Genomic DNA, 72,089 nt, shown 5'->3' with positions numbered 1-72,089 from the left:
TGCAAGAATCATAGATCTAGTTGGCCAAACAAAACCCAAGACTCGGAGAGACTTACAAGGATATCAAATCATGCATATAAGGAATCAGCAAAGACTCAAATATATATCATAGATAATCTGATCACAAATCCACAATTCATCGGATCTCGACAAACACACCGCTAAAGAGGATTACATCGGATAGATCTCCATGAAGATCATGGAAACTTTGTATTGAAGATCCAAGAGAGAGAAGAAGCCATCTAGCTACTAACTACGGACCCGTAGGTCTGAAGTGAACTACTCACGAGTCATTGGAGGGGCTATGATGTTGATGAAGAAGCCCTCCAGCTCCAAAGTCCCCTCCGGCAGGCTACCGGGAAGGGTCTCCCGATGAGATCTCGCGGAAACGGAAGCTTGCGGCGGCGGAAAAGTGTTTTCGTGGATGCCCTGAGTTTTTCTGGATTTTTAGGGAATTTATAGGCCAAAGACCTAGGGCAGGGGAGTGCGAGGGGCCACAAGCTTGGTTGTCGCGGCCTCCCCCCTGGCCACGGCAAAAGGGCTTGTGGGCCCCCTGTGGGCCCACTGCCTTGGCCCTCAAGCCTACCGATCTTCTTCCGTTCTGGAAAAATTTATTTCGGCGATTTTATTCCGTTTGGAGTCCGTTCGAAAATCAGATCTGAAAAGAGTCAAAAACACAGAAAAAACGGGAACTGGCGCTTGGCACTAAATTAATAAGTTAGTCCCAAAAAAGATATAAAAAGTAAAGAAAATATCCAAAGTTGACAAGATAACAGCGTGAAACCATCAAAAATTATAGATACGTTTGAGACGTATCAAGCATCCCCAAGCTTAACTCCTGCTTGTCCTCGAGTAGGGAAGTGATAAAGAATGAATTTTTGATGATTTTATTCTACCTAGCATAGATGTCCTTTGTAACTCCTCTTATGTGACGTGAATGTTCAGATCCATTAGATTCAAAACAATAGTTTGCTATTGACGTGGAGACAATAATACTTCAAGCAAACTAGCAAGGTAATCATGAACTTTCAAAATAACAAGGCCAAAAGAAAGTTATCCCTACAAAATCATATAGTCTGGCTATGCTCTATCATCATTGCACAACGAATTTAAATCATGCACAACCCCGGTATTGGCCAAGTAATTGTTTTCACACCTTTATTTTCTCAAACTTTTTCAACTCTCACGCAATACATGTGCGTGAGCCATGGTTTTAGCACTATAAGTGGTGTGGACTGTGGTGGAGGTTGCAAGGCAAACAAGGAGAAGATGGTCACATTGACTAGGCATATCAATGAGCTATGGAGATGCTCATCAATAGATATCAACGTGAATGAGTAGGGATTGCCATACAAATGATGCACTAGAGCTAAGAGTATGTGAAAGCTCTTAAAGGAAACTAGTGGGTGTGCATCCAACTTGCTTGGTCACGAAGACCTAAGGCAAATTTGAGGAAGCCTATCATTGGAATATACAAGCCAAGTTATATAATGAAAATTTCCCACTAGCTATATGGTGGTGACAAAACGAGAGACTCTCAATCATGAAGATCTTGGTGCTTAATATGCACAAGTGTGGAAAGGTGGTAGCATTGTCCCTTCTCTCTTTTTCTCTCTTTTTTTGGATGGGCTCTTTGGCCTCTTTTTTTATTTTATTTTCTTATTTTGGTGGGAATCTTTGGCCTCTTTTTGTATATGGGCTTCGCTGGCCTCTTTTATTTTCTCACATGGGACAATGCTCCATCAATGATGATCATCACACTTACAACTCAAAACTTAGAGCAACGATGACTCTATATGAAATGCCTTCGGTAGTGTACCGTGACAATGATCTAGCATGGCATAGACATCAATGGAAACATCATGCTAGCTATCTTACGATCATGCAATGGCAATGTAGAAGTGGTGACACATATCATGGTGGTAGTTGCATTGCAATATATCTCGGAATGACTTTGAAAAAGCCATAGTAGGTAGGTATGGTGGCTGTTTTGAGGGAGGCTAATGGTGGGTTTTGTGCACCGGCGAAAGTTGCACGGCACTAAAGAAGATAGTGGTGGTGGAAGGTGAAAGTGCATCTAAACCATGGACTCAACATTAGTCATGAAGAACTCATATACTTGTTGCAAAAGTTTTATTAGTAATCGAAACAAAGAATTCAACGCATACTCCTAGGGGAAGGGTTGGTAGGTATAAACCATCACGCGATCCCGACCGCCACACAAAGGATGACAATAAATAGACTAATCATGCTTAGACTTCATCACATAGCGGTTCACCATACGTGCATGCTACGGGAATTACTAACTTCAACACAAGTATTTCTAGATCCACAACACCTTACTAATATAGCTTCAATATTACCATAACCACAACTCAAAACTAGTTGAGATGAATCAAACTTCTCTAACTATTCAATGCACATGAAGGTGGAAGTTTTCATATCCCTTTGGATAACTACCCCTTTTTAGACTACTTTCATAGCATAGATCAACTACCAAGCCACGCACCGCCGTGCTCTAAAAGATATAAGTGAAGCACAAAGAGCAAAAGCAACTAGCTCAAAAGATATAAGTGAAGCACATGTGAGCTGAATTGTCTAACCAAAGGATATAAGTGAAGCTGGACAAAATCACGGTGAGTGCATGTGTCTCTCTCTAGGTGTGCAGCAAGGATGATTGTGACACAACAAAAATAAAAGACTCCTACGATACAAGACGCTCCAAGCAAAACACATAACATGTGGTGAATAAAAATATAGCCCCAAGTAACGTTACCGATGGACTGAAGACGAAAGAGGGGATGCCTTCTCGGGGCATCCCCAAGCTTAGGCTTTTACGGCATCCTTGAATCAACTTGGGGTGCCTTGGGCATCCCCAAGCTTGAGCTCTTGCCACTCTTTATCTTTTTGTCCATAAGAACTTCACCCAAAACTTGAAAACTTCACAACACTAAACTTAAACAGAAACTCGTGATAACATTAGTATAAGAAAGCAAACCACCACTTCCTTAGGTACTGTAGCAAACTTAAATTCTACTTATGTTGATGTTGGGTTACTGTATTTTCAATCTTACATGGCTAATACCCCCCGATACTATCCATAGTTTCATCAAAATAAGCAACAAACTCAACAAAAACAGAATCTGTTAACAGCAGACCACTCTGTAGCAATCTGTATACTTCGTATACTTATGGTACTTCAAAAATTCTGAAAAATTACGAAAGTCTGAAGAATTTGCGTAGAAATCAGCAGCAAAACGAATCAACTCAAAATCTCTTACAGAAAAAAATGAAAATTCTTTTCGTGAGCAGAAAGTTTGTGTCTTTTCCAGCATGACCAAACGATCATCCCCAAGACTAATCATAACGGTTTTGCTTGGCACAAACGCAAAAATAAACACAAAAAATACAATCATAACAGAATTATGAAAGTGTGGAAAACACAAAACAGAAAAAAGGATAGATTCATTGGGTTGCCTCCCAACAAGCGCTATTGTTTAACGCCCTTAGCTAGGCAAAAGGTGATGGAATCACGTATAGTCATCTTTGGTGCTCAAACCATAAGTAGCACTCATCATAGATTCATAAGGCAATCTTATTTTCTTTCTAGGAAAGTGCTCCATGCCATTCTTTAGAGGAAATTGAAATCTAATATTCCCTTCCTTCATATCAATGATAGCACCAATAGTCCTTAGGAAAGGTCTACCAAGAATAATGGGACATGAAGGATTGCAATCTATGTCAGGTACAATGAAATCCACGGGTACATAGTTCTTATTTGCAACAATAAGAACATCATCGATCCTTCCCATGGGTTTCTTGACAGTATAATCCGCAAGATGCAAATTAAGAGAACACTCTTCAATCTCATGAAAACCAACAATATCACATAAAGACTTTGGAATCGCGGAAACACTAGCACCCAAATCACACAAAGCATTTCACTCATAGTTTTTGATCTTGATTTTGATAATAGGTTCCCACTCAGCATGAAGTTTTCTAGGTATAGAGACTTCTAGTTCGAGCTTCTCTTCAAGAGATTTCATCATAGCATCTACGATATGCGCGGTAAAGGCTTTGCTTTGGCTATAAGCATGTGGAGAGTTTGCAATGGATTGCATCAAAGAAATGCATTCAAACAAGGAGCAACTATCATAATTGAATTCCTTGAAATCCAAAGTGGTAATTTCATTACTACCCAAAATTTTGATTTCTTCTACTCCACTCTCCACACATTTATCATCAAGATAGGTGGACTCCGAATCATTGGGGCGTTTTTCAACCAAAGCGGATTCATATCCAGCCCCTTCATCAATAGGTTTGACATGCGAAAACAAAAATTCAAGAGGACTCACACCAAGCACTTTAAGATCTTCGTGATTTACATCACTAGAACGCACCCTTTTAAACCATTCATGCCTAGTGCGAATTTGAGCGGTTCTTTCTTTGCTCTCATTCATGGAGACACGCATAGCTTTCAAAGTTTCATCCAAGTTGACCTTGGGAGGAGCACATCTAACTTTCAAAGCATCAATATCACAAGACATCCTATCAACGCTCTTAGCCAAATCGTCAATTTTGAGTAGTTTTTCCTCTATGGACGCATTGAAAATCTTTTGAGAGTTGTTGAACTCTTTGATATTACTCTCTAAATCAGAGGGTAATTTGTTGTGATTTCCATAAGTGTTGTTGTAGGAATTGCCATAATTGTTAGAGGAGTTACTAGGAAAAGGCCTAGGAACATAGTTTCCTATAAAAGCATTGTTGTTGCCAAAATTGTTCCTACCAACAAAATTAACGTCCAAACTAGCGTTGCTACTCTCAATCAAGGAAGATAGTGGCATGTCATTAGGATCTAAAGGAGTGTTTCTACTAGCAACCAAATTCATCAAATCGTCCATCTTAGCACTAAGTGAGTTAATTTCTTCTATAGTGTGTACCTTTTTGCTAGCAGGTGACCTTTCAGTGTGCCACTGAGAGTAGTTGGCCATGATATTGTCTAGGAGTTTTGTAGCGTCTCCTAACGTGATTTCCATGAACGTTCCTCCTGAGACGGAGTCCAAGATATTGTGAGAAGCGAAATTCAAACCAGCGTAAAAGATTTGTATAATCATCCGCAAACTCAAACCATGAGCGGGACAATTTCTAATCATTAACTTCATCCTCTCCCAAGATTGTGCAATGTGTTCATGATCAAGTTGCTTGAAATTCATGATATCGTTACGTAAGGAGATAATCTAAGCCGGCGGAAAATACTTGGATATGTAAGCATCTTTGCACTTATCCCAAGAATCGATACTATTTTTAGGCAAAGAAGAAAACCAAGTTTTTGCGCGATCTCGCAACGAGAAAGGGAAAAAGCTTCAACTGAATCACGTCATTATCCACATCTCTTTTCTTTTGCATATCACAAAGCTCAATGAAGGTATTGAGATGGGATGCGACATCTTCACTAGGAAGGCCAGAGAATTGCTCTTTCATAACAAGATTCAGCAAAGCTGCGTTGATTTCATACGATTCCGCACTAGTGGCGGGAGCAATCGGAGTACTAATAAAATCATTATTACTGGTACTCGAGAAGTCGCAAAGTTTGGTGTTTTCAGCATGATGACTTCAACAAACAAACAAGCACACAAGCAAGCAAGAAAATCGGCAAAGGAAAACGGCAAAAAGGCAAAAGGCAAAAGAAAACGGCAAAGGAGAGAGGCAAATGAAAACGGCAAATGTGAAGTGGGGGAGAGGAAAACGAGAGGCAACTGGCAAAAAAGTAAATGCAAGAGATGAGTTTGTGAGACCTACTTGGATAGATCCCTCCTTCTCCGGCAACGGCGCCAGAAATACTTCTGCTACTGCAACAAAAGACCTTCCAACGGCGCCAGAAACAAGCGTGCTGACGGGAGACTATTCTTGTCTTGATACTCCTCAGCAACGGCACCAGGAATACTTCTGCTACGGCCACGCCTTTAGGGACTTCCTTGGCAAATATGCAAAGGATTCTCTCGTGGCCTTGGAGCCTTGTGTTGGTGTTCCCTCAAAGCGGAAAGGGTGATGTAGCACAGCGGCGGTATGTATTTTCCTCAGCTTTGAGAACCAAGGTATCGATCCAGTGAAGGATTATCACAAGTACCTGCACAAACACAAAGAGCTTGCACCCAACGCTATGAAGGGTTGTCAATCCCTTATAGATTGTTTGCCAAGTGAGAACTGAAAGCAAAAAAGAAACAAAGCAAAGTAAAAGCGAAAGTGAAAACGATAGGTGTGAATAGACCCGGGGGCCGTAGTGTTCACTAGTGGCTTCTCTCATGAAAGCAAGTAGACGGTGGGTGAACGAATTACTGTCGAGCAATTGATAGAACCGCGCAAAGTCGTGACGTTATCTATGACAATGATTATATCTATAGGCATCACGTCCAAAACAAGTAGACCGATACTTTCTGCATCTACTACTATTACTCCACACGTCGACCGCTATCCAGCATGCATCTAGTGTATTAAGTTCATGAGAACAGAGTAACGCCTTAAGCAAGATGACATGATGTAGATGGACAATCTCATATCTACGATAAAAGCCCATCTTGTTACCCTTGATGGCAACAACACGATGTGTGGCTTGCTGCCCCTTCTGTCACTGGGAAAGGTCACCACACGGTATGAACCCAAAACCAAGCACTTCTCCCATTGCAAGAATCATAGATCTAGTTGGCCAAACAAAACCCAAGACTCGGAGAGACTTACAAGGATATCAAATCATGCATATAAGGAATCAGCAAAGACTCAAATATATATCATAGATAATCTGATCACAAATCCACAATTCATCGGATCTCGACAAACACACCGCTAAAGAGGATTACATCGGATAGATCTCCATGAAGATCATGGAAACTTTGTATTGAAGATCCAAAAGAGAGAAGAAGCCATCTAGCTACTAACTACGGACCCGTAGGTCTGAAGTGAACTACTCACGAGTCATTGGAGGGGCTATGATGTTGATGAAGAAGCCCTCCAGCTCCAAAGTCCCCTCCGGCAGGCTACCGGGAAGGGTCTCCCGATGAGATCTCGCGGAAACGGAAGCTTGCGGCGGCGGAAAAGTGTTTTCGTGGATGCCCTGAGTTTTTCTGGATTTTTAGGGAATTTATAGGCCAAAGACCTAGGGCAGGGGAGTGCCAGGGGGGCCACAAGCTTGGTTGTCGCGGCCTCCCCCCTGGCCGTGGCAACAGGGCTTGTGGGCCCCATGTGGGCCCACTGCCTTGGCCCTCAAGCCTCCCGATCTTCTTCCGTTCTGGAAAAAATTATTTTGGAGATTTTATTCCGTTTGGACTCCGTTCCAAAATAAGATCTGAAAAGAGTCAAAAACACAGAAAAAACTGGAACTGTCGGTTGGCACTGAATTAATAAGTTAGTCCCAAAAAAGATATAAAAGGTAAATAAAACATCCAAAGTTGACAAGATAACAGCGTGAAACCATCAAAAATTATAGATACGTTTGAGACGTATCATCACTCCGGGGTTGCCGGGTCATAACACATAGTAGGTGACTACAACTTGCAAGATAGGATCTAAAACACACATATATTGGTGACAACATAATAGGTTCAGATCTGAAATCTTGGCACTCGGGCCCTAGTGACAAGCATTAAGCATGGAAAATTAGTAGCAACGTCAATCTCAGAACATAGGGATACTAGGGATCAGTCCCCGTCAAAACTAACTGGATTACATGATAGATCTCATCCAACCCATCACCCTCCAGCAAGCGTACGATGAGATTACTCACGAACGGTGAAGATCATCATGGAATTGGTGATGGAGGAAGGTTGATGATGACGATGGTGATGATCTCCCCTCTCCTGAGCTCAGAACGGACTCCAGATCTGCCCTCCAGATGAAGAATAGGAGGTGGCGGCGCCTACGTATCGTAAAACGCGATGAATCCTTCTCCCTGATTTTTTTTCCGAACGAAACAGAATATATAGAGCTGAGATTGGAGGCGGTGGAGCATCGTGGGCTCCACAAGCCTACCAGCCGCGGCCAGGGGGGCCCGCGCCTGGTGGGCTTGTGGGCTCACGGCTCCACCTCTCATGCTGATTCTTGCGCTAGTATTTTTCATTAATTCCAGAAAAATTCTCCGTAAATTTTCAGGTCATTCCGAGAACTTTTATTTCTGCGCAAAAACAACACCATGGCAATCTGCTGAAAACAGCGTTAGTCCGGGTTAGTTCCATTCAAATCATGCAAATTAGAGTCCAAAACAATGGCAAAAGAGTTCGGAAAAGTAGATACGACGGAGACGTATCAATGCTCTATTATAGATGCTCTAAAAATATGATGGATAAATACATCCAAAAAAGTCACACATCTAAATGATCTATTCCCATTAGCACATGTTTATGTATTCCATCACGGAACGACCAAACTGTTAGGGTCACACAAATAAAAACAACATACCAAATTGTAGAGAGTAAGATCTAGTTAGGGGGCGAGGAACATATATTTGCGGTGGCATGGTCGGGGCCCTTACCTGTTGGGTATGGCATATAAGTAAAAGATCACTTGGCACCTACGTCACGCAACCAAATGAGCTAGATACAACAGCAACTGCTACAAGAAATATGTCAACTAGTGACCTTCTGGCAGTGACCCTCGCAGAAATGGTCGTAAATCTACGACCATTTGAGACAAATTGGCCGTAAGCTGTTCGGGAGGCTCCAGCCCCAAACCATAACAACCAATTTGGTCAAAAAAGATCGTAATTTCCCTAAGAGAAATGATCGTAAAGCAGATAGCCCTGGTCTGCTGCCTAATTTATAGCTAATTACGACCAATATAGATGGTCATAGCTATGGCTAGGCACCACATTATCAATTTTGCCTACGTGTCATGTCCATGTGTCAATTTTTGCCCTAGTTTGTGAAGCAACCTACTATTCTGTCATTCCAAAAATTATAGCAAAAATTTCATAAATCCTTTGGATCATATATTCCTCAAATATGTGAAAACTGTTCCTTTCATAGTTTGAAAATAAGTCAACAATATTCATTTTCCTATTTTGTACACAATAGCACTTTGTGAAGGAAGTGTTATTTCTATTTTTTTGATTGCCCTCAAAAATTTTGGTCACTGTTTCCTATCCAAATCATTGCCTCATGAAAACTTCCGTATCCATTTTCCTAGTAAATCTTTCTCCACAAATTTCCAAAGTTTGTGTTCAGCTAACAGCTTTGTGAAAAAAGTACTAGCTAGGAATATCCTGATGAGTTGTATTTTTGCCACACCTTCTATATGCCCAAACCATAGCTCTCCACAAAATTTGAGCCCCATCTAACAATCCATGTGAGCTCATCATCCAATCTTTTTTTCTGGTAATATTTTCAGTTTGTGAAGCAACTACATTTTATATTGCTTTATAGTTGATGAAAATTTACCATGGCATGAAACTGACCATAGAACCTCCCTCCACCAAATTTTAGCTCATTTAATGTAGCCAGTTTCCCTTAATATTTTTTCCAATGTTTTCTTCAGTAGAGAGCATTGTGAAGGAAGTACAATTTTTATTTATCCAAATTTTATGAAATTCCTACAGTGCCTTAATGTGCCCAAATTATCACCCTCCTCCAAATTTCAGCTCAATCCAATCATCTATGTGAGCCCAGTTTCAGTTACCATTTTCTGTCCAGATTGGCACATTGTGAAGGAAGTGTCACTTTGGCACGTCCAAATGGTATAAATTTATTTACAGCGCCTTCATATGCCCAAATTAAAATATTCCACCATATTTCAGCTCAATCTATTCATTCATTTGATCCCAACTTCAACATCCATATTTCTGCACACTGTGGTACTTTGTAAAGCAAGTGCCACCTAGGTTCATCCATTTGAGATAAAAAAAATTGCCAAGAGTCTCCTTAGTAGATTATCATCCTCAGCCAAAATTTAGGCCCATGTGGATTTCCCGCATTGCTAATCAAACACTTGGATGTTAATTCATGTTTGAGCTTAGTTCAGTCTCCTCGTGAGATTCTTCTATTGTATTCTTATTCCTAACACCTACTGAGGGAGTTTCAAACCCAGCAGACATGCCTAGTCCACCTAAAACGCATGGCAACGCAATGGTTAGGCTGTGACCATGCGGCTCGCATGCTAGTTCGCGCGCTGTGGAGTTGGGTCCTTGCCCACCATCCAAACCTCGACGTCTCGCCACAACACCATGTATTTCTGATTAAATAGATACTTATGTACCTATAAATGATTTTTGGGAAAAATAAAGAGCAAATTATAATGCAGTTGCAGTTCAAATTTGACCCGCTTCGAGCTGAATCGACGAAAATTTGTCTTTTTCACGAGAGGTAGATAAAAGCTTTTGAAACCCAAAAATTTGGTCAATTGTACATTAAATATGTCCTAGTATTTTATCAAAATGATTTGGTCCAAATTTGCAACAAATATATGGTAGGTCCTTCACAAAAAAACTCATTTTGGGAACTCGAAAAATGGAAAATGAATTTTACGTCCAAAGAAAATGAAAACTTCCTTAGTCAACATTGTTTGACATTCCAATACGCACCCTTGTGCACAATATGAGATCATCTAAACAAACTATGCCATGAATGTGCCATAAGATTGATCATTTGGCTTGAAAGCCATGAATCTTCACACACGATAGCTCATTTCTAAGAACACTTTTTTAAAATAATTGTCATATTACAAGTTTATTATTTTACCTGGTAACTTTGTCACATATATGATACAATGCGAAGGTTTTCCATTCTTTTGATGTTTTTTGAATTTTTCATTCCCATTTCAAAATGCGATCAAAACGACGAGCATGACCGTTCCTAGCTAGTGGTTGAATATTGGAAAAAATGGTGTTTCTCTGATTAAATAGATACTTGTGTACCTATAAATGATTTTTGGCAAAAATAAAGAGCAAACTATAAGGCAGCTGCAGTTCAAATTTGACCCACTTCGAGCTGAATCAGCGAAAATTTGTCTTTTCACGAGAGGTGGATCAAAAATTTTGACACCCAACCATTTGATCAATTGTATATTAAATTTTTCCTACTATTTTATACTCCCTCTATCCCAAAATAAGTGTCTTAACTTTGTACTAGCTATAGTACAAAGTTGTACTAATCTTGAGACACTTATTTTGGGACGGAGGGAGTAAAATTTATTGGGTCTAATTTTGCAACAAATATATGGTATGTCCTTCACAAAAAAAACTCATTTTGGGCACTCGAAAAATGAAAAATGAATTTTTCGTCCAAAGTAAATGAAAATTTCCTTAGGAAACATTGTTTGTCATTCCAAGATGCTCGCTTGTGCAAAATATGATATCATTTGAACAAATTATGCGATCAATGTTGCCATAGCATTGGTCATTTGCCTTGAAAGTCATGGATCTTCATAAATGATACCTCATTTTTGAAATCATTTTTAAAGACATTTTTCGTAGTACAAGATTGATGTTTTTTCCTGGATACTAGGTCACATATAATGACACAATGTGAAGGTTTTCATTTTTTCGATTTTTTTTGAATTCTTTATGTCGGTTTCAAAATGTGGTCAAGTTTGCGAGTATGATCGTTCTTATCTAGGGATGGAATCTTGTGAAACTTTTGGTGTTTCTATGATGAATTAGATACCTGTGTACCTAAAAATAATTTCTGGGAAAAAATAAAGAGCAAACTATAAGACAATTGCAGTTCAAATTTGACCCGCTTCGAGTTGAATCGACGAAAAATTGCCTTTTTCACGAGAGGTGGATCAAAACTTTTGACACCCAACCATTTACTCAATTGAACATTAAATTTGTCCTCGTATTTTATCAAATTGATTGGGTCCAATTTTAAAACAAATATATGGTATGTCCTTCATAAAAACTCATTTTGAGCTCTCGAAAAATGGACAAGAGGTGCACGGAATACTTTTAATAGGGAACCATTTGGTCAATTTTTACATAAAATGCCCTCGAATATTTTTGAAAATTGATGCGGTCCAATTTAGTAACTAATATTTGATACGCTCTTCACATAAGTGAAAACAAAAAAGAGAAACAAAAAGAAAAAAAACACATTTACATATGCTTAATTCTCATTGGTGGAGATGTTTGTGCCATGGATTGATGACATGGCACATATCCATCCGTCCATCCATCCACCCACCCGCAGCCCAAACCCTAACTCCACTCCTCCCGTTGGTCCCCTCTCCCCTCTCCGTCCGCACGGGGCCAACCCTAGAACATTGAGTAATGCGTGAAAGAACTAGCTACCAAAATGAAAGGGTTGAGAGGGAAAGACAGAGATTAGAAGACCTTGACACCAGTATACTAGTGTTCGTGCATTATTGTTGACAACCATGATAGGTAAACCATCGACAAATGTTAACACGATCCTCTGTGCGGCATCCAAATCGAATAGTATGACAACATGCATGGACGACGAAATCCTAGCGGTGGCAAGGCCTTTGATACCTAGGCTTCGACCAATGGAAGCAATGGTGCTACTCGTAGCGGCGGCGGCGACTGTAGTAGGGGTGTCATGGTGGTGCAAGGAGACAAGTCGAGATTTGCAGAGGCATGCATGGAGATATTTTAGTGTTTATTATTTTTCTTGAGAATCGCATGGAGGTTGTATGTAAACCTCATCATTGGTCGGGTCGGGTCGGGTTCGTGCCGGGCTTGGCAAAGCCAGAAGAAAAATTCCCAAACCCGAGCCCGGCCCGAATCACATGAACAGTGGAATTTTTGGATTAAATTAATCATATTTGGGGTATGTTTTAAATTTATTGTACCTATATTTTGAATAAAAATGTTTATATGTACATTTAGGGCTTTATTCGGGATTCCGGGTTGGGCTTCGGGCGAGAAAGTGGAGCCCGAGCCCGACTCGAATGTCGGGCTTTGGGTTTGGTCCTCTAGGCTAGGTTGTCCATGAACAGGTTTAGTTGTATGCCACGTCTCATTAGTTGTATTATTTGAGCCACATGTCCTATTAATTAGGAGAGGTGGTCGTGGAATACGGGCAACATATGTCACCACCATTGGAAACTAATGGAGTGTTTGGTTCGGGAACCAAGTGTCATGGAATGGAATGGTCTCATTCCTTAGGAATGGGTCGGTTCCGTTTCGGTGTTTGGTTGGAGCAAAAAAGTAGAATGGGTTAGTTCCATTCTGGTGTTTGGTTGAAAGCACATAATGAAAAATTGAATGGTGTAAAATTCAAAGTTTTGACAACATTCCATTTATATTTTCAAGAAAGATAACATAACAATATATATATTGACAAGCTTGGCACTTAAATGACAACACATATAACACAAATTCTCCATACTTGACAGCCATACATGTCCACATACGAATTCTCCCAAAGCAATCAAAGTGCAAGTATCTTCATACCATAGAGCTCCATTTAAATTCTTCAAATTGGCCATCTACAAGTGATACATACTATAAAAAATATGAAAAAATGACTTGTAACCATGCATCTAGGTAGTAGACAGCAACACTTATTGAAAAAATGTGTAACCCTGGATATACACAGCAGCACATATATATGGAACAAATAGAGGAACATGGAAAAATTGGATAATCATGGATCTACACAGCATCACATATACACAACAGCACACAGAAAATAATTTTTCCATCAATCTGATGTAACCATCAACGTATACAAAGATTTACAAAGGGGGAATAGGAACCTTTCCTGGCTTGTGTTACTAGCCGCCGATCCAGACGCCACAGACGAACCGATGGTAGATCCTTCCGCTCCTGATGACCCGATGCCAAGTCATCGCCTGCTTGTTCGCCGCCGCTGCAAGGTAGGTCTCCAACAAATGCTAGATCGCTGCCAAACTGTTGATCCGCTCCATCACTGAGGAGATATGACGGGGAGGAGAGGGAAGCCGACGCTGGAGAAGGATGGAGATGGCGGCGCCGAGACGAGGTAGGAGACACAGAGGAGAGGGTGCGGGAGGGTGGCGGTGTTGAGACGAGAGAGTCGCGCGAGAGGATAGAGCTTGGGTGCGTAGGGTGCGAGGGGAACGACTCGTTCCCTGTCATCTGCTCGATTTCGAGGTATGCCCCGGTTCCGCATAAGGAGGGTATATTCCATTTTCTGGGACTGGTGGGTTTCGGTTCCTTCAACTAACTAAACACGGGTATGGGCTCTTAGAATGGGTCGGACCCATGACGTTCTACCTGATCATTGCAACTAAACATATCCTAAACGTTCTTGTAGGGGGGCATCTGTTGTTGTGCTCTTTCTTCATTTCAATCGCTCGAACTTCCAACCAATTCAAGAGGAAATGATGTGTTGATATGAGGAACATCATAAAATAGTCTTTCTATTTTTTTATACTAAACTTGTATACTTATTTAAAATAATTTTTCCATTGTGTAATATTAAGGATATATTTATATTAATAGCTAACACAACTAACCACATCAGAAGGTTACTAAAGAATAACTATAGTGATCTTTGTTATACAGTTGTACTGTATATCAATAAAATATTTGCTTCCACTAAATATAAATTATATGATGCCATAGAAGTTCTTTTTGAATTAATTTTGTATAATCTCATAATACATACATATACTACATATATGTATGTGTTTGCAAATTTTGATATTGTTAAATATCATGACATAGATACCTAGAGCATGCACTCCCAAAAATATCTTAATAGTTACTTTTCGTGTATGATTGTGTAAGTATATTTATAGAAATTTCTATATTCTGGCAAATATGTCTTGAAAGTTTGGATGAACAATAAGACGATAACATGTGCATACTTTTGAAAGTGCATCCAATATTGGCTCGGGTGATGATTAGCTTCGGTCACAAAGATGATATATTTAGAAGATGGACTTTCAAGCCCCCCCGCTCGAATTCTCAAATAAGTGTTTGTAAAAGTAAGGACTTTTTTTATAAAAGATAGCGACTTCCAAATGATGCAAAAAAATGGAATGTTAAATAAAATAATGAATTAACAAAATGTTGATGGTTTTCCTAGATTTTTCTCAAGGAGCTCAGACTCCATTTTAGTATCTTGAGCATACTAAAATAAGAAACTTTGTAGTTTCATTCCGTATCTCCATATCATCTAAGAAAATCACTAGTTAAGGGGAACCTTTATAAAGGTTACGCCAAAGTCCCCTCGTGACGACAAGTGGTGCAACACATGTGTGCCACTTGTCGCTATTGGAGAGTTTTGCTGATTTTCCACATTAATTCATGGAGGAGGTTGTACATGTTTTTTTGTGAGATTCAAACTTTAAATCAAATAACTTGTGAACAAAACAACCAAATAATGAACCGTCTTCACCGTTGCATTCATCATGTCGCGATGTTCGAAACTAGATCTCATGTTGATGGCTTTCGATGAACATTTTGGGCTCAAATTGTATTCCCATCGAGGAGTGGCATGTACTCCCTGCTGCAACTTGCATGTACTTCACATGATAACATACTTGTACTCCTCCCGCTAGTAGTGTACTCTCATGGACTGCAACTCAAGCTTCCTGCATAGTGAAACTTGTGCTATCCATGGGTATTGTACTCCTACTCCAATGCAATGCAAGTTGTGCTTCCTCTACAATGAAACTAGTGCTCCCTGTAAAGTATAACATGTATGATGTCATGAGTAGTATACTCTCACGTAGTGTAGCGTGTGCTTCATCCCTCGTGCAACATGTGCTTCACGTACAATGCAACATGTGCTCCCATACTCAACATGTACTTCATGTGTGACCTAATATGTGCTCCTTGGCATAACGTGTACTTCGCATGAGATGAACATATAATCCGCACGACGCAAACATACACACGTATGCAATATATGAGGAACTAAGAAAAAATAGAGTAAAGAAAAGACCAGAGAGAAAAAATCAACTGCAACCTCCTTCACGTGTCACGTTCTCGCGCACGACTTGACTTCCTCGCTCCATTTGTCTGCCTGGTCCATGTCTCAAACCCCGCGTCAACAACCTTCTAAGGAAAACAATTATTTTCGCTCTTAGGTTGTGGGTCGAATTTCCCTTGGTGAAGCCGTCTAGCTCACAATCTTTTCCCATGTTTCTTTTACCACTTTGAGGCTGCCCCTAGGCCAATAGACCAGCAACACATGCTTCATCCCCTTATTTTGATCCATACAAAAGGTGAATCCCTGTCCACGCACAAAGCTATGTCTCGCTTACTGCGAGGCTTGTCCTCCTCTGACGTTTGGCCGACCCGCCGACCCGTTGGTGAGCCAGCGCAATAATGTGTGTTCATCTCGTTTTTGAAAGCTTCGTGGGAGCATCTTTAGGAAGCTTCAGTGGACCGGTACAGACTCCTTTTAGAAGCTTCTGCATGGGGTTTTCCTTTTGGAGTTCTTGTGTGCTTAATTTTTTTATTTTCGTCTTTTTTCATATATATATATATATATATATAAGTATATAAAAATAAACATCAACATTTTTCATATATATATAAGTATATATATATAAAATGTTGAACATGTCTAAAAAGATGATCATGTATACAAAAATGTTAATTAAGCATTCGAAAAATTGTTGAACAAGTATTTTACAATTTTAACTCCAGCATTTGATAAATATTAAATGTGTATAGAAAAATGTTGAGCATGTATTGAAAAAAGGTGAAATAATTTGATCATGTATATAAAAATACTAATCAGCCAATTGGAAAATAATAAAAAAATAATTTGAAGAATGTTAATCAAGCATTTGAAAAATGTTAAAACTATATAGAAAAAATAAATTGAAGAATGTTAATCAAGCATTTGAAAATGTTAATAAAGCATTTACAAAATATTAAATATGTATTAAAAATTTTTAATATGTATTATAAAAATATCTTGTATTTGAAAAGTATTAACCAAGCATTTATAAAGGTCTTAAAAATTTATAGGAATTTTTTAGTCATGTATTAACAAAATGTTAATAAATCATTTTAAAAATGTTAAAAAAATATAGAAAAATTATTGACCATGTATTAAAAAAATGTTAAGATTGTATTTGAAACTGTTAAACATGTATTATTAAAATGTATTAGATATACACCAAAAAACTATATAGAGAAATAATGAGAAACTATTTTCGTGGTTAATTTGGGAATAGTAATGTGTGCTAGCGACTAACTAGGTGATTAGGTTGTTCGCCTCCTTCCGGCGGTGCCGCAGGTTACCCCGTCTCCCGTGCTCTTAGCCCATGGATGCGCGGTGGATATCGGCCTAGCCGGTGGGAGGGTCCAGATCCATTGTTTGTGGTCTTTTTGTGTCTGTTTAGGATTTGTGTTCCGTTCAGGGAGATGAGGTAATGGCGGCTTCCTGAAGATGGAATAATGTCTCTTCCGTTCTATCCCTGTTCCGATGGTGCGTCTAGCGTCATCTTATGACGTGTGGAGGTTTGTCTTCGTCGAATCTCACAGGATTTGATCGGTGTTGGCCTTCGGTGGATCTGTTTGGATTTGGTGTTCGTTCGTCTACATTTGGGTGTTTCCAGGTTTGACCCTTCTGATCTACGACTTCCTTCATCGGTGATGGTTGCTACTCTGATGCGTTGGTTCCATGGGACCAGCACGACGACTTCCCGATTATCTACGTTCAGTGAGGGAGGGGCGATGACGACAACGCGCCTTCAACTCGCTCCAATATTTGTAGTCGTCGCTAGGTGATCCACGCACATGATTATAATTTTTACTACCTTTGTTGTTCTCTCACCATGATTGAAAATGAATAGAATAAAAGTTTTTCGCAAAAAAAGTAAGAAACTGTTTTATCGTTATAAGCGAGACATAGTTCTTGTGGGATCGTGGCATACACAACCTCACTAAAGGTGAGCCGAGCTTCTGACTCGTTAAGAGAGAGACATAAATGCACCTGTATCGATTTCAACAAAAAAGAAACACTCGTGTCAAAGTGGTCGTCGAACGGCACATCAAGCGTCTATGAACCGACTGCCTAGGGCATATACAATGGTGTTATTTTAGGAGTGTCATGTAGAATAAATAATAAGGTGGAGGAGAGAGAACTCATAAGAAAAAATTTATCTTCTCTTATTTAAGAGAGAACAACAGGTGATCTCTTAGCACAATATGCCTCATCATATTTTTAGGAATAGCTAGTTATTAAAGATAAGGCTAAGAGATGATTCATTGTAAGATTTTTTTTTATCATCTCTAAATTACATGCAAGACTTAAAATAAGATCACCCTATCAACCATTGTACATGCCCTTAGCAATTTAATTTGGCAATGTAAGGTACCGACCGCGGTATATTTTTTTCAGTCTTCCTTCCGATTTTCTCGGGTTTTCAATGTGTTTTTGTTTTTCACATAGAAATCTGATCCCTTCTTTAGGAAAAAAAACTATGAATAGTTTGAACCCCAAAATGTATTTATACTTTTTTGAAGATGCTTCACCATATTCGAAAGTATACGGGCATTTTTAGGAACATGGACATTTTTATTTAAATATTTTGAACATTGTTTCAAAAATGTGATCATCATGCAATGCTTGTATTTATCTTTTGCCGGAAACAACACTTATATCTCGACTAGAACCTTATATTTCCCTGGGCCATTGAATTGGATTTTGAGGCTAGCCCGATCACTACTGGGCCAGGAAAGAAAATACATGCAATGCCGTCGACTGCTTCTGTTGTTGGCCCACCAATGTTTGTGAATGCACGGCTATGGTCGGTCACTGGCCAGAGGACCAGCCGGCGGCCAACTCGAAGCCGTTGCGGCGGTTCAGGTAGTCCTCCCTGGCCTGTTGCACCTCCTCGCTCGTGTTCATCACGAAGGGGCCGTCCATCGCCACCGCCTCGCCGTGCGGCCGCGCCGCCAGCAGCAGGAACCGCGCCCGCGCGCCGCCGGTTCGCACGTCCACGCCGTCGCCGTCGCCGCCGAACACGACGCACTGGTGCGCGCCGGCCGCCTCGTCGCCTGGCTGACCGAAGCTTGCCTCGCCGTCGAGGACGTAGGCGCACGCGGTCCAGCCGGCCGGGACGGGCTGGCGCAGGCACGCGGCAGGCTGCATGGTCACGTCGAGCCACATGGCCGGGGTGCGCGTCTGGATCGGCGAGCGCGCGCCCAGGGCCTCGCCGGCGATGACCTTGACGGACACGCCGTCCTTCTCCGCCGAGGCGACGTCGCGGCTCCTCAAATCCTGGTACCTCGGCGCCACCCTGCAGACGTAGAAACATCGTTTGTTACCAACTTTTTAACTGTGTTCGACAAATATGTGCGAAATTTGAAGTGAATCCATGCATACATCTTGTCCTTTGAGGAGAGGTTGAGCCAGAGGTTGAGGCCCCTCTGCACCCCCTCACCACCCGGCATCTCCGCGTGCACCACACCGCGCCCGGCCGTCATCCACTGTCATACGTGTTTCCAATTCCATGTCAGTATCATCAATTCAGAGTAGAACAGTAAACCATGGCATGGAAGGAAATTGCCATCAACACCCGTATTTGTGCTTGATTTTTCGGTTTGGAACTAAAAACATGTATGTCTGATAATTATATCTTAGCAATGCCAACTAAAGAGAAACCTGACCTGAACGTCTCCGGTGTTTACTGTGCCCTTGTGGCCGGAAAAGTCATGGTAACTCAAGCCTCCCTGAAAATGAAGAAAATTTATCGCATAAGTCTTAATTCAATGAAAGTTATTATTTTCATATGGCAGGAATAACGAGAGTTATATGGAGTTTTTACCTCAAGCATGTAGGTAACATTCTCGAATCCTGAAGGGACATCATAGAAAAAAAGAAATACAGTCAGCCATAATTCGGTGGCCAACATTTCTTTAACACATGAAACTAGCTTATCCATGACATTATATAGTGTCATATAAACTATAATACTCCGTGAGTATGCACAAGAACGATAAATAGATTACAAACCTCGGTGTGGATGATCAGAAAAGCCAGCTGGACGAGAAACTGAAAAAGATGGTAGGTGTGAATTGATTGTAAGCTCACCAATTTGGTATAAGAAAAAATAAATATGTTGATACAGAGTTAGACTATAGTTGGACCTATATTTAGCGGTGGGTTAGGTATTTAAATTGGACACTTATGACTCAGGACTTATTATAATATAAAGAACCCGAATATTTAGCGAATGTTAGATTTTTAGGTGTGGCAAAAATTATGTTTGTCGAGGGTGGCAAGTTTACTTGGCGAGCATGGCAAATCCGGTTCAGTTCATCCTTTTGCTAGAAAATTATCGTGCTCGCCAACTAAACTGCCATCCTCGCGTCAGCATAAACTGCTATGAAAAATGTTTGATTTGCCATGTCTAAAAATCTGATGTCATTTTTTTAGCATTTTTGAACATAAAAGCATCTTGGGGTAGTCAAAAAAAGACCAGATGAAATTGGTAGCCTATATATGAATCATGAGAGTGACGGTCGGGACACCTGTGACAGGGTGACCAGACCTTCCGACTGTGACGAATGATAGGGGGGATGCTGCCTGACAGTCTATGTCGGCTATGTCGTCATGTACTATGTCAATTTGGTATAGTCGGAGAAGCACACATAGTCATTTCACTGGGAGTAGTGTAGTGGAGTTTAGGAACTCCGTTAATAAATCTTCGCGTTTGTTATGTGAATGGGTATTCTCGCATGATCGAGACCATCTCGAATTTTATAATTTGTACGCAATCGCTTTTATAAAAAATGTGTCCCCTTTTAGTTGGTGGGGAGTTGATTAATAATGCACAAGCTATTAGCTTCCATATCTTATAGTACAAACATTTAAAATGAGCGAAAAAAAATATTTTTTTAGGCAAATGTCTTTTGCCATGTCATGTGTTTTTTAGGCAGATGATGTTTGGTTTTCATATTTTTTTAGGCAAATGTCTTCCATGTTTTTTTAGGCAAATGTATTAACCACAGTTTAATTTTCCATGTGCCAATCAATGAGTGTCTTAATCAACTGGACGAAAAGGTAAACTATTAAGATTCTAGAGCTGATCAGTGAAATGGACAACCAAAGATTCCAATTGGGACCATGATCATGCATACGTACATTCAAACTCATCCAAGGAGATGAAAGGATCCAAGCTCTGCAACTCAGGCCTGCAAGAAGTAACAAAGCTTGAATTGAGCTATTTGCTAGGCAATAAAAAAGGATGATCGGGTGCATGATGATGTGATTGATCACCTGCCAATGCTCCTCCTGAGAGCGAAGCCGTCGCCGACAACCTTGCGTTCGCACATGAACTTCTGAACCACCGCCCGTGACCTCCTCACCGGGTGCTTTTCCTCGTCATCGATCTCAGCAGCAGCAGCAGCATCTTGGTCACTGTCACTGCCACGCATGCAGGGAGAGGTTAGAAAGTAGAATATGCATCACATGGAGAATATAATCTGCATGCATCACATGCGCCGATATCCTCCTTAATTATTGCAAAAGACCAAACCAGCATTATCAAATCGGCTGTTAATTACAAGCTGGCTAGCTAGCTATAGCTCGGGATAACTTTCTGAATGTAAAGTACGAGCACTACAATAATTCTTCTGTTTGGAAATACAGTGCATATAGCTTCTTTTTTTCAAGTCATAATAATCTTGACCAAGTTTGTAGAGGAAAAGATTATATATCATTGATACACGAAGCAGAAGTGTATAGAATACGTTCACCATGTCCTAATTATATTGATCGATCGTGTATCTGTAGATATATGTTGGTACTTTTCAATATAGTCGATCAAACTTCATAGAGGTTGACTTTTGAAAGGAAGCGTAAAGTTGATCAAACTTTGTTGTTATGCATGAGTTTTAAGGAATGTTTGTACTGCCATGCTTAATGTATTCACAATTAGAATAAAAAAACCAAGGCTCCACTTTGGCGGTTGGCAGGCGCGAAGAATTTAAGATCTTTGATGCTGCTAGACTAGGCTAGCTAGTTGGTGCCTAGCTACGACTGTTTTGTTTAATAACTAATCTTACTAACTCTTGTTAATCAATGATGAGGCGAGACAAAGCTTTTGCCTTGGTTTTGAAGGAAATTATTAACTCTCCGGTTCACAAGCAGTGCCATAGTATACATCGATCACAAGACGAATGATTCTCTACTAACATTTGAGCATGCATGTATGCAGCGAAAGAGAAGATGGCAATACATGCATGCATGTTTACCTGCTGGCGCCGATCATCCCGTCGGCGCCGAACTCAAGGAGGCCCCTCCCGGCGCCGCGCTCCTCCTCCGCCTCCGTAGCCGGGGGCAGCCCGACGACGACGTCGACGATCGGTCCGGCGCCGTGGCGGGAAGACGCGGGGGAGGGGCAGAAGGAGACACAGGCGGCGGCAGACATGGCCGGCTGGCTCAGCGTGTCTATGTACGCACACGTAAGAAAGAGAAGGAGACCTTGGCTAGCTGAGCTATATGTTCGCTGTGAGCGAGTCTGTGCTTCCATCGCCGGCGTCTATATATATATATATACCCGCGGCCTGGGGAGCGCCGGCGCCGCTTAAGTTTTACCAAGTGGAGCGCCCACGCACGCACGGAGGAAGGTGTCAAGTGGGAACGCCGCCGCTGTCGCTGCTGCCGTGCGTTCGGTTGCGTTGCATGTACGAAGCAGCTGGGTGCTACGCACTACTCGATCTACACATCTGCTCCCTCCGTTCGGGAGTGCTCCCGCCAATCAGGCTCGCACGCACGCACGCACGCACGGCCAAGTGTGAACGCTGAGACGAACCAACACGTGGTTGAATGGTTAGCAGAACAGCGGTATATCCGGTCCATCGGAATTCGTTCAAGGTGTACCTTTAACATTGGTGGTCGTATTTTTTTGGATTTAACTCGAACTTTTCGGCTATGTTAATTTGACGGGGGAAGACGTCGTAAATCTTGAATCGTTATATCCGGTTCAATCTTTCAGAGTTGCTCGTATAGATAGGATGTGTCTTTCTGCGTCGGGCATGTGTATGATCGTGTAGGTGAGCGAATTGACAATGTGTTAAAAAAAAGGGGGTGTGAACGCTCTAGGCACGGAGGGTGGTCCCGCACGGCGCATGGCTTGTCGCATCCGGGCTCCCGTGTGTACCAGTGGGAACGCTGTGGCTGTCGCGGCCGTTACGACGAGACCCCGTCCCCATGCACGCACTCGCCGCGCGCATCTGCTCGCCGCCGGGGCCCGGACCGCAGCGGCACGAGGAGGATGGCAAGGTTGCGTTGCGTGGCCTTAACGTGTGCGTGCGTGTGTGTGTGTGCACCCACTTCCTACCCTATCGGCTACGGCTATCGCGGCTACAGTGACACACACAGAGAGACATGCACCTGCTGCTCTGCTCCTATAGTGTGAACTGCTCCCTTGTCTTCATCCGCTGCTTCGGCCGGTTTGATTCTCTGCCAAGGTGCGGGATGCAATGCATCGATCTTGGAACATGGAACCAAACCGGTTTTGTTTTTAAAAGGAAGCTGGAAGCGAGCCGGCTCCGGTGTGTACACTGCTCCTTGCTCCATGTCTGCCTCCACTTTTCATAGTAGGTGCGCACTCAAAGCAATCTGTTTCTAAATATAAGTTTTTTTAGATATATTTCACTATGAATTATATACGTATGTATATAGGCATACTTTATATTGTAAATTTACTTATTTTATTTCATATGTAATTTATAATGAAATTTTTAAAAATACTTATATTTAAAAACGGAGGGAGTAGTTTGAAGTTTATACCGGAAAAAGAACTCGGTAGTACTATATGAATGCAGGGATTGTGTATGATATTGGCATGCCTTGGATCGGTCCTTCTCAATTTTTGTTTCTGCTTTTCGTGTGATATTTTTGACCAAATCTATCTACAGCTAAGGTCGCTTTTCACGCGAGCGAATGAACTTATTCCAGCGCTCATGAGTGTCTCTTGGATTCTTAAGCTCATTAGTTTTTATTAACTCGTGACTGGAGACAACTTAAGGAAAAGGCATAGCACTAGACCTTCAGAACGTGTCTTCTGCAATCTGTAAATACACCGTGCTTCCTAATTTTCAAGGACTCACAATCAATTGAGGCCTTCAATTTAAAATTAAATCATCCGACTTTGACCAGGTCAACAATTTTTCAAACATGTCTCTTATTCAATTCTTTTAATTCATTATTATACTACTAGTTCTTAATTTAGGAACCTTTTCATATAATTAAAGTATTCAATTTTAGATATGGTTTATGATTTTCATTGGGCCAATGATTTTTCAAATCAATAAGAGCAATATGCTTACAAAAACATGTCAATCCCGCACATCCTCTCATCACCTAGGAAAATAAAAAAGCGTTACCATGTGATATTGTAGCATCAACATAATACATGCAAACCGGAAATTTTTCCCACATAAGTATGAGTTGATTAGCACATAACACAAAATCATACCATGAAAGGCTCACCAAAACATCACATTATTAAAAAAATAAACACACTCTGTCATTCCCACCACTCGCTAAACCAAATGTTTCCGTAATTCCAAAATATATGGTGTATTCATTTTTTTAAAAGTAAAATCTTTATATTTGACCAAGTTTAGAGCCAGAAATGTCGACATCCACAATACTAAATAAATGAAATATGAAAATTTATTTCATGGTAAATCTAATGATACTAATTTGATATTATGGATATTGATATATTTATCAAAAATTTGATCAAACTTAAAGAGTTTTGACTTTTCAAAAAATTAATACACCTTATATTTTAAAACAGAGGGAGTAAAAAGTATATGAAAACTCAACAACACCAATGGTGCAGCAAAGTACGTCCAACCCTTCTTGTGAACATGAATCCATCCAGCATCTCCTGCTTGACCTTTTTGTGGATACAAATATTTGGCTATTTTTTGCAGTTCATGTTGGACTATATTTTATTTTGACACTCCATCTAATCCATATTAAATTTCATTGATTTTAATAAAAAGTTGCACTAAATTGGTGACAATTAAATATGGAGTAGCTAGCTTCTAGTAGCAAATAATAGTAATTCTGCTCTAAACATTGTTTCTTTTGTTATTATGTGGAATATCTAAAAAATTGGGAATTCCATGATATTTAACAAATAGGTTTGATGGAATATTTTGTCGACATTGTTTTTTTGAGATTGCTTACCACGTACGCCATGTGGTGGTTTCATGGAATATCCTGAGAACAATCAAATGATCTTGTCATCAGATCAATGCAGGCAGAGGTTGGAGAACTTCACCACCTCCTCGTAGAATTCTATAGGAAATCTCTATTGAACTGTTCAGGTCGAACATTCCTTCACCTGATTTCGTCTCCACTTCTCCAGCATCCGATCGGACCTTCTGAGGGGGATGAAGCCTTTTGGTCACAGGTGAAGCCTTCCAAGGTATAACCTTAATCATGATCCACGTGTCCCAACTGGAGATCTACTCGTCTTTGCAATCATCTGATGCCCAGCCTCTGAAGGCTAGGCGAGCCTCCTTCGAAGCTAAGCGCAAGTCTCTATATCTCAACTCTTGCCTATATTCGCTCTGGACTTGCCTTTATGTTGTTGGTTTGTTAGTGCCATTGTGTGCTTTTAATTTTTTTGTTAGCTTTAAGTTCTTGCGTTTTGATTCTGAACAACTTTCAAAAGTCATGTGTGATTTTTGGAGCCGGGGAGCTTCTCCCTGTTTGTCTAAAAATATCCCCATGTTTGATGAGCATATAGGCATCGCATGACTATGTAATCGAGTTATAGTTGCATCAATGTAATTACAATCCAATGTTATTTCCCATCTTCCCATTGTTTTTGTTGTTAGGACTAGGCGATAGCGTGAACCCTTCTTTGTTACTCTTCTTTTGTGTTATAAGAACATGAAAGCTAGTATATGTTCCATTATTAGATTCCATTCCCTTAAACATTCAGTTTAGGTGGGTACTAGTGGAGGAAAGTTGGGATAGATGGCTACATTTAGTAGTACGTGTCTACGTGGGTTGATGGAGGTTAACTTGTCTGTTGTTACAGTTACCCTACACTGAAAACTTTCAGTTTCGGTTTCTAGTGCATTCTCAGTAAAATATATGCATGCAGACTTGATTAACACTAGACCAACCTCAAAGTCGCTTCCTATTTGAAAAAATTAAGATGCCATTAAAAATGAATGTATTTATGTGGTCTGTGCATAAAGGGATGGTTTTAACTAAGGACAACTTGACGAAACATGGACGGGGAGGTAGTAAAGTGTTATTATTGGACGAAACGACCCAACATTATTTTTCTCAAATGCCCACTAGCTAGGTTATTTTGACATACAATACATGGTTACTTTAATGTAAGTCCACCTAATATCATCTCTGTTTTATTTGGTACCTGTTTAAATGGAGTAGAGCTCAATACAACGACCAAATTCGAGTGGGAGTTTGTGTTGTCGGAACGCCGTTATTTCAACGAATCAACGTAAAAGAAACTGCAGGTTATCTTCCGGACGTCTGGATGGACTCGTACGTGGTCGTTACTCAGTCGTGCGGAAGCCATGGAGCATATGACCTTTGGGTTCAGTCACTATGAGATGGTAGCACGAGCTACATACAATCGGTTTGGATGGTTGTTCAGTAATATGATAGATGTTTAGTCATCTTGTCCTCTTTCCGTCAATTGCGCCATTTTACTCTTTTGTTATGAGCTTGCTTGAGAACCAGAGGTGAACTTGGTACTCCCTCCGTTTCAGTTTATAAGTCCTGCACGTGTATCTAGGTTGTTAATTTGACCAATTTAATGAGGGGTATATATTACAAAAATATATTATTAAAAAAATTAGATGTTCTATTTTTTAATGATTTAATTTTTATGTTAAGCAATATATTTTATATAAGTCAAATTAACGATCTAGATACACGTGCACGCCTTATAAACTGTGACGAAGGGAGTACTTTGTTTGCTCCTTTATTTAATAAAATGGTTGTGTGTAAACTAAGTCAAGCCAATAGCACTGTACTCAGCTAGCAATGGTGAACGAGTCAAAAAGAGAAGCGGCTAATAAATAAAGAAAGAAAAAGAATTCAAATAGAAAAGACCCAAGACGAATGAGCCGTCTACTCAAAGTGTGAAGTAACCCGGTTTTACTTTAAGAGAAGAGAAGAGAAGCTGCAGGGCAAGCTAACCGGTCCTGGTGTGCACGGGAAACTGTGCACTGCATCCGGCTCGATCCATCTCGGAAGAAGCAACCCGGTTTTATTTACAAGGAAACTGCAAGCAACCCGGTTGGTGTGTAGAGGGACCTTCTGCTTCTTCCTCTCTGGCTTGACTTTTCATAAGTTGGCCGAGAAACTAGGGGCTATGTGTGTATGTGTCATGCCTAGAATCGGTCATTCTCAGATTTTAATTTTCTGTCTACCCTTCCGCGACCAACTCTAAGACATTTTGTGATGACGTAGGCAGGTTGTAAGACTTAAAATAATATATTTGTGATAAGTTTGAAGAGAGAGAATAGGAGAGAGAAGAGAAGCGGGCTACAAACTAATACCCGGCTGTAACACGTGCTTCTAGATATTTTATGAGAGAGGATGGTGGGCTTTGTATCAATAAAGTAGTACTTATTTACATCTACGGATCTACCTATTGTACTTACGGGCTATAAGCTTGACTATAGATGACGTGTCAACATCATATAGCCAACAGCTGGCTGTATTATTGACCATGCTCTAAGAGCATGGTTAATAGTATAGCCAACTGCTTTGCACAATAGTTAGCTATAAAAGAATACTATTTTTATTATATATGGTCCATCTTTCATTCTCATAAAGCACCTAGGAGCACGTGCTAGAGCCGGCTCTTCACGAAGAGCCCGTTTCCCTTCTTTCTCCTCTTCTATCTCATCCAACTCAGCAAAAATATAATATTTTAATCTTTACAGCCTGCTGACGGTACCTTATTGTACTTGCTCTAAGCTACAAAGGTCATTTTCACCTTGACCAAATCACGGATTCCGTCGCTGAGTACCTCTTGGATTCCTGAGCACACATGGTGAGCTGCATTTTTTATTCTGAGAAGAACAGGTAAGTTGCAGATCGTCGTACGTGTTCATGTGGCCCAACAGGAACAGGAATAAGCCCTTTAGGTCCTCATTGGATTGGCGTTTCACATCGCTATACATCTGTAAATTATACAGACCTACATCCGTTTTTTTATACAGACAAAAATCAAATACCCCTGTAAAATATATACAGGTGTATAAAAATACACCGATGCCAAGGAGGGCCTTAGGTGCAAGGTTCGGCGGGCTGGCCCATTACAGACCATGCACCGCACCCTTTTCTTTTCTACTTCTTCTGTTTTTAAACAGTACTTTATCCATTTCTAAATATAAGTCTTTTAAAAGGTTTTATTAAGAGATTACATATAAACGTATATAGACATATTTTAAAGTATAGATTCACTCATTTTGTTTCGTATCTAGCCCTTAGTGAAACCTCTTAAAAGGCTTATATTTAGTAACGGAGGGAGTATAAGACTTTCTAAAAATTACAATAGAGACTACATACGGAGTAAAATGAATGAATCTACATTCTAAATTATGTCTATATACATACATATGTAGTTTTTAATGAAAATTTTAAAATGACTTATATTTAGAAACGGAGGGAGTAACCCACTATGGAGTTTTTTTTTGTGCAGGGGAATCCATCGTGTACTTAACGCAAATCTAAATCTCGAGACATCTTGAATGCTGATACAAAATTATTGTTTTATGAGAAAAATCTTGATCATAAATTATTGTTTTATGAGAAAAATCTTGACCACAAATTTGAGATGGCAAGAATTGGAATTCACACAACAATCATACTTTTTTTTAAAGGCCCTTCTCAACATCTCTCTGAAAGTACTGATCTAACAAGTACTATTACCAAATTAGTTGCTGAAGATTGTAAGTCTATACCTTTGAAATAAAACTCTATGTTTCATCGCAAAAAAAAAAAAGTACTAGCATACAGTATAGCCGCTAAAGAACACATCTGCATGGGCGGCGCCTCATCTCATGAAGGATACCATTTCTGTACTTTGATTCACAATCCAGCGAGCACGGGATACATCATGGCAACTTTGATTTACAATGGGAAATGTTACCTTTCAACCGACGGATTTTGCTTTTCGCTTCCACCGTCTCCTTTGTTCGCCACGTGGCCGGGCAGGACGAGCCGTGACCCGTTTCCGGAAACAACTCCATTGTTTCAGGACGTTGTTCCTGCAACTTAGGAGTAGTTGCAGAATGAGGAACCCAGGCATGGCGACGACGGCTTCCACGGGAAGAGCTCGCCGGCCGCCCCGCCGCCGGCCGCCTCGCCGCCTAGAGCTCGCCGGCCGCCCCGCCGCCTAGAGCTCGCCGGCCGCCCCGCCCCGCTGCCTAGAGCTCGCCGGCCGCCCCGCCGCCAAGAGTTTCCTTGCTCGCTAGGTAGTGGTTCTGCAACTTGACCTTTTGTTGCAAAAATTCCTGAAACATGATCTTTGTTGCAAAAAATTCTCCCGCAAAAACGAAGGAAAAAAATCCTGCAACAAGCAAATTGTTTCTGAAACTCGACCGTTGTTTCGGGAATTAACAGATCCAAAGTTTATTTCTTGCAACAAAGCGAAAGTTTCCGCAACTCGAGCGTCGTTTCAGAACCATGCGGCGGGGATGCAGGGCGTTAGATCGGCATCCGACGGCTAGCTAGGTGACGGATAATTTTTAGAAATCACCCGGCGGATGCGTAGGGTTCCCCATTTACAATGGCCCGTGGAAAATAAAAGCGACGATCGATCATGGCAACGATGGGTATATGATCAATATGGGGGATTAACAATATGGGGAGGATCGATCATGGCAATAACAGGGTTTTTTTTTAGAAAAGGAGGATGACCCCCGGCCTCTGTATCTGGAAGATGCATACAACCATTTTATTAATTATTCACAAAGATCTTACAAAGCAATACATCAATATATCTGAAGCCGCCCTCTTGGCAATATCTGTCGCTACTCCTAACCAATGATGAAGGGGTGCAGAAAGTGTGAGCCACATACCCAGACCTCTCACCTAGCCTAACATCTAAAGCCGGAGGCCCCGACCGAGCCACATACCGGGTCAGGGGCACAAATCGGTCTAACGGACCCTCATAGGTCGTCGCCGCCGCTTTCCATCAATCCATCTTCAGAAGAGTTACTGACGCATCGATCTTGCAAGGCCTGCCGTCGATGCCCCCACGGCGCCAGACAACGCCTCCTCCCTACGCGCGCTCATCATCACGCATCTGTCGCCGAGACTTTGCTACGCCTCGCCGCCGAGACTCCACGACGTCGATGTGTCACAAGGAACGTCGCTCCATCATTGATGCCGATCAATGATCCCTCGAGTCCGTGTGTACCTCCATGAATGACGCCCCCAAGAGGGAAACGACCAGAGCATCGCCGTCATCCGTCTACTGATCTAGGGTTTCCCCCGAAGGTAGCAAAGAGTGGCCTTGAACTTCTTCTCATTGATGCCTTCAGGAAGGAAACGACGTAGACAACGCCGCCATCGCCGGCTTTGACAGGAGCCGAAAGCAAGCTTTTACCCAGATCTGTTCGAAGAACCCATCTCTCCTGCACGGGCCACCACATCCTGTGACGTCCCTGGAAGCAGGATCCCAAGATCCGCTGCCACCGGCAACGTCACAAGGACCCACCACCTGACCGTCATCCCTGACGAAGGGGATGACGCCACCACCATGTTCAGATCCAGCATCATCCGAAAAGGAGAACCGATCTGGGGTTGTGAACCCCAGATCCGCCGGCAGCCCCCGCAGCGCCGCCAGGATCCCATCGGACCGCCGCCCGAGCGCGCCAACTCCGCCTCCATGCCGTACGCCCAGGAACGCCGTCGCATCTCAGCCAGAGGATCCCCTCGTGAAGAAGGGAGGAAGGCCCGCCGTCCGCCATCCGCCAGGCGAGCTTCGCTCGCCGGCCTCCTCCGGCGGCGGCGAGGAAGCAGGGGAGGAGGGAGGTCGAGGGCGGCGGCGGCGAGGAAGCAGGGGAGGAGGGAGGTCGAGGGCGGCGGCGGCTAGGGCGCCCGAGTCGCCTCCGTGGAGGCGACGCGATGGCAATAACAGGTATGTGATCAATATGGGGAGGATCGATCATGGCAACAACGGGTATGAGAGAGATTAAGGCCCGCTTACAAGGAAGTGTAATTCGGATCCTCCCCATATTGGCAACACCGTTTTTCTCCTTTTTTCTGCGATCTTCGGATCCTTCTCATATTGTTCTTCTTCTGCTGCTACAAACTCCCATGCTTCATGCTTGTCGAAACATGGGAGCTTTGCGTGCTTGTTGCAGAGCTGCTTAAGAAAAACATAACGTTTGTCAGAGCAGTAGACATGACTCTAGTGCATCATTTCAGCAAAAGTATTTTCACCAAACCATGGAAACGCGGACAACTCAATTGTCCGGGCATCATTGTTGAAGTTGTGATTTAACAGCTGCTGCGATCTATGGTCAGGCCATTCGTTGTAGCTGAAAGAAAACAAATTGCATTACCGTTATACTATATACAATGATGGTTCCAAGCTAATTAATTTATGAGGTCTCCATCCGGACAACACCAGAACTCATACTGGAAAGAAATCACAATATCGAAGAAGAGAATCTTAGACCAGTGAACCGTTTCATGTTAGGTCGTACACTGACCGACGCGAAGATCACTCTCAATTCAGTTCCTGCTGAAAAGTATGGAGTAGAACTCAGGGATTCGAGGCCGGGCATGCCGCAACGATCATGTCCAACTCACACAGCGACGGCAGCGATGGGCTATGAAGATAAAAACTGGAATGGTAAGTGGTAACTACTAGCTGACAAGGTTGACGGACTTGATGCACGTCTTCGCTCCATCGGGGGTCAAGCTTAAGATAAGGCATGAGGATTTCAGCCCAGGTGCAAGTGTGTGGACATGATGGCATTGTGGAAGTGCTCTAGTCCCATGGGGCCTCAGCCGGCTGCCCATCCAGCATCCAACCTCATGCTTCCCAGCTCACATACCACAGCAAAACCATGCAACTAGAAAGGCTGCCGTTCTGTGCGATCCGGCCAAAAAAAGGTTCCCCACTCCTTCTCTTGATTAGTACTGTACTGCTTCTGCCTAACATCCGTTTTGGCTTCTGTCGATTTTATCCTCGTTGTTGTGGGTGAGGCGTTAAACATTACACAAAATTAAGCCTCTGTGCTTACCAACATCCATATGCTTGTTAATCACAACAACAAGATCATCTTGTCCAGCTCCATAGGTGAACATACTACCCACAGTGCTCATTTCTTAATGCTTTGCAGGTGACGAGGGCCTTGTGTTTGCGAATCAACCGGTGACACACACCATAATCCTGCTACTGGCCTTGCTGCTCATTTGTGATGGACTTGGCACTGCCCACTGCTCGGCAGCCCCTGGTAACAGCACCGACATGCTCCAGTTGCTAGATTTCAAGAGAGCCATCACCAACGATCCAAGGCAAGCCTTGAGCTCTTGGAACGCCAGCGTCCCCCATTGCAAGTGGGAGGGCGTCAAATGCAGCCTCAAGGACCCGGGGCGAGTTATTGCGCTAAACCTCGCCAAGAGAGGGTTGTCGGGTGATGGGGTTATAGTCCTAACGTAGGGTTATAGGCCTGCCCTGTAGGTCCTACCCAAGGACTACCCCTCACAAAGGACAAGACCCTTAGTCAGCTCCGATTGAATTAAGGAGTCCCCATCATCCAGTCGGTAACAGGTCCTCGATCATCCAGTCGGAGACTAGCATTCGGGGGATATCAAGCTAACCGACTAGATACCACTCGGTACATCATAACCCCCCTGGAGGGAAACGGTCGTACGTTTCCAGGTACATTTATTAGCATTTAGGGCGTACATTATCTGTAACGTACGCATTCAATCGCCACTACTCCACCCCTGTACCGAAACCGTTGTGGAGGGCAGCGCACTCTATATAAGCCACCCTCCCCCGCTGGTAGAGAGGTTAGCAACTCATGGTATTCCATATTTCCACTCTACAACAAGCTCCCTGAGCACTGAGACGTAGGGCTATTACCTCCACCGCAGAGGGGCCTGAACTCATACAACCTCGCCGTAGCTAAGGCTCTGTCCATCTTTTTCGTACCCTACACATCTACTGTCAGGCTTATACCCACGACAGTTGGCGCCCACCGTGGGGCAGGCGTCTAAGTGACTTCCGGCGAGTTTGCGACTACTTTCTTTCGTCATGTCGTCCGGTGGAGGTTCGAGTATGGGTCACCAGATCTTCTTCGGCGCTCTCTCCTTCATCATCGACGATTCGGCGTGGCTTCGGGATGCTCCTCTCGACGTCGAGGCGCTTCCCCGCCGTGGGGCTACGCACTTCCGTGCCGGCGCTCGCGGCATTCTTCTTCTCCAACAGTCGGCTCCGGTGTCGACCTGCACCGCCGTCACGCGCCGCAGCAAGCGGTCTCGCCGTCCGCGACTTCAGCGTTGGGTGCAACACGCCCAGGCGCGCCAGAACGCGTCTTCACAAGTGGCGGTTATAGAGTCTGTTGTGGTTGCCCCGCAGTCCCAGCACTCGGGCTCGGTTCCGACTGAGTTTCCTTCCGAATACGCGGGTTGCGGGCCTGCAGCAGAAGTACACATGGTCAACTCCCATGAAGATCCCCGTCAAGCTGGCCGGAACGAGCACGAGATCGGCGAAACGTCCGGCGTGCGTCGTCCGCCTCGCCGTTCTGTCAGTCGACACACTCGGCGGAGCAACGTGGAGTTGTTCCGCACACCCCTCCTCAACTTGGCTGCAGCTGCCAAGATAGCCGATTCCCTCCAGCCGACTTATTCAGAGGCTGGTAGGGGAATCGAGAAGATCCGAGCCCTGTTGCACACGGCGCAACAGCAGAATTCGGCGGTCTCCCAGTCGCACAACAGGATCCATAATAGTTCTGTTCATGCGAATACGCATCGGTCGGTTCACAACCCTGGTTCCCATCAGCGGCACAGGGGAGGCAGCCGTTCCATGAATCACGAAGATCGCCGCCGTTCACGCACCCCTCCGCGGGGTGGGCCCTAAGGGCCCCGACATCATGATGATCGGCGTTCAGTCGGTGACACATACGACCCAAGGCCCGACGCAAGAGGGCGTATCGCCTAGCAAAGGGTCGACAGGGGCCGAGCCCACCGCGATGGTCACGATATGGACCGTCCAAGTGGAAGCAGGACCATCGTGTCTGGTCCCGAGTGTTTTAGTCGAGCCATCCGCTCGGCTGACATCCCGCCCAACTTTCGATTGGCGACGGGAATCAGCAAGTTTACAGGAGAGTCAAAGCCGGAAACATGGCTAGATGACTACCGAGTGGCAGTCCAGATCGGAGGAGGGGACGACCATGTCGCCATGAAGCACCTCCCTCTGATGCTCGACGGCTCGACGCGAGCGTGGCTGAATCAGTTGGCCCCCTCGAGCATCTACAGTTGGGCAGATCTGGCCCGGGTGTTCATCAGGACCTTCGAAGGGACGTGCAAGCGCCCTGCTGGCCTCGTGGAGCTCCAGCACTGCGTCCAGAAGCAGAACGAGCCCCTGCGAGACTTCATCCAGCGTTGGACAACTCTCTACCACACGGTGGATAACGTCACCGAGCATCAAGTAGTCTGCGCCTTCAAGGCAGACGTGCGGTACACAGATCTGTATCTGAAATTCGGCCGAACAGGCGACATCTCCATGAGCAAGATGATGGAAATAGCGACGCGCTATGCTAATGGCGAAGAAGAAAACCGCATCCGAAGCGGCAAGCATAAAACAGTCGCTGATGGAGATGGAGGTAACACTCGGAAGCAGAAGCAGAAAGTTCCGACTGCTCCGCAAGAAGAAGCCGCAGTCGTGACCAACGCCAAGTTCAAGGGCAAAGGGAAGGCGCAGTTTACCCCCAAGAAGAAGCAGTTCAATAATCCCATCCTGGACCAGCCATGTCCGGTTCATACGAAGATGAATGAAGAGGGCAACCCCATATATGCGAAGCATACCACTCGACAGTGTCGCCTCCTGATCCAGGGGTTCGGCGAAGGGCAACCGAGTGAGAAGGTCAACGAACAGGATGAGGAGGACAAGGAGGATCCGTTCCCCCAAGTCCATGCAACTCTCATGATTTTTGCTGACGTTGAGAGCAAGAGTCGACTGAAGCTGGTGAACAGGGAGGTGAACATGGCCACCCCTGCCAGCCCCAAGTTCCTCAAATGGTCTCAGACTGCGATCACCTTTGACCAGTCGGATCGTCCAGCACATGTACCCACCCCAGGAAGACAAGCTCTGGTCGTCGACCCGGTGGTAGAAGGAGTCCGACTGCGCAAAGTCCTCATGGACGGCGGCAGCGGTTTGAACATCATGTACGCCGACACTCTCAAGGGGATGGGCATTCCGATGTCCAAACTCAGCGAGAGCAACATGCAGTTCCATAGAGTCGTCCCTGGACGGAAGGCCAAGTCATTCGGCCAAATCGCGTTGGACGTCGTTTTCGGCTCCAACAAGAACTTTCGCAAGGAAAAGCTCACGTTTGAGGTGGTAGATTTCTAGAGCGCTTACCACGCAATTCTGGGCCGCCCTGCGTATGTGAGTTTCATGGCCCGTCCATGTTATGTATACTTGAAGCTGAAGATGCCAGGCCCGAAAGGCGTGATCACCATCACGGGCAATCGACAGCGAGCCGAAGAGTGCCTACAGCAGGGATCAAGAATCGCCGAACAGCAGATGGCCATCCTCGAGCTCGACGAGTACAAGAAAACAGTCGACCCCGCCGACCTGATGCGCTCAAAGAAGCCAGCTTCTGAATCCGCATTCCAGTCGGCGGGAGAGACGAAGAAGGTCAGCATTCACCCGACGGACGACACTGCTGCCCCGACGAACATCTCCACCACCCTCGATCCTAAATAGGAAGCCGAGCTCACCCAATTCCTCCGTGAGAACTGGGACATCTTCGCATGGAAACCCTTTGACATGCCAGGTGTACCCAGGGAGTTGGCTGAGCACCGACTGCATGTGGACCCCGTCGCTCGGCCCGTCCGAGAGCGCTTGCGCCGGTCCGCCGCGCACAAGAGGAAAGCAATCGGGGAGGAGGTGGCCAAGCTGCTGGCAGCCAACTTCATTAGCGAGGTTCACCACTCCGAGTGGCCCGCCAATGTTGTCATGGTGCCCAAGAAGGACAAGTCGCTCCGGATGTGCATCGACTTCAAGCATCTCAATAAGGTCTGCCTGAAAGACCATTTTCCGCTCCCCCGCATAGATCAAATTGTCGATTCGACTGCGGGTTGCGAGCGTCTGTCATTTCTTGATGCCTATTCGGGCTATCATCAGATCCGTCTGTATGGTCCCGATGAGTTAAAAACAGCCTTCATCACCCCATTCGGGTGCTTCTGCTACATCACTATGCCATTCGGTTTGAAGAATGCAGGAGCTACCTTTATGTGCATGATTCAAAAATGTCTCCTCGACCAGATCGGTCGGAATGTGGAGGCGTATATGGATGATATCGTAGTCAAGTCACGCAAAGGTTCCGACCTGCTGACTGACTTGGCAGAAACATTCGCCAACCTTCGTTGGTACGATATCAAGCTCAACCCCGCCAAATGTTCATTCGGCGTTCCCAGCGGAAAGTTACTCGGTTTCTTCGTTTCCGAACGAGGGATCGATGTCAACCCCGAAAAGATCGGGACCATCGTCCGAATGGAGAGGCCGGTCAGAATACACGATGTTCAACGGCTCACAGGTTGCCTAGCGGCTTTGAGCAGGTTCATCAGTCGACTCGGCGAGAAAGCACTTCCTCTGTACCGACTCATGAAGAAATCAGATACTTTCGAGTGGACAGACGAAGCCAAGTCGCATTCGACGACCTCAAAGTCCTACTTTCCACCCAGCCGGTTCTTACTGCTCCGCTCAGTAAAGAGCCCCTTCTTCTGTACATTGCGGCTACAAATCAAGTCGTCAGTACTGTTCTTACAGTCGAACGAGAAGAAGAAGGCAAAGCATACAAAGTTCAGCGGCCAGTGTACTACGTCTCCGAAGTCCTGACTCCTTCCAAGCAGAGGTATCCCCACTATCAAAAGCTTATCTACGGGATCTACATGACTGCGAAGAAGGTGGCCCATTATTTTCAAGACCACTCGGTGTCTGTCGTTTCTGATGCTCCATTGTCGGAAATTATCCACAATCGAGACGCGTCAGGCCGAGTGGCGAAGTGGGCGATGGAGATGCTGTACTGCGATATCAAGTTCGAGGCCAAGAAAGCGATTAAGTCTCAAGCTCTGGCTGACTTCATAGCAGAATGGGTAGAACAACAGCAACCGACCCACATCTACTCGGCCCATTGGACAATGTTCTTCGATGGGTCCAAGATGTTGAATGGCTCCGGCGCTGGCGTTGTGATCATATCGCCAAAGGGCGACAAGCTCAAGTACGTGCTACAGATACACTTCGATTCCTCCAACAACGAGGCAGAGTATGAAGCTCTCCTCTACGGGTTGCGTATGGCCATCTCACTCGGCGTCCGTCGCCTGATGGTCTACGGCGATTCGGATTTGGTGGTCAATCAAGTGATGAAAGAGTGGGACGTCAGGAACCCCACCATGACCACATACTGCAATGCAGTGAGGAAGCTTGAGAAGAAGTGTGACAGCCCGGTGCCGACGTTCTAGAAGCTTCCCCTCTCTTTCCGTTTTCGTCGTGTGGCTTATTTTAATTGTCATGTCATTATCGCATCATGCGCATCATCAGCATTGCATCGGCGTCTCCGTTGCCGCCAGTTTTCAAACTTGCGTCCGTTAGTAGTTGCCGGTTCTCGTCGTTGTTCGTTCCGAGTCCGACCGCACACGCACGCGCCCGGGGCACCGTCGAAACCCTGTTTTAAAGTGCGTTTAAAACTTCCTCTGATCGAGGTGAAACTTGGCACGCGGTCGCGATTAGATGTAGCTAGGCCGCCCGTCGAATTTCGTCGCGATCGGAGACCGTCTGGTACCCGAACGGTCGCCCGTAGCGGCACCGTATTCGGTCTACCGTCGGATGTCTATCGGTGTTGTTAAAACTCGTGCCGTGCCGCCCGCTCTCTCTCTCGTCTCCGGATGTCTACACAACACGGCCACGTAGCACGCCCCGCGTTCGGAATCGTCCGAATCCGACCCCGCGGTTGGATCTGGATCGCGATTCCGGTTAACCGAGCCCCCTTTTTCCTTATAAATACCCCCCTCCTCCTTAATTTTTGGACAGCCCCTCTTCCCTGCCTCGTTTTCCGCGCCCCACCTACCAAACCCTAGCCTCTCTCCTCCCACCTGTCTCCCTCCTCCAGCCGCCGGCCCGCTAGGCCCGCGCGCGGCCCGCCCGAGCCCATCTCGGCCCGAGCCGCCGCCGCCCCGGTCTGCCCCGTTGCGCCCGAGCTCCTCCCGGCGCCTCCCCATGGCTCTCCCTGCCCGCGCGCCTCGCCGGAGGTCGCCGTGCCCTGCCGCCTAGCACCTTCCGGCCACCGCCACGACGGGCCCCGTCGGACCCAGGCCGGAGCCTTGCCCCGCTCCTCTGTCCTCCCTCCTTCTCTCCCTAACCCTCGGTTCATCTCTCTCCCGCAGGTCCCCATCACCATGGAGCTCCGTGGCCGTCTCGTGCCTCCTCCGCCGGGAATGGCTCCCGCAACACCAGATCCGGTCAGTCCCCTCTTGGATTCATTCGACCCCGTCCAGTCACCTCCCCGGTCGGCGTTGACCCGCCATGCCCCGTCGTGTGCAGCGTCGGGAGGTTGACGAGGCGGATCGATCCCTGCCGCCGAGCGTGCGCTCGCATGGGTCGGATCCGCGCGGGGCCCAACACGCCTCGGCCCAGCGAGGCTGCCTCAGGACAGCGCCGGCCCATGCCTCGCTTCGGCCTCCTCTCCAGGCCGCCTCCGCAGCTTCCTCTCTTGGGCCGAAGTCCGCAAGGTGAGGCCCCCTCTGACGCTTAAATCGCGCACTAGGCGCTATATAGGAACCTGCGCCCCCTGTGTAGCATTAGAAATGGTTTCGGCCCATTTAGATAATTTAGGTTTTTTTTCCGGAATTAATAAATTCCAGAAAATAGTCGGATATTAAAACGCTCGTAACTTTTGTTCCGTTAGTCGGACCGAGGTGATCTTTATATCGTTTTGGTGTAGAATTTCACGTAGAATATGATTTTGAGACTTGCATATTTGTTTAACGCTGTTTAGAGTGCCTAATGTCTCGTTTTACGTGCTGTTTAACTAGGTTCCGTTCCGTAGTTAATTCTCGTGCGTGTCCGGACTGCCCGTATGCCATGGATTTAATGTCCATGTTTTAGGGACCATATTTCCACGTATTTTAGAGCGGTCACTCGTATTTTTCCGTGTAGGGTTTTGCCGGTAGTTCATTTTCCCGTTTAGAGGTATTATCTCGCATTATTGTGTGGCTTTATTTTGCGTTGCAAACCCCGCTTATTTTATATGTTTTCGGGGTAGAAAAATCCCGTGGATTTTTCTGTGCAATTAGTTTTAGCTTTTGAGGAAGTTAGTCCGCGAGATATTTTATCGTGGTGCCCTTTTGTTTAATTCGTAGGATTTATTCCGTGCCTCGTTTGAATTAGTTGTCAACCAGTGAGTTGATCTTGGATGTTTTGTTTAGCCCCTGGTAATTTTGGTTGCCATAGAAATGCATGTTTAGGTGTTGTTTGCTTGCTCTCAAGTTGCTTGAATAGTGCTGTTTTAGAGGAGCTGAAATATTTCTAAGTCTGGAATCTGCTATTATTTTGTTGCTGTCTTGTCTTGCTTGTAGCTTGTGATCTGTAGCTCTTTTGAGGTTGGTCCAATGGGGTTAGTTGTTCCCCTTATGTTTCTCTAGCTTGCTGTTAAGTTTCATGCCATTTGAAGTCCTGTAGCTATAGGTTTTGCTGCTGTCAATATGCCTTCAGGCTGAAAACTGCACTTTCAGGAGGTGTTATTTTCACTAAGTCTGAAATAGTGCGTGAGATGTCATTTTGTGTCTTCTTTTCCTAGTGCTCCTTGCTTCCATGCTAGTAGTTGTTAGATGTTTGTAGTAGTGCGTCTTGCCCTCTTTCATGCCATGCCTAGCTCGAGCTCTTCGGAGTTGCGTAGCCGAAGTTGTGAGTCGTAGAAAGTGCTATGTGGCTGTTTTTGGCAGATTGTAGTGATTTCTTGTTTTGCTCGTAGTTTTCGAACCGTAGCTCTGTTTTGATCGTGTCCTACATGAAACTTTCTTAGAATCTCGTGTAGTTTCATTTTCTTTTGCTGTTTGCATGTTTTGAAGTGCTCGTAGCCGCCGTTGCACACATTTTGCATTCATGCCATCATATCTTGCGGTGTCCGTATCTTTTGAACCGTAGCTCCGTTGGAGATGTTCTTTACGTGTAGGTTGCTTGCCATGACGCGTAGAATCATGTGAACCTATTTGTTTTGCTGTTTAACGACCAATTAAAGGTATTAATTCAAATCTGGACAGAATCGTTACTTAACATGTGAGGTCGTCTCGGAGATGCTATATGTCATTTCCGACCTCATTTAAAATGCCTAGATAGGTAGTTTAATTTCCGCTTCACCTCTTGCATGTTTGACAACATTAATATCGTCGTGTAAATAACCGGGAGTGAACTAAATAATTAACGTGGAGTTTCGTCAATATGCAACTCGTGCATATTGAACTTCACTTAATGTGTAGTGTTTGACTGTGTGAATTGCCATGCCGTGACTTGCATTTGTTCAGTAGCTCATGCATCATACGTGTTGTGCATCATGTGGTGAATATCGTGTGTTGATGCTTGTTTCCGGTTTCCCCGTCTCGATAGAGTTCCGCAAGCGTGTCGGATTGTGAGGACCCGTTCGACTACGTCGGTTCGTCTGCTTCGCGGAGTCATTCTCCTTCCAAGCGGGATCTCACGCAAGATGACCATTTCCCGAGATACCATTACTATCATTGCCATGCTAGTTCACCGCTTCTATCGTTTATGTCTCGTTGCCTACCACCTGTTAAATTCAGCCTCTCAACAATGCCATGATTACCATCTACCTGTTCGACCTAGCAAACCACTGATTGGCTATGTTACTGCTTGCTTAACCCTGTGTTAGCGTTGCTAGTTGCAGGTGCAGTTGCTTCCATGCAAAGCATGGGTTCCTTGTTATATCACCATATTAAATGTTATTTAATTTAATGCACCTATATATCTGGTAAAAGGTGGAAGGCTCGGCCTTTCTAGCCTGGTGTTTTGTTCCACCTTTGCCCCCCTTAGTTTCCGGCTACCGGTGTTATGTTCCATATTTGAGCGCTCATAACACGATCGGGGTTGTTAGGGGGACCCCCTTGATAATTCGTTTTTGATTAAGATTGGTCTGGCAAGGCCCAACTTTGGTACTACATTTGCCTAAACACCTAATAAAATTGCATAGGGACTTTCCGGACCCCGAGGATAATTTAATCAACCCCCGGGCCAGTGCTCCTCATGAGTGTTGGTCCAAATTGGCAGACTACGGGACCACCGCGGGGCAACCCGAGGTTTGGTACTCCTAGTGTGACCCATCCGTCGTGTCCTGACAACGAGGTACGCGACTCCTATCGGGATCGTCGACACGTCGGGCGACCTTGCTGGATTAGTTTTACCTTTGACGAGATATCTTGTGCATCGGGATTCCGGTGATGCTTTGGGTAATCTCAGAGTTGAGGTTTTCCAGTAGGGAATCCGACGAGATCGCGAGCTTCGTGATTGAGGATTTCTATGCGGCTTGTGGTAATTTGTGATGGACTAGTTGGAGCACCCCTGCAGGGTTAAATCTTTCGGAAAGCCGTGCCCGCGGTTATGTGGCAACGTGGAAGCTTTGTTTAACACTGGTTCTAGATAACTTGAAGTTAACTTAATTAAACTTGCCAACTGTGTGCGTTTCCGTGACTGTCTCTTTCGTGAGTTCCTTCTCCGATCGAGGACACGGTGGGGTTATGTCTGACGTAGGTAGGTGTTCAGGATCATTCACTTGATCATCAGTAGTTCACGTCCGCTATGCGTAGATCTTCCCCCTCTTATTTCTGGTACTCGTAAGTTAGCCACCATATACATGCTTAGCCGCTGCTGCAACCTCACCACTTAACCTTGCCTCACCCGTTAAGCTTTGCTAGTCTTGATACCTTTGGAAATGAGATTGCTGAGTCCCCTGTGGCTCACAGATTGCTACAACACCAGTTGCAGGTACAGGTAAATGTTACTCGACGTGAGCGCGTCGATTGTTCATTCGGAGTTGCTTCTTCTTCTTCTTCTTTTTCATCGATCTAGGATGGGTTCCAGGCCGGCAGCCTGGGATAGCAAGGATGGACGTCGTTCTTCTTTTGTCGTTTGTTTTCGTCCGTAGTCGGACCCTGCTCTTACCCTTGATGATTATGTAATGTACTGATGTGACTCTGATGTAGCTTGTGGCGAGTGTAAGCCAACTCTGTTTATATATCTCTTCTTTTCAGTACATGTACTTGTAACGATATCCATTCTTGCGACACGACGAGATGCGCTTCTATCCCTGACGAGGCCTTCATGCCAAATTGAGGATAGGGTCGCATCTTGGGCGTGACAAGAAGTTTGAAGGTCTAGAACTTCACCATGTTCCGAGACTGAAGAACCAAGCAGCGGATGAGTTGGCAAAACTCGGATCCACTCGGAGACCAGTCCCGAGTGACGTCTACCTAGAGCACCTCCACCTTCCCTCAGTCAAAGAAGATCCTTTTACAGAAGAACCAGTACAACCAAAGAGTTCAACAGATCCGACTGAAGTCGATGTATCTACTGTGGTTGATCTGGTCATGTAGATTCTTGCTGTCATCCCCGATTGGACTGTGCCGATCATTGTATATATCCTGAGACAGGAATTACCAGAAGACGAAGTCCAGGCCAGGCAGATAGTCCGCAGGTCGAAGTCATTCACTGTCATTGATGGCCAATTGTACAAGGAGAACATTTCAGGCGTTCTCCAACGATGCATCTCCCCAGAGGACGGGCAGCTGATCCTGGAAGATATTCACTCGGGGACCTGCGGTCATCACGCTTCTTTGAGAGCAATCGTCGCCAAGGCATTCAGGGCTGGTTTCTTCTGGCTGCAGGCAAACGAGATGGCTAAAGATATGGTTGACCGATGTGAGGGCTGCCAGTTCTACTCCAATAAGTCCCACAAGCCGACGTCTGCGTTGAAGACGATCCCTCTTGTGTGGCCGTTTGCAGTGTGGGGATTAGATACAGTCGGTTCATTCAAGACAGGCCAAGGTGGATACACACATCTCTTGGTGGCAGTCGACAAGTTCACGAAATGGATCGAAGCCAAGCCCATCAAGAAGCTCGACGCCTCAACAGTCGTCAAGTTTGTCAGGGACATCATCTTCAGATTCGGTGTACCTCACAGCATAATCACGGACAACGGGACGAACTTTGATTCGGACAGATTCAAAGTTTTCTGTACAAGCCAAGGTATCCGAGTGGACTTTGCTTCCGTGGCGCACCCGCAGTCCAATGGACAAGCAGAGCGGGCGAACGGACTTATTTTGCAAGGTTTGAAGCCCCGACTCCTGCGAGAGATAGGACATGCCGCTGGCGCTTGGGTCACCGAGCTACCTTCAGTGCTTTGGGGTCTTCGCACAACCCCGAACAGATCTACAGGGCGATCACCGTTCTTCCTCGTCTACGGAGCAGAAGCAGTCCTTCCGAGTGACTTACTTCACAACGCTCCACGAGTCGAACTCTTCTCCGAAGCTGAAGCAGAACAAACAAGGCAAGACGGAGTGAACCTTCTAGAGGAGGAGCGCGAGATGGCACTGACTCGCTCAACCATTTATCAACAAGATCTGCGACGTTTTCACGCGCGACACGTCAGGAGTCGTACGTTCCAAGCAGGCGACCTGGTGCTCCGAGTGGATCAGCAAAGACCTCACAAGTTGTCTCCTGCCTGGGAAGGACCCTTCATCATCTCAAAGGTGCTGAACAATGGAGCATACAGATTCTACAACGTCGACAGGGAGATAGACGAGCCGCGAGCATGGAACGAAGACCTCCTGAAGCGCTTCTACACGTGACCGTCGACTGAAGCAATGTAAAGAACAAGTATTGGTGAAATAATATAAAGCAGGTTGAGTTTTTTGCAGGTTCAAAGTTCTTCCACGGTCGCAGGCTCCGGTCTCAAAAAAAAAAACTTAGCTGCGATCCAGAATCGCCTAAGTATTAACCCTCTCCGAGTGTGCACTTAACGTCACATTCGGGGACTTAGCTGCGATCCAGAATCGCCTAAGTATGAAATTTCTCCGAGTGTGCACTTAACGTCACACTCGGAGACTTAGCTGCGATCCAGAATCGCCTAAGTATGAACTTTCTCCGAGTGTGCATTTAACGTCACACTCGGGGACTTAGCTGCGATCCAGAATCGCCTAAGTATGAAATTTCTCCGAGTGTGCACTTAACGTCACACTCGGGGACTTAGCTGCGATCCAGAATCGCCTAAGTATGAACTTTCTCCGAGTGTGCACTTAACGTCACACTCGGGGACTTAGCTGCGATCCAGAATCGCCTAAGTATGAATTTTCTCTGAGTGTGCACTTAACTTCGCACTCAGGGACTTAGCTGCGATCCAGAATCGCCTAAGTATGAATTTTCTCCGAGTGTGCACTTAACGTCGCACTCGGGGACTTAGCTACGATCCAGAATCGCCTAAGTATGAACTTTCTCCGAGTGTGCACTTAACGTCCCACTCGGGGACTTAGCTGCGATCCAGAATCGCCTAAGTATGAACTTTCTCCGAGTGTGCACTTAACGTCGCACTCGGGGACTTAGCTGCGATCCAGAATCGCCTAAGTATGAACTTTCTCCGAGTGTGCGCTTAACGTCACACTCGGGGACTTAGCTGCGATCCAGAATCGCCTAAGTATGAACTTTCTCCGAGTGTGCACTTAACGTCACACTCGGGGACTTAGCTGCGATCCAGAATCGCCTAAGTATGAACTTTCTCCGAGTGTGCACTTAGCGTCACACTCGGGGACTTAGCTGCGATCCAGAATCGCCTAAGTATGAACTTCCTCCGAGTGTGCACTTAGCGCCACACTCAAGGACTTAGCTGCGATCCAGAATCGCCTAAGTTTTCACTTCCTCCGAGTGTGCACTTCACGCCACACTCGGAGACTACATGAGTTGCAGACCCTCATTGAGGCTCATGTGGATGTCAAAACAACTGACAACTACATGAGTTGCAGACCCTCATTGAGGCTCATGTGGAGGTCAAAACAACTGACATCTACATGAGTTGCAGACCCTCATTGAGGCTCATGTGGATGTCAAAACAACCGACAACTACATCAGTACCAACTCGCACCGAGTGCGACCTGATAGTCGCACTCGACAACCTAGCGGCGATTCTACCGATCCACTCGGTGACAATACATATCCAATCAGAAATTCCACGGACCCTCAATGAGGCTCATGCAGATGTCAAGACAACTGACATGTTCTGAATGTTTGCCTTTGGGTTCACCAAGAAACGCCAAACACAAACTCGAGTCAAAATTGCAACAGAAGAGCAAAAGATTCGATTCAAAGTTCAACCAAAGATAGTGCCTCGGTATGGATCAAGCTTACCCACACCGAAACAAGAATGTGACGGCCAACAGCAGTGGCCAAAGTTTCTTACAAATCAACACTCGGCATACCGAGGATCAAGTTTTCTTACGCGTCTCTAGAGTAGCGCCAGGACTGGAGGGCTCCACGAACATGTCCAGATCAATACCGTCGGCGATGCGGGTAGCACTCTCAAGGAAAGTTTCCATGAAGTCTTCGAATCGAAGTTTCTTCGTGTTGGCCACCTTCAATGTCTTCTGCTTCTCCTCGCGCACCTCCTTGCAATGGACTCGGACCAGGGACAGAGCAACATCTGCACCACAACGAGCTGCAGATTTCTTCCACGACTGCACTCGGTTCGGAATCTCCTCCAGTCGAGCCATCAGGCTCTCCATCTCCTGCCGCGACTCATCTTCTGGCCAAAGTTCCTTGTCTACTCGGCCGACGACTTCTCTCAGTCGACCAATGAAAGGGCCAACTTTGCCCACACGGATGTGCACCCGGAGCAGATCCCGATTGGCGTCCTCGCCGAGTGACACGTTATCGCGAATCGACCACTCCACGTCAGCTGCTTCAACTTCAGCATCAATGCAAAAGTCTGCAACAGAAGGACAAGCAAACAATAAGCGCCGAGTGTGACGCACATAGGACAAGCACTCGGCAAAAAACAGGACTTACCAGCCAGACGCGTCATCATCTGCCGAGCCCAGTCGCTGACGTATTTCTCCTGAGCTATGCATCGTTTGTTCAGCACGTCCATCTGCCCCATCAGAGCACTCATTTGTTTCCCCATCTTCTCAACTTCCTCAGTCAGCACTTTGTTCGCTTCACGAGCCTCCTCCAACGACTTCTCTCGCTCCGCCAGAACCACCTTCATACCATCCATTGCAAGCAGTGCCGCATCCCGCTCACCAGCAAACTGAATCTTCTCCGCCCTCAGAGTCTCATATGCTGTCCCCATTTCACAAGTTTTCTGCCAGCCAGCACTAAGAGACAATCAGATAATTCAACAATAAAAGTCTAAGTTCTTCAGACCCGTGCTGACGCAAGCAGTCGACAGCGGTCTCGGGGACTACACCCAGTGGGTTCACTGAGAGTGACCCCACTGGCATGCAACTCAAGCAGGCCCGCCCTATTGAGATGCATGTTACCACCTACGCCTACGAGGCCAATACTACCCGACCTGAGTACAAATTACTCTCGGGGACTCTTACAGTAAGTGCACTCCGAGTGCCACAACTGCTCGCAGTCGGTCATATTATTTACAGACCTGACCAAAGCAAAGACAATATGTATAAAGACAACTGCCGGTGCAAGCACTCGGCAGAAGTCTCGGGGACTACACCCACTGGGTTCACTCAGAGTGAACCCATTGCAAACAACAGATGCTATCCAAGAACACCCAGCGAGTTACAAGAGAAAAGTAAATACTTACTAGCCCACTTACTCGGATATCATCCCGCAGCTCCAAGCTCCGCTGGTACAAGGATGCGACGGAGTCGTAGGCCCTCTTGGCTTCTCCAGCCATCAGCTCCGCCTGCACCATGGCTCCCTTGGCCGCTCCCACCTGCTCCTCCGTGAGAGGCTGGATGTTGAACTCGACATTCGACGAGCCTGGCATCGTCGGAAGTTCCTGAGGCATCCCAAGGTCCGCTCCAGTCGGCTCTTCAACCACCAGCGCCGGTTCAGTCGGCGGCAGCGCCTCAGTCGGCAGCACGTCGGCGGCGAGAGCAGCAACAGGCGGAGCAGCCTCAAGAACAGGCTCCGCAGCTTGTTCAGCTCTCCCCTGATCACCCTCGTCCACGCAAATCGCTCCTGATAGACCGAACGGCGCGAGATCTCAGAAAAAGAAAGAGGCAGAACCTATGATAGAATTCGAGACGCGATAGTATAAAACACTCGGAGTCACTACAACGCACCTGGCTGGGACGAGACGACGTTGTCCGTGTCCATGGGGTCGTCCTCCTGGTGCGCCGGAGAGGTGGCAGAAGTAGCGACTCTGTCGAGTGAAATCCATTCGACCAATAAACAGGAGTTCACTCGGATATCAGAAGAAATTAGAAGATCGATGCACTTACGTGGAGGTGACGGGGACAGCAACCCTCATCCGCGGCAGAGCCTTCCGAGGCTTGGGCCCACTCGGTTTGGCCGCCTTGGAAGACTGACCCACGGACTCGACAGCAGCGTCCCTGACCCTCTTGGTGCTCCGAGCACTCGGCACCGCGGGAGCAGCAGGCGGAGCACTCGAAGATGTCGGAGGAGCCGAGGGAACCACAGGTTCATGTCGACGCTTGGTCCGGTGCTCTGGCGGCGGAGGCGGCGAGTCCTGCTCTTCGTCATCCTCCCCTTCTTCACCAGACTCCTCCTCCGTCTCCCCACTGTCGGAGACGTACTCACCACTCTCCACACTGCCCTCTTGGCTGCCTTCTTCCTCCTCCTCGTCCGGGTTTCCGTTCGAGACAGGAGAAAACCAGTTGGTCCACTTCTGCGTGAAATACAGTCGGCGACATCAAGCGACAGGCAGAGATTCAAGAAAGCGATAAAACTAAAACAGATACGTGCACTCGACACATGGAACTCACCTGATTCGGAGGAGGATTGTCCGCGCTGAAAGCCCTCACTCGCCGAGACCCTCTGGGGTTCTCGCAGGCGCCTGTGATCTGGAGCACCCACGACGCCACCTTCTCCTCGGTCACGCTCAAGTGGAGTCCTCGGTCCCCGAGTAGTGCCACATGGCGTGGTCGCGAGCCTGCAGTGGTTGTATGCGCCGACCAAGGAAAGTCTCCAGCAAATCCATGCCGGTGACCCCCCTCCTGACGACGTCTACGAGTGCGTCGACCAAGGGCTGGATGTCGAGCTTCTCCGCCTTCGTGAGCGCGAGCTGCTTAGGTGGAGCGGGACGATCAAGGATAAAAGGGGGCAACCCTGAAGAGGCGTTCGGACAAGCAACGTCTTGGCAGTAGAACCACGTCGACTGTCAGTTCCTGACCGACTCGCTCAGCTGAAGAGCAGGATAACTACTCCGACTCTTTTTCTCGAAACCTAAGCCCCCGCAGAGCTGGAGAAGATGTGTCTTATCATCCGACTGGCTGAGTCGTTTGATGGTTTGGGATCTAGCAGAAAATATGTGCTTGAACAACCCCCAATGGGGGGGGGGGCAGCCGATGAAACACTCGCACATAACGATGAAAGCAGAGAGATGGGCAATAGCATTCGGAGGAAAGTGGTGAAGGTGTGCCCCGAAGTGGTTCATGATGCCCTTAAAGAAAGGATGCGGGGGCAGGGAGAAACCTCGTTAGACATGGCTGAGCAGCAAGACGCGCTCCCCTTCCCGGGGTGCCGGCTCGACCTCGTTCTCAGCCGGCAGCCTCCAAGACTTGTGGACGATCATCCCGTCCTCCACCAGCTGCAGCAGATCCCCCTCCGTCACCATAGAGGGGACGAAGTCGCCTTGAATCCACCCCGCCGGCAAAGGCCGCTGCCGCCGCTGAGCAGGAGCCGCCGCCTTCCCCTTCTTCTTCCTCGGCTCCATCTTGCTGGTTTGACCCTTGGTCATGGCGGAAGTTGCGAGTTCGCGGAGAGAGAGGAGGAGTGGGGAGGTTAGGTGCGCTGGAGGAGGCGAGGAGGACGAAGCAACGGCAAAAGATCAGGCGGGCGTAACGAAAAACCCTCGCCGCTGGGATTTAAATAAGGTTCCGACTGGGCCGCTGGCAGGTGGCCCCGAAACCGTATCCCCCGACCGACCACGGCGATATCAGTGGAGGAGTTGAAGGCGCGAGAATCGAGGCGTCAGACGCTAATCGAGCGCGCTGGCGTCATCCCCGCTGAGCGCGCGGAAACCGAAATTTGAAGATTCCGGAAAATCCGCTGATGTCAGTTGACGGGTCGCGTCAAGAGATACCCTGAATACACTCGGTTTCCCACAGTTTGTTCCACGGAGATTTCCACTCGGATCGTTGGTCAGAAAAGATAAAATGGATCGAGGCAAGCAACACCCAAGCCAAGTCCGCTCCAGTCGGATCCAAACTTCAAACATCGCTTCGTCGTTCCAACCCCAATCCATTCGGGGACTATTGATGGGGTTATAGTCCTAGGGTAGGGTCATAGGCCTGCCCTGTAGGTCCTATCCAAGGACTACCCCTCACAAAGGACAAGGCCCTTAGTCAGCTCCGACTGAATTAAGGAGTCCCCATCATCCAGTCGGTAACAGGTCCTCGATCATCCAGTCGGAGACTAGCATTCAGAGGATATCAAGCTAACCGACTAGATACCACTCGGTACATCGTACCCCCCTGGAGGGAAACGGTCGTACGTTTCCAGATGCATTTATTAGCATTTAGGGCGTACGTTACCTGTAACGTACGCATTCAATCGCCACTACTCCACCCCTGTACCGGAACCGTTGTGGAGGGCAGCGCACTCTATATAAGCCACCCTCCCCCGCTGGTAGAGAGGTTAGCAACTCATGGTATTCCATATTTCCACTCGACAACAAGCTCCCTGAGCACTGAGACGTAGGGCTATTACCTCCACCGCAGAGGGGCCTGAACTCATACAACCTCGCCGTAGCTAAGGCTCTGTCCATCCTTTTCGTACCCTACACATCTACTGTCAGGCTTATACCCACGACATCGGGTCTGATCTTCCCGTCCCTCGGGAACCTGACGTTCCTTGAGACACTGGATCTATCCGCAAATAGCTTCACCGGCGAGTTACCACCTCTCGACAATCTCCACAGATTGCAACACCTATTGCTGAGTGAAAACTCTCTGAAAGGGATAATTCTAGATACCCTTGCCAATTGTTCCAATCTACAGACATTAGACCTATCGTTTAACTTGCTGATAGGTGAAATTCCCCTCAATATAGGCTTTCTTTCCAGTTTATCCGAATTACAGCTTGCCAAAAATAATCTCACCGGAACGATCCCACCAAGCCTGAAAAACATTAGCCAGTTGGAAGTAATCAATCTTGCTGATAATCAACTCATGGGTAGCATTCCTAATGAGATAGGGCAATTTCCGGATCTGACAGCTTTGTTACTTGGTGGTAATATCCTATCAGGTCGAATCCCAGCAACCTTGTTTAACCAGTCTTATCTACAAATTTTAGACGTAGGTATCAATATGATAGGGAACACATTGCCATGTAATTTTGGTGATACCCTCCCGAGTCTCACATGGCTCGCATTGGACTATAACAAGTTTGACGGCCATATCCCAGCTTCGCTAGGTAATATTTCAGGGCTATCAACTTTGGAACTATCATCCAACAAATTGACAGGTCAAGTTCCAAGTTCTCTTGGTAGGCTTGGAATGTTGAACTATCTAAACCTTCAGAAAAATAAACTTGAAGCAAAGGACATCCAAAGCTGGGAATTCATAGATGCACTGAGCAATTACACATCTCTGCAAGTTCTTGCACTAGGTCAAAATCAGTTACAAGGAGCTATACCAAGTTCTATTGGCAAGCTGTCAAGCAAACTTCAAGTACTAGGGTTAGATAGAAACGACTTGTCAGGGACAGTACCCACTAACATGGGGAATCTTAATGGCTTAACAGTACTTGACTTACGTAGAAACAAGCTCAACGGTTCCATTGAAGGATGGGTTGGAAAACTGAAAAATCTAGCAGTTTTAGCTCTTGATGAGAATAACTTCACTGGCCCAATACCAAACTCTATCGGTAATCTTACTAAATTGATAAAGATATATCTAGCAAACAATAAGTTTGAAGGTCCGATACCCTCCAGTATGGGAAACTGTAGCATGCTCATAAGGTTGAACCTCAGTTATAACAATCTACAGGGTAACATTCCTAGGGAGATATTCCACACTGGCTCCAAACTGACTGGATGTGCATTATCCTACAATAGCTTACAAGGAACAATACCTACAGAGTTCAGTAATCTTAGGCAGCTAGTTGAGCTGCATCTTTCATCCAACAAACTTTCTGGGGAAATTCGTAGTGCTTTAGGTGAGTGTCAAGAGCTACAGATCATCCAAATGGATCAGAATATTCTCACAGGGGGTATTCCGGAGTCTCTGAGCAATCTGAAGAGCTTGCTGGTGCTCAACTTCTCACATAACAGTTTGTCCGGATCCATTCCGACGTCAAGTGACCTGAAATATCTGAACAAGCTAGACCTGTCTTACAACCATATTCATGGAGAAGTACCAAGAAACGGGGTATTTGAAAATGTCACGGCTGTTTCTCTCAATGGGAATTCGGGACTTTGTGGTGGAGCAGCGGATCTTTGTATGCCGCCTTGTTCTACTATTTCTCAGAGAAGAAAAAGAATGTACTACTTGGTCAGAGTACTTATCCCTTTGGTTGGCTTCACCTCACTCGTATTGTTAATTTACTTTGTATTCTTGGAGAGCAAGACGCCAAGAAGAACATACTTACTGTTGCTTTCCTTTGGCAAGCATTTTCCTAGAGTTACCTACAGGGATCTAGCTCAAGCTACACAGAGCTTTTCTGAGTCAAACCTGGTTGGGAGAGGAAGCTACGGTTCAGTATACAGAGGAAAGTTAACTCAAGCAAAAATACAAGTGGCTATTAAAGTTTTTGACCTAGATGTCAGATACGCAGACAAAAGTTTCATATCAGAATGTGAGGTTTTGAGAAGTATTCGACATCGAAATCTTGTTTCTATCCTAACAGCATGTTCAACAATAGATAATGATGGTAATGCTTTCAAAGCTCTAATTTATGAGTTCATGCCAAACGGGAATTTGGACACATGGTTACACACAAAATCTGCTGGTGAAGTTCCAAGGATTTTGAGCTTGGGGCAAAGAATAAGCATCGCGGTTAATATCGCTGATGCACTGGCCTACTTGCACCATGATATCACAAGATCCATTGTCCATTGCGATCTCAAACCCAGCAATATCCTCCTAGACACTGATATGAATGCATATTTGGGTGACTTTGACGTTGCAAACCTCGTCCGTAATTCAAAGTCAGCATCAGTTGGGCATTCAAGTTCAGCATCAACTTCAGATAGCTCAATTGGATTGAAGGGAACTATAGGATATATTGCTCCAGGTACTTATCACCACATCATACATTTGTGTAAGGCTCCATGCCTGAACATGATCTTTTCGGATTTATATGGCACTAATCAGTTTCATTTCGTATGTTTTCAGAGTATGCTCAAACTGGACAAGCATCAACCTATGGGGACGCTTACAGTTTTGGAATAGTTCTTCTAGAGATGCTGATAGGTAAAAGACCAACAGACCCTATGTTTGACAATGAACTCAACATTGTCAATTTCGTGGAGAGGAACTCTCCAGACCAGATACTGCATATCATTGATGATCATCTCCAAGAAGAGTGCAAGGGATTCATTCATGCAACAGCGGAAGCAGGGAACATGGTATATCAGTGCTTGGTGTCCCTTGTTCAAGTAGCTCTCTCTTGCACGCGTCGGTTCCCAAGAGAGCGAATGAACATGCGAGGAGTAGCCATGAAGTTGCAGGTGGCCAGAACATCGTATATATGTTGGAGCAAACATGCCACGCTAGAGTGATTTGGCAAGTGTCATTTCACTTGTCATGATTTAACTCACATGATTTGCAATGTCCCGTCGAGTTTGTATAAACTGAGTCGGTATTTTTCAATAAGAGAATTTGTATTGACTACTAATGCTGCATCGAGGCGATACAACCTGAAAATAGCATATCGAGCTATGTCACCATGACATGTAGCAGCTAGAAACAACATGTCGGAACTACAGGTCAGGAGGCCAGCGTCAACAGCACCGTCCTGAAAATGGGAGCTAGTTCTCCTGAAAATAGCAGCCGCGCCACATAGTCTGCCGGTGTATCAGGGTCGTTTGAGGCGTCCGGTTATAGATGTTCTTAGGTCGATCCTATACATTTAAGTTAGTACAAAATTTATACTAGATCAACGACATTTATTTTGGGACAGAGAAAGTACTGCTTTTCGATCAACCTTTGGTGGCAAAAACCAGACTGAATCTATGGAGGAAAAAAAAGTATTCCTACACCTATACCACTATCTCCCTGTATTCCTACTTGATGACACTCCTGCTGAAGCCTACAGTTATAAATCCGTGAAAATCGCACTCAACTACCGATGTGGGACTGAAGAGATGCAATGTACTGCAGGATGCACAGTTCCTCTTACCCGTGTGGACGCCGGCGCCTCACACCGCCGCGAGCGCGTCTCCACACGGCGATGGAAGGACGGGAGCGTATCCCGCTCGCCTCCTGCGCGCGCTAGCTCCATATCCTCATCCCCCGTCTCCGGTCGCCGGTGATCGATCTGCGCCCTCGCCGTCTCCGCGCCAAGAGGAGGCATCGGAGCAGGAATCCGGCGAGAACTTTTTGTTTATAAGTGTTGCCGGGGGAGGGATGAGGCGGCGGAGGGGAGGCTGCGGCCGGCCGCCGTCGCATTTGCGATGGTTCCGGGCAGGAGGCTCGTCGGAGGGGGTCGAAGACGAACAGGTCGACGACGAGTATAGTTTTTTTTTTTAAGCAACGACGACTAGGGGTGTGCTATTTACCCAAATCACTATTTAGCGAATACATCTTTCAACTATTACTCCCACCTTCATAGATTGTAACAAGTGACGCACTGCATGCGTGTCAGAGTTTTTTCTTTTTTCGTAGATCCGTATTTTTAAAACGTTTTATCTCCTAAACCGTGCGTTCAAATCTCGAACCGTTTTCACCGTTGGCTTTCTCGCATCGAGATCTTTAAAACTAGATCCCATGTTGATAGGTTTTGACAAATATTTTTTCATTAAAAAACCAAAAGAAAAAAACCGGACGAAAAAACCATGCCTCACGCGATAGAAAAAAAAACAAAAAACGCGTTTTTTTTTTCCTTTTGGAGAGGTTCGGGAAGGCAAAATTGTGCCTCTCATGTAAGCAAAACCGTACCTCTTGCAAAGAAAACGAGCAGAAAACGCATTTTTTCTCCTTTTCGGGAGATGCACGGGCATGCATCTCGCAAAGACAAAATCCTGCCTTTCACGGAAGGAAAATCGTGCCTCTCGCAAAAAAAACAACCATAAAACGTGTTTTTTCCCTTTCGGGAGACGCACGGGCGTGCCTCCCGCGAAGGCAAAATTGTGTGTTTCGCGGAAGCAAAACCGTGCCTCTAGTAAAAAAACAAAAAACGCGTTATTTTTTCCTTTCCGAAAGGCACGGGCGTTCCTCTCGCGAAGGCAAGACCATGCCTTTCGTGAAAGCAAAACCGTGGCTCTCGCAAAAAAAATAAAAACGAGTGTTTTTCCTTTTCAAGAGGCACGGTCGTGCCTCTCCAAAAAAAATCAGAAAACGAGTTTTCGCGTTAAAAAAACGCGTTTTTTCGTGATTTTTTTCGTTCAAAAGTTACGAAAGACCGATGAAAAACCATAACATAAAAAAAATCGAAAAAAAACCATCCAAAAAAGACGAAAACGCATGCGAAAAAATAAAAATCCGAAGAAAACGCTCAAAACGCGACACGTGACGGTGGCTGGAAACGCGCCAAGTGACGACGTGCGGAAGCGATTGTTGGGGTCATGCTAGTTGCTCCCGCTATTTACCGGCCCGGTCCACTGGTATGTAGCTGGCCTGAGAAAGACACATGAACCCAACGGGCCTGGAAGTCTGGAATTTACCATTTGTTTCATCTAGATTCTTCGATACTTTAATTAGGTCGAAATCATTGAGGAGCATTCTTTGTAAAGGTCATTTTTATCTTTTTCGGTTGCGATAAATAATACTCCTCTGTTCTAAAATAAGTGTTTTAAGTTCAGTACAGTTTTGTACTATAGTTAATACTCTTGTAATGCATGCGCCTCTATTGCATGCGCGTCACTTACACAATTTTATAGTTTTTTTTAATTTAATTTATTTATTTAAAATGTTTGAACTGTTAAACCGTGCGTTCAAATTTTGAAACGTTTTCATCATTGGATTTCCCTACGTTCAGGTCTTTAAAATTAGATCTCATGCTGATAGGTTTTTGATAAACTTTTTTTTCATGAAAAAAAGATGAAAAAATAGAAGCATGAGCATGTTTTTTTTGTTTCCAAAAGGCATGACCGTGCCTCTCGCATAAGCAAATCTGTGTCTCTTGTAAAAGGAAAAAAAATATGTTTTATCGTTTTCAAGACGCACGGACATGCCTTTCGCGGAAGCAAATTCATGCACATCTTGAAAGGAAAAAACATCCATAGAAGAAAAAAAAATGTTTTTCTTTCATTTCTGATAGGTATGGTCGTGCCTCTCGTGTAAACAAAATTGTGCCTTTCGTGAAAGGAGAGAGAAAATGCCTTTCTCGTTTCAGAAAGGAAAGACGGTGCCTCGCGCGGAAACAAAATCGTGTCTCTCACAAAAACAAAAAAAATGTTTTTTTCTGTTTCAGAAAGGCACGGTCGTGCCTCTCGCGGAAGAAAAAGCATGCCTCCCACGAAAGAAAAAATGCGTCTTTTCGCACAATTATATTTTTACCAAAAACTGAGAAAGATTGATGAAGAACCAAAAAACATAAAAACATACAAAAAAAACTTCCTAAAAATTCGAAAACGAGTATGAAAAAATAAAAATAAAATAAATCTGAAGAAAACACGCAAAACGCGACACTGACGACGGCTGAGAGCGTGTCACACCCATCCCAGAGACTCATGTACACCCGAAAACATTAAAGGTGGTCAGGTGGGAAGGGCGCAACCTACTATAGGAGCAGTGGAGCACATTGTACTCCTATAGGCATGTCGTAATGTCGCTCACTTGTAGTGTGAGGGAATTGTGAGACATTGGCTCGTTGATGTGTGCGAGGGCGCGATATTTGAGATGACAACAGGAGGATGCGGTAGTCATGCCACTTTGGACGGTTGGTCGAAGTTCTAGGCTGAGATGAAGCGTGGCACATCCACGTCGAGAGCTTGCACACGCATGTGCACGTCATTTTATTCATCGTCGCCGCCTTATTCTTAATAGATGATAATATGCATCCTATTTTGAATCATAATATGTGTTCTATGTTTTGAATGGATGACTATAGGATCAACATGGTCAATTGTTGCAGGAAAAAAATGACCAATGTGAAAAACTTGGGTGTCTTGTTAATGACTATATAACATTATTTCACTGGAATTCCCAAGGAGTGGTTGATTTTATAGTCGCAGAAAATTTTAATTCAATTGAAACATACAAGTGTACACTGTACAAGTTGGTGCCCTTGTAAGTTTGTTATTGTAGAAAAAACCAAATATATGTTGAAGCACAAAGGTGTATGTAGGTCAGCGATAAGTACAACAAAATCCCACTACTTATCCACTACGCGAGTACTCACTACTCATGTCACCTGGATAATTCTCTATCCAAGCTGGGTTGCACGATTTCTTTGTCATTTTATATGTGCAATCTGAAATAAAGAAAACAACATTTGTACTTGATAATGTGTGTTTATTTGTTTGAAATGTATGTTACAAGTGGTGTTGTATTCTGCTACCAGGTGCTGAGCACGCACACATTTTGCTTCACACTCATATCTTGTATATCTAAAATAGCTAGCTCTCACTAACATGTTTCTCTCAATATGGATGAAAGAAAATCCCTCCTTAACATGCAACTATGCATAATAAAAACCCACATCAACATGCAAACATGCATGCATGGAAAATTCCATTATATTAAGCAATTTACATTTATTTCTTATATTCATTCAAAAACTATTATTTCAAATATTCATGTTATATATAACCAAAACATCATTGAAATATTTTCAAACATTTCCGCAACAACGTGCATGACATCATCTAGTTATTGAATGTTTATTAACAAAACAACCAAGTTTTTATTGTGAAAACCTCATTAAATGGGTGACGAAAAATATTTTAAGGCGAAACCTTGTAGACATCTTATCCTAGAACTTTATAGTTCTTAATCATAGACTAGAAATCTCCACCGAGATATTGGGTTAGATGGCACTTTGGAGCACAAAATCTCAAGACTTTTAAGTATACAATCATGAACACAAACACATGCATACACCTATAAGTTTTCCAAGCGTCAAAAAGTAATTTGTGGATGAATATGATTATCTTCCTATGTTTTTCATCTCTCATATTAACATAAATCAGTTTTTATTATTCTGTATGATGCACTATCTCAGAAGGTACAACCAATGCAACTGTTGTTGTGAAACACCTTTCAAATTTAGTGTTGTGATGACAAATGTTATAGAATGCATAACTATTAACATTGTATTCTAAAATCTAGCATTAAAACATTGTGGTTAATTTTGCTTAGTGTAATATGAGAAATATTATATAACAAACAACAACTTTTATTACAAATAGTTCAATTGAATTTATTTTAATCATTCCTCATCCCCATCCAACCGTCGTCGCTGCTAATCAACATGTACTTTACTTTCTCCTTGCGTACGTTGCAACCACTTTACACCATAAATGTCATATGTATTTTTCTCATCGTAGCTTGCCCGTTCCAATTTTGTTGGCATACTTATACTCTTGGGCGGCACCATGCATTTATGCGGAAGAGGCGAAAGGCAATCGAAGGTGAGCACCAACGAGGCGCGACGTGAGAGATGCAACATAGTGGCCATGCATGCTTGCGAGTTGTGGACAAAAATAGTACATTGCTATAATCTTGGGCCTTGTTGGGCCTATAATCGGGGTGAAATGAACTAAGTACACTAGTCAAAATAACAAATCTAAATTGAACCGGTCAAGGAAAATTAGCATACACGATAGGGAAAATCAATTTCAGCGCTCCATTAGTAGCGAGCATAGAAAGCGGAAAGATTAATGACAACACACACCCATGATAGGTCATTATTTATATCAAACTGCGACCACACATGGATGAAAAATTGGAACCTAAAGGATATGCTCCCACCCTTCTTAGTTCAACCAAATAAATTAAAATTTCAAAAGCGGGATGAACTATGAAAACTTAGTTCATTTGGTTCAACTATAAGTAGGGTCATAGGGTACCCTCGAGGTTCCATGTTTGCAACAATAACACCACACACACCTAAGTTGGTTTTGTAAAAAATTATGAAGAACGACTATTTGATGGCCTTGAATGAACTCGCCACAACCATTATTCAGGTTCAACCGTTCAGGTAAGTCCGGTTTTGAGTTATCCACTTATTACTCTATTTCAAGATATGATTGATGGCAATTCATTCCAAGTATCGAGCTGAAGCCTTGGTTGCGCCGATGTAGTTCTGTTTCTTTCCAATTGTCCCATCTCTCTAAAATCAAAGTAGTATATGGTTTGTATCGATCCACGTGGTTAGTAATGTTTATCCTTCATGTTCTTCTCTTCCATTCCCTTCTCTCCACGAGGAACGTCGGTTTCCCCTCGACGACATATAAATCCAAAAAAGGCGGAGGTGAGATGATGTGAACACAAAGTAGACATTTTGTGGGCGCGAACTAGGCGACAACTCGAAAGGGCGGTGGTGGATAGTGCTGGCATAGCAATGGTGTATGAGAGATTTGTTTTTCTTAATTCAATTTTCTGGAGCCACCTACAATTTCCACAACACTTGACAAATATTCAGAACAACCCTCAAAAGCCTCCTAAGGGCCCCTAGGGGGGCCGATTTGTCGGGTTCTCCAAACTTGAGGGTCTCAAATGGAGGCCATTCAACCAATTCGTGTGAACCTCAGGGGGCTCCGCGGACTTGCGCAGTGCACAACAGGTATGGTATGTACCGCATGCGATGCGACTAGCACCTTGCTGCTCGGTTCAGGCCGAGATCTACCCGCGCGCGGGCACACCCATCTAGTCCGGTGAGCTGAGGCGACCCACCACCGACGCCGCACCCGCCACCAATGGGCAATGGCCAAACCCACTGGTAGAAACTCGTCGCCGTCGTGCGCCCCGATGTTGGGGAACGTCGTACGGAAAACAAAAAATTTCCTACGCACACGCAATACCTATCATGGTGATGTCCATCTACGAGAGGGGATTTCCGATCTACGTACCCTTGTAGATCGCACAGGAGGAAGCATTAAGAAACGCGGTTGATGTACTGGAACGTCATCACGTCCCTCGATCCGCCCCGCGAACCGTCCCACGAACCGTCTCGCGATCTGTCCCACGATCCGCTCCGATCTAGTGCCGAACGGACGACACCTGCGCGTTCAGCACACGTACAGCGCGACGATGATCTCGACCTTCTTGATCCACCAAGAGAGACGGAGAGGTACATGAGTTCTTCGGCAGCGTGACGACGCTCCAGAGGTTGGTGGTGATCTCGCCCGAGCTCCGCAGAAATACGATCTAGAGGAAAAACCGTGGAGGTATGTGGTCGGGCTGCCGTGGCAAAGTTGTCTCAAATCAGCCCTAATACCTCAGTATATATAGGAGGGAGGGGGAGGGACCTTCCTTGAGGCTCAAGAGAGCCCCGAGGGGTCGGCTGAACTAGGGGTGGAGGAGTCCACCTCCAATCCTAGTCCAACTAGGATTGGAAGGTGGAGTCCTTCCCTTCCTTCCCACTTCCCCTTTTTTTTCTTTCTCTTTGATTTCTTTATCTCCTGCGCATAGGGCCTCTTGGGCTGTCCCACCAGCCCACTAAGGGCTGGTGCGGCACCCCTAAGGCCTATGGACTTCCCCCAGGTGGGCTGCCCCCCCCCCCCCCCCCGCCCCCGGTGAACATCCGAAACCCATTCGTCACTCCCGGTACATTCCCGAAAATGTCCGAAAACTTTTCGGTAATCAAATGAGGTCATCATATATATCAATCTTCGTCTCCGGACCATTCTGGAAACCCTCGTGACGTCCATGATCTCATCCAGGACTCCGAACAACATTCGGTAACCAACCATATAACTCAAATACGCATAAAACATCGCCGAGCCTTAAGTGTGCAGACCCTGCGGGTTCGAGAACTATGTAGACATGACCCGAGGGACTCCTCGGTCAATATCCAATAGCGGGACCTGGATGCCCATATTGGATCCTACATATTCTACAAAGATCATATCGATTGAACCTCAGTGCCAAGGATTCATATAATCTCGTATGTCATTCCCTTTGTCCTTCGGTATGTTACTTGCCCGAGATTCGATCGTCAGTATCCGCATACCTATTTCAATCTCGTTTACCAGCAAGTCTCTTTACTCGTTCCGTAATACAAGATCATGTGACTTACACTAAGTCACATTGCTTGCAAGGCTTGTGTGTGATGTTGTATTACCGAGTGGGCCCCGAGACACCTCTCCGTCACACGGAGTGACAAATCCTAGTCTTGATCCATACTAACTCAACGGACACCTTAGGAGATACCTGTAGAGCATCTTTATAGTCACCCAGTTACGTTGTGACGTTTGATACACATAAGGCATTCCTCCGGTGCCAGTGACTTATATGATCTCATGGTCATAGGAACAAATACTTGACACGCAGAAAACAGTAGCAACAAAATGACACGATCAACATGCTACGTTCATTAGTTTGGGTCTAGTCCATCACATGATTCACTCAATGACGTGATCCAGTTATCAAGCAACAACACCTTGTACATAGTCAGAAGACCTTGACTATCCTTGATCAACTGGCTAGCCAACTAGAGGCTTGATAGGGGCAGTGTTTTGTCTATGTATCCACACATGTATCTAAGTCTTCATTCAATACAATTATAGCATGGATAATAAACGATTATCTTGATAAAGGAATTATAATAATAACTTATTTATCATTGCCTCTAGGGCATAATTCCAACAGTCTCCCACTTGCACTACAGTCAATAATCTAGTCCTCACATCGTCATGTGAATTACATTGTAATAAATCTAACACCCATATACAGTTCTGGTGTTGATCATGCTTTGCCCGTGGAAGAGGTTTAGTCAGCGGGTCTGCCACATTCAGATCCGTGTGCACTTTGCAGATATTCACGTCCTCCTCCTCGACGTTGTCGCGGATGAGGTTGAAGCATCGTTTGATGTGTTTGGTCTTCTTGTGAAACTGTGGTTCGTTTGCTAAGACAATGGCACCCGTGTTGTCACAAAACAGGGTTATTGGATTCAGTGCGCTCGGCACCACTCCAAGATCCGTCATGAACTGCTTCATCAAGACACCCTCCTTAGCTGCCTCTGAGGCAGCCATGTACTCCGCTTCACATGTAGAATCAGCTACGACGCTTTGCTTGGAACTGCACCAGCTTACCGCACCCCCATTAAGAATAAATATGTATCCGGTCTGCGACTTAGAGTCGTCCAGATCTGTGTCAAAGCTTGCATCGGCGTAACCTTTTACGTCGAGCTCTTTGTCACCTCCATATACGAGAAACATCTCCTTAGTCCTTTTTAGGTACTTCAGGATATTCTTGACCGCCGTCCAGTGATCCACTCCTGGATTACTCTGGAACCTGTCTGCCATACTTATGGCCAGGCTAACGTCCGGTCTAGTGCACAACATTGGATACATGATAGAACCTATGGCTGAAGCATAGGGGGTGGTACTCATATGCTCTCTATTTTTATCAGTTGCTGGGCACTGAGTCTTACTCAATCTCGTACCTTGTAAAACTGGCAAGAACCCCTTCTTGGACTGTTCCATTTTGAACCTCTTCAAAACTTTATCAAGGTACGTGCTTTGCGGAAGTCCTATCAGGCGTTTTGATCTATCCCTATAGATCTTTATGCCTAGAATGTAAGCAGCTTCTCCTAGGTCCTTCATAGAGAAACTTTTATTCAAGTAATCCTTTATGCTCTCCAAAAGCTCCACATCGTTTCCAATCAGTAATATGTCATCCACATATAGTATTAGGAATGCCACAGAGCTCTGATGTCAGCTGTGCTTCCCTGGCAACGGCGCCAGGAATAGTCGTGTCAACGGCACCAGGAATCCTTCTGCTGCAGCTACGCCTTAAGGGACTTCCTAGGCAAATATGCAAAGGATTTCCCCCGTGGCCTTCGAGCCTTGCGTTGGTGTTCCCTCGAAGCAGAAAGGATGATGTAGCACAGCGGTGGTAAGTATTTCCCTCAGTTTGAGAACCAATGTATCAATCCAGTGGAGGAGTATCACAAGATCCTGCACAAACACAAAGAACCTGCTCCCAACGCTATGAAGGGGTTGTCAATCCCTTATAGATTGTTTGCCAAGTGAGAACTGAAAGCAGCAAAGTAACAAAGCAAAGTAAAAGCAGAGGTGTAAACGATAGATGTGAATAGACCCGGGGGCCGTAGTGTTTACTAGTGGCTTCTCTCATGAAAGCAAGTAGACGGTGGGTGAACAAATTACTGTCGAGCAATTGATAGATCCGCGCAAAGTCGTGACGTCATCTATGGAAATGATTATATCTATAGGCATCACGTCCAAAACAAGTAGACCGATACTGTCCGCATCTACTACTATTACTCCACACGTCGACCGCTATCCAGCATGCATCTAGTGTATTAAGTCCAAAAGAACAGAGTAACGCCTTAAGCAAGATGACATGATGTGGATGGACAATCTCATATCAACGCTAGAGCCCATCTTGTTACCCTTGATGGCAACTACTTAATGTGTGCCTTGCTGCCCCTACTGTCACTGGGAAAGGTCACCACATGGTAGAACCCAAAACCTGGCACTTCTCCCATTGCAAGAATCATAGATCTAGTTCGCCAAACAAAACCCAAGACTCGGAGAGACTTACAAGGATATCAAATCATGCATAAAAGAAATCAGCAAAGACTCAAATATATATCATAGATAATCTGATCACAAATCCACAATTCATCGGATCTCGACAAACACACCGCCAAAGAAGATTACATCGGATAGATCTCCATGAAGATCATGGAGAACTTTGTATTGAAGATCCAAGAGAGAGAAGAAGCCATCTAGCTACTAACTATGGAGCCATAGGTCTGAAGTGAACTACTCACGAGTCATTGGAGGGGCGATGATGATCAAGAAGAAGCCCTCCAACTCCAAAGTGTTGGGTAACATAGTTGAAAGTGCGTTATATCGACTAGAGGGGGGGTGAATAGGAGATTTCTAGAATTTCATCACTGAGGAAATTCCTTTTGAGGAAATTCCTCACTGATGACTAACTTACAGCGGAAACAGTAAAGGATCAGACGTGCAAACGTTCAGAACAGCAGTACTTCAGAGTGAAGAATGTGAAAACAGATTGCACAGTAAGCAGGCACGCAGAATACAGATGATGATCAACTATCGTGAAGAATTTGGGGTTGAGGAAATTCAGAGAAAGTCTTCAGCAAATTCTTCAAACATTCACAGTGAAAGTCATCAACACACAATACAAGAAAAGTAAAGAGTTGAGGAATTAGAACCCGTTTCTGAGTGAAGACTGTTGTTGATGACCCAGTTCCAACTGATGTGACAGTAGTACATCTGGTTTGGAGCGGCTTGGTATTGAAACCAAAGGACACCCAGTCCCGGGACACACAGTCCCTACCGTATTCTCCTTGAGCTAAGGACACACAGTCCTCTCCCAACACTCGTGGTAAGTCTTCAGGGCAGACTTCCAAACCCTCACAAACTAGGTCACCCGGCGATCCATAATTGACTGGTGGAAAGCTCTAGACCATGACACCTAACCGTCTGGAGGATGCACAGTCCTCAAAGGTAAAAGGCTTCAGTCCCACACAGGAACAACTTCTTCAGTGATGCTCAATCACTAGGTTTGGTTTGTGGTTTCGGTGTATGGGGTATTTCCTCACTGATGAATTACTCTTGAAAGCTCTGAGGAATTTGGGTTGCTCTTATGACAAGTGTCAGTTTCTAATGGAGCAGCCAACCAGCTAGTGGTTGTGGGGGTGGCTATTTATAGCCTGGGAGCATCCCGACATGATTTGACACTAATGCCCTTAAATAATATGACCGTTGGAGTGGATAAGACCAGTGACTTGGCGTGGTTATCGAAACGGTCGGGACCCTCAACTGTGAGAGTCCTCATGTCACTCATATTCCTCACTTGAGGCTTTTGGTAGGATTAGGCTTGGGTTGAGCATCATGAGGAAATCCATTCCATAGTGTTACTTTGACCCCCTTTAACAGTACGGTGTTCCTATTCATCAAATGCGAAGAAAGTAAAACAGAAAACGTAAATGTTCACGCTTCAATTTCTTCAGAATGATTTTCTTCAGGAACCACCAGTCTTCTCAATATCAGTATCTTCATGAGGAATATCAATTTCATCGCAGATTCCTCTTGATTCATTTCTTCAGCTTCAGACCAATTTCTTCAACTGAAGATATACATTTTTAGGGGTCGATATTCTTCAAATATCTCAAACTCCTCAATGACTTATAGATCATGTGTACACTCACAAACACATTAGACACTTAACCTATAAGTCTTCAAACCACCAAAATCACTAAGGGGCACTAGATGCACTTACAATCTCCCCCTTTTTGGTGGTTGATGACAATTAGGTTAGGTCTTCAACAGGGATCGAAAATATGAAGTGTAAATACTCATTTGTGGAATTTGAAAACAAGATTCAGAGAGACTCCCCCTGAAGATGTGCATACCTTGATGATTTTGCTTTTATAGCAAATGCACATTGATGATTTATATCATGGAGATCTCCCCCTGAGTCCTGTAAATCATGCATACATATAACATATCATATGAGGAAAATGAAGATGCATGATGGAAAATGGTATCTGACGAATTCCAGCATGCGTGCATTAAAACTAGAGGAATAAGCATGCGAAGAAAACCGTTCAAAAAGCGTCAGAGTTCCATCGGGCTTAAGTTACAACTCATTACATAAAAACTTCAGAAGAGCCAAGAGTTTGTAACTTAATATAGTTTATAAGCCCAAAAAAATTTCCCGCTTGAAGACTAACTCTCGAGTTTCTCCCCCTTTGTCATCAAGTGACAAAAAGGGACAAACTGAGGACTAACGCCCGTGAAGACTTCATTTCTTGGCGGTCGAGGAAGAGCCGTGATGCTTCTTGGGAGTAGTCTTCTTCCTGGGGCCGGTTGCAGTGTCAAGTTGTTCCTCATCAGATTCAGCAGTGCAGAATGAAGAAAAGGAGCTGTCTTCAAGGTATGGCACTGGAATGGGCCTGAACTTTCTCTTGGGAGGCCACGACCAGTCAAAGTCCTGCTCAAAGTGCATTTCTTCAAGCTCAGTCTGGGTCTTCAGATGTGCAAGTGTAGCCCAGGTGCGATCGAAAACCTCATGCAGATAGTGATGATTAAGCTTCACATCGTTCTGAGTTTCAGTGAGGGTTTTCACAATGGCACCAAACTAGCGTTTGGCCCATTTGTGGTTGTGATCCACCTTCTGGTGAAGACTGAGGTGGAGCTCTCTGGTGTTCAGCACACGAGGAGGAACATGGCTTGTTGGACGAGTCTCAGTATCGTCCCATGAAGAATATGCTTCTAGCTCTCTGAACTGGCCATCAAGGGGCCTGCTGCCTTCTTCAATCACAGATTTTCCTTTTCCTTCAATGGGCTCGAAAGTCTTCTTGTTGACCCGGATAGGAGGCATATAACCAACATGGTTTTGACAATCAGCATGGAAGTTGATGCTTGTCCTTGTCCTGATGAATCTCATGATCCACGGGGCATATATCTTGTGATCATAGGGGCACATGGCATTGTCGGCCAAAGTCCCCAAGAAGAAATCATGGATATTAATAGGAATACCGTGAATGATGTTGAAGAGGATATTCTTCATGAGGCCTACAACATCTTCTTCATCGTCATGGCCTTTGATTGGCGCGAGCACACTGCAGAGGATTCTGTAGATAGACCGGGGTGTGTACTTGAGCTCATGGACGAGGAATGTGGTTCTTGAGGGTTTTCCCGCAGCCAAAGGCTTCATGAGGACTTCCATTATTCCATTTGGCAGCTCACGCTCACCATAAAGCTTCACTGCCCCATCTGAGGGAATTGGTACGGGCAGTTCTCTGAGAAGTTCAGAAGCAGGAGCTTTGTAGTGAGTATTTTGGGACATCCAGTCAAACACCCAAGTGTTGATGTCATCAGCGTTGCCAGATATGTGCAGAGTGGCATAAAACTGAAGAATGAGCTCGCTATTTCAGTCTGATATGTCTGAGCACATAGGGAGCAAACCTGCATCATGGAGTACACTGAGGATTGGTTCCATGCAAGGTATTTCTTCAAGCTCAACATGAGGAATGTGCCGGTGCTGAAATATCTTGTTGCGTCCACAGAGCACAGAGGCATAGTAGTTCATCTGGGTCCTTGTCCAAAACTTCAGATGCCTCATGTGAGGCTTGTCATAAGGGTTATCGCCGATGAAATACATGTGTTCTTCAAAGAAATCTTCTTTCTGAAACTTTGGACGCTTGGAGAATGGCTGGCGCTGAACTGGTTTGAGATTTTGCTGAGGAATGGGGGAGGAGACAACCATGGCAGTCTCTGGGTTGAGCACAATGAATTCATTGTCTTGGGCAGGTACATTTTCTTCAGCATTTCCCTCAATTGAGGAATTTCATCAGCTGGTACTTCTTGCTGGAGAGATGATGCTTGCTCTGGTTGAGCTTCAGGCTGAGGAATTTCTGCATCTTTCTCATTTTGAGGAGTTGGGTCAGCCTGTTCCTCATCTTGAGGAGTCTGCTCAGAATGTACATTTTCCTCAGCATGTTTTTCTTCAGCTGGCTTTGTGGCAGAAGCAGTTTCATCAGCTGGTGCAGCTAGTGCTTGATCAGTCTCTGTCTGAGGAATAAGAGGTTGAAGACTGTCATCAATCTGGATTTCCTCATCAGTGTGTTCCTCAGAGGCGACATCCTTCATTTCCTCATCTGCCCTTGTAGCTGGGTCATCAATGACGACCATTTCATATGAAGGTGCGACATTTAGAGGCACGGGGTCCAGAGGGGCAGATTCTTCAGTTTCTTTGTGGCGCTTTGCCTCTGTCTCTTCCACTGCTGAGGAGGCTTTTCTTTTCTTTGCTTCCTTTTCAGCAACCCTTGTTTTCTGCACGTCTGATGCAGACGGAGTTATCTTCTTCACCTTTGAAGCTTTTGGTGAAGGTGTTCTTTCTTCAGATTCTTCAGCTGGTAGTGAGGAACCAGCTGGAACAGAGTCATCAGCCTGCTTTGATGAGGCAGCTGGATCAGGAGCAGTCTCATCAGTGGTTGCAATTTCATCAGTTGCAGTTTCCGTGATGATTTCTTCAATGGCCGGTTCATCAACACGGTGCTCTTGGTGTTCTTCCTCAGCTTGAGTAGTTTCCTCCTCATTAGGAGATGCATCTTCTGGCTGCTCAACCAAGGGCTGAGGGGTTGGTGCTGGGGGTGGGTTTCTTTTGTTGTAGTCATCAACGGCACTAGTGTCTAGCTTGATGAAATTTCTCTTGATGCTTTTGCGATCTGACAGCTTGGCGTACTTGTTAGTTAGTACTTGCAGCTCTGCCTGGGTTAACACCAGTGCATCAGGATTAAGTTTGAGGAGATTCTGCCTCAGGAATTTCTCCTTTTTGGCCTTTGGAACCTTTGCTTGCCGGGCCTGCTGTTCTTTCCACTTGGCTTCATTTATGAAGGTGGCCACCATGTGGCTGATGCCAGGAGGAAGTTTCAAATCATCAATGGGAGTGTTTGGATCCTCATACCAGATATTGATGTAGTCAAGGAGGACCTTGGGGTCCATGGCCAGAGGAATAGCACTGCGTGATGCTTGAGCAACCTTTCTTGCTTGTTTCTGATGATGGCTTGCAGGGTTTCATCATCATATTCATCACTCCCCTCTGATGCAGACGGGACTGCGATGATTTTGCTGGGGCTGGGCAGAGGTGCACGTTCAGTAGCTGCCAAAGTCTTCATAAGTGGTGTTGAAGACTTTGTCTCCGAGCTAGTTGCAGCTGGGAGTGAGGAGCTGGAGCTGGCGGTCGTAGGTTTCACGACATGCTTCTGTACTGGTTTTTCTTGAGGCTTTGGAGGTGGAGCTGAGGATTTTGGTGCTGAGGAGATTGGTGCAGAGGGTTTTGGCGCTGATGGTTTTGGTGTTGAAGGTTTTAGAACTGAGGGTTTTGGAGCTGAGGGTTTTGTGACAGAAGCCTGAACAGACTTCTCTTGAGACTTTGGAGCCTTTGGCTTTGTTGGCGCAGACTGCATTTGAGGAATCTCTGAGCCTGAGGTTTCTGCAGCTGAGGAATGAGCAGCACCGGAGGCAGCAGTTGAGGATTCATTGAATTTCCTTAATGCAGCTTCTGCTTGCTTCTTGAGCTTGGCCAGATGCTTTTCCTTTTCATCTGGATAGTCATCAATGGTCTTGAGGCTTGATGGATGAGCTACTTGATGATCCTGAAGTGGGGCCCTTCTGCCAGGAGGCTTCAAAGCGAATTTCTTCGCATATTTGGGAGTCACAAACCTGTACTCCTTCCATTCCTTCGCCCATCGGCGTTCAATCTTCTGCAACCTTATCTTTCTCTTGGCCATTGTCTCATGTTCATCAGGCGTACAATAGTCCAAGTATATGTCCTCAGGGATATCAGCAGCTGTGTTCTGCTCCAGTTTCTTTCCTCCCTTCTGTTTTCTTTCTTCCTCCATTTTCTTCAGTTGAGGACTTTGCTGATGATTTTGAACTCTTGATGATTCTGAAGAGCCTTGAAGAGTTTCTTCCAGAAACGCTGCAAATGAGTTAATGTGATGAGAACCGAGAGATTCATCAGCTGACATGTGTGTACCTGTAAACAGAGTATGGTTGCGAGGAATTTGGAGAGGTCATATGCGTTCTCAGATTTGAAGAAAATGAAAAAGTTTGACAGTTTGAGGAATATAACCAGTGGTTGAGGAATTTGCCTAAGCATACTGTTCTTGGGTTCCAGAGTTGTACATATCCGAAAATTCGCACAATTGAGGAATCTCGTGAAAATCTTAGATGCTTAGCTAGTTCATCAATGATTGCGGTGATAGGTGGTGTTTGAGGAATCATGTGCGCATCGTATCTTGAGGAAAAACAGATTTCACATAGAAGATGTAAAATTTCAGATCTAATCTGCTGTAAAAATGGGATATATTTACCCTGGAAGGTGCGTACGAAGAACACAGAAAGTAGTGTTGGATAGGCTCTTCGTTCGAGTGTCCAATGCACCCTAACTTGGCGGCAGAGGACGTCTACGGCGGCAGAGGACGAAGATGGTCCGACTCCGGCGTGATTCTGGCGACGAAAAGGTTGAGGCAGTGAAGCTCTTCCTCACCGGCGACAAGACTACCAGCGGTGGCGCTAGGGTTCGGTGGAGTGTGCTGTGGCAGGAGAGCGATGAGGCGAAGAAGAGGATACCGAGGGGGATAAGGACATATTTATAGCCCAAAAGTTGCTGTTTGGCGCGAAAGTTTCGGACCGAATAGCCCCTGCCTCTACGTCTCCACAGGACACGTGTAGCTCCCATACGATGCGGTGGAGATAGTGGAGATCGTGGTTATCCGATCGTGGGAAGTGGGGGTTCAGTTACTGTGCCTTTAAAGAAAACAATTTTTGAAGATTTGAGGATTTTCGTTACAAAATCATCAGCTGACAAGGATGCAGTGAGGATTTTGAACAAAGTTTCAAATAGAACGCATATGAAGAATTGAATAGATTGGATAAGTATAGCATAGAGGGAAAGTAGGGTCCGATCACATTCACTTAGCAGAAACATCAACTTGAAGAAATAGCAATGAGTGAATGCTGTTGAGGATTAGAAATCTCAGTCTACCTAGGCAAATGAAAGTCATCAAGTGTTTTTGAAGATTTTGTAATAGATCATCACAATGAAGAACAGCTGTTTTGAAGAAAAATGCATTGTGAGGAAATTGATCATTTGAAGAAAATCAACTTGAGGAATTTCACATTGGGCGGTGGCGTTACCCACCATATAAGAATGTTGATTACAGACGCCGCGTACAATTGTCGTAGGGCCCTGAGAATCAATTTCTTCGTTAATTTCTTCACATTCAGAGTGACTTTCTTCATCAGTTGAAGAAAATCGTTTCATCATGTGTTGCACATCTAAGTCATCAACTTTGCATAAGTGTTAGGATGTGTGCATGTTTTTACAAAACATTTGAAGACTCTAAGATATTTAGCTCACACGCAACTTGCAAAACCTTTTCTCATCCAAGGGCTTAGTGAAGATATCTGTCAGTTGATCATCAGTCTTCACATGGTCGATGAGGATATTGCCCTTGAGGACATGGTCCCGAAGAAAATGATGACGAATCTGGATGTGCTTGGTCTTTGAGTGCTGTACTGGGTTGTATGCAATCTTGATAGCACTCTCATTGTCACAGTAGAGAGGTACATTCTTCATGTTGATGCCGTAGTCCTTGAGGGTTTGCTTCATCCACAGCAATTGAGCACAACAAGAACCAGCAACAATGTACTCAGCTTCGGCAGTGGAGAGTGATACACAGTTCTGCTTCTTTGAGGACCAGCAAACTAGTGATCTTCCGAGGAAATGGCATGTGCCAGATGTTGACTTGCGATCCACACGATCACCAGCATAGTCAGAATCAGAATACCCTACCAGATGAAGATTGGAGCCCTTGGGATACCATAATCCTAGTGTTGGTGTGTGAGCTAAGTATCGAAGAATATGTTTCACAGCCTTATGGTGTGATTCCTTCGGTTTTGCTTGAAAACGTGCACACATGCAAACACTAAGCATTATATCTAGCCTAGATGCACATAGATACAATAAGGAGCCAATCATAGAACGGTATACCTGCTGATTGAAATCTTTACCATTTTCATCAGTGGCGAGGTGGCCGTTGGTAGGCATCGGAGTCTTGGCACCTTTGCATTCGTGTATCTCGAATTTCCTCAGAACATCCTTGAGGTATTTCTCCTGTGATATGAAGATTCCATTGCTTTGTTGACGAATTTGAAGGCCTAAGAAGAATTTCAGCTCCCCCATCATGGACATCTGATATTCTTCACTCATCATGTAGGCAAATTCATCACTGTATCTTTTGTCAGTACAGCCAAATATAATATCATCGACATATATTTGACACACAAATAGCTCATTATCGTAGGATTTAGTGAAAAGAGTTGGATCAAGTGAACCAGGTTTGAAGCCTTTCTTCATGAGGAATTCCTTCAATGTATCATACCATGCCCGAGGGGCTTGCTTGAGACCATACAGAGCCTTTTTGAGTCTGAAGACTTTGTTTGGATTCTTTGGATCCCCAAAACCTGGGGGCTGAGCAACATATACTTCTTCCTCAAGCTTACCATTGAGGAATGCACTTTTCACATCCATTTGATATAAGGTGATGTTATGATGATTAGCATAAGCAAGTAGTATTCGAATAGCTTCAAGTCTAGCAACAGGTGCAAAAGTTTCATCGAAATCTATTCCTTCAACCTGGGTGTAGCCTTGGGCTACAAGTCGTGCCTTGTTCCTCACCACTTGACCGTCCTCATCTTGCTTGTTTCGGAAAATCCACTTGGTGCCGATTATGTTGTGCTTGCGAGGATCTGGTCGTTTGACGAGCTCCCATACGTCATTCAGCTTGAATTGAAGAAGTTCGTCTTGCATAGCTTGGATCCACTCCGGTTCCAGAAAAGCCTCAGCAACTTTTGAGGGTTCTGTGATGGATACAAAGGAAAAATG

The 72,089-nt window shown here is 45.0% G+C and overlaps 2 protein-coding genes across 2 annotated transcripts; one reads left to right on the top strand and one right to left on the bottom strand.

Annotated features, from left to right (window-relative positions):
• Positions 1–18,493: 18,493 nt before the first annotated feature.
• On the bottom strand, positions 18,494–22,447 carry LOC123450063 (pirin-like protein). The gene is made up of 8 exons (XM_045127469.1): positions 22,154–22,447; positions 21,177–21,323; positions 21,042–21,091; positions 19,911–19,949; positions 19,723–19,751; positions 19,565–19,627; positions 19,281–19,384; positions 18,494–19,194 (listed from the first exon to the last, which is right to left on the bottom strand). Exons 1-8 carry the CDS (start codon positions 22,429–22,431, stop codon positions 18,708–18,710), a joined length of 1,197 nt encoding a protein of 398 aa, XP_044983404.1. The 5' UTR covers positions 22,432–22,447; the 3' UTR covers positions 18,494–18,707.
• A 9,458-nt stretch (positions 22,448–31,905) lies between these two features.
• Positions 31,906–53,086, top strand: LOC123402104 (receptor kinase-like protein Xa21). Its single transcript, XM_045095987.1, has 4 exons — positions 31,906–32,045; positions 32,276–32,561; positions 50,162–52,599; positions 52,701–53,086. The coding sequence occupies exons 1-4, from the start codon at positions 32,000–32,002 to the stop codon at positions 53,084–53,086; spliced, it is 3,156 nt and encodes a 1,051-aa protein (XP_044951922.1). The 5' UTR covers positions 31,906–31,999.
• The last annotated feature ends 19,003 nt before the right edge of the window (positions 53,087–72,089 follow it).

The sequence above is a fragment of the Hordeum vulgare genome, chromosome 1H (assembly GCF_904849725.1).
Source record: "Hordeum vulgare subsp. vulgare chromosome 1H, MorexV3_pseudomolecules_assembly, whole genome shotgun sequence".
NCBI lineage: Eukaryota > Viridiplantae > Streptophyta > Magnoliopsida > Poales > Poaceae > Hordeum > Hordeum vulgare.
Note: the sequence above shows the minus strand (reverse complement) of the source record. Positions and strands in the feature narration are given on the sequence as shown.

Bases quoted from the DNA above. Each gene is read 5' to 3' on its own strand.
- LOC123450063 (XM_045127469.1), bottom strand. From the start codon at position 22,431: ATGGAAGCACAGACTCGCTCACAGCGAACATATAGCTCAGCTAGCCAA. The intron at 19,752-19,910 runs GTTTGTAATCTA...ATGTCCCTTCAG, and splicing joins TTCTGATCATCCACACCGAG to GATTCGAGAATGTTACCTAC. The intron at 19,195-19,280 runs GTATGCATGGAT...CTACGTCTGCAG, and splicing joins CTCTCCTCAAAGGACAAGAT to GGTGGCGCCGAGGTACCAGG.
- LOC123402104 (XM_045095987.1), top strand. From the start codon at position 32,000: ATGCAACTAGAAAGGCTGCCGTTCTGTGCGATCCGGCCAAAAAAAG. The intron at 32,562-50,161 runs GTTGTCGGGTGA...ATCTACTGTCAG, and splicing joins CTAAACCTCGCCAAGAGAGG to GCTTATACCCACGACATCGG. The intron at 52,600-52,700 runs GTACTTATCACC...GTATGTTTTCAG, and splicing joins TATAGGATATATTGCTCCAG to AGTATGCTCAAACTGGACAA.